General features: G+C 38.9%; 2 protein-coding genes across 3 annotated transcripts; one reads left to right on the top strand and one right to left on the bottom strand.

Annotated features, from left to right (window-relative positions):
• Positions 1-4,837: 4,837 nt before the first annotated feature.
• LOC126971057 (structural maintenance of chromosomes protein 2) lies at positions 4,838-38,925 on the bottom strand. 2 transcript variants are annotated; one of them, XM_050817203.1, is made up of 23 exons: positions 38,600-38,925; positions 38,345-38,494; positions 37,294-37,455; positions 35,225-35,335; positions 33,809-33,930; positions 32,649-32,805; positions 30,877-31,068; positions 29,671-29,806; positions 23,944-24,119; positions 22,491-22,674; positions 20,268-20,341; positions 17,914-18,060; positions 16,713-16,934; positions 15,183-15,325; positions 13,676-13,775; positions 13,228-13,340; positions 11,913-12,141; positions 10,831-11,025; positions 10,012-10,218; positions 9,371-9,580; positions 6,727-6,936; positions 4,992-5,129; positions 4,838-4,943 (listed from the first exon to the last, which is right to left on the bottom strand). In XM_050817203.1, the coding sequence occupies exons 1-22, from the start codon at positions 38,765-38,767 to the stop codon at positions 5,016-5,018; spliced, it is 3,522 nt and encodes a 1,173-aa protein (XP_050673160.1). In that variant the 5' UTR covers positions 38,768-38,925; the 3' UTR covers positions 4,838-4,943; positions 4,992-5,015. The 2 variants fall into 2 exon arrangements, with proteins under 2 accessions (XP_050673160.1, XP_050673159.1); XM_050817202.1 differs by having other exon boundaries at positions 4,838-5,129.
• Positions 38,926-40,559: 1,634 nt separating this feature from the next.
• LOC126971052 (nuclear pore complex protein Nup133-like) lies at positions 40,560-52,736 on the top strand. Its single transcript, XM_050817200.1, has 8 exons — positions 40,560-40,753; positions 40,855-40,970; positions 41,055-41,251; positions 45,799-46,012; positions 46,816-46,937; positions 48,135-48,314; positions 50,988-51,110; positions 52,637-52,736. The coding sequence occupies exons 1-7, from the start codon at positions 40,647-40,649 to the stop codon at positions 51,003-51,005; spliced, it is 954 nt and encodes a 317-aa protein (XP_050673157.1). The 5' UTR covers positions 40,560-40,646; the 3' UTR covers positions 51,006-51,110; positions 52,637-52,736.
• Positions 52,737-60,948: the final 8,212 nt, after the last annotated feature.

A 60,948-nucleotide genomic window follows, 5' to 3' on the forward strand; every position in this document is an offset into this window, starting at 1 on the left:
ATAGTATCCCAAAAACAGATTGAAAAAATTCTTTCATTTGGAGTCTTGCCAATAAAAAGAGTGGCAAAGAGATTCAATTTTTTTTTTTGTTTCTCTTACCTTGAAACTACTAAAAATAAAACATATTTTTCTGAACCACTACAACGCCAGTATGATCCATTCTTTACGCCTCACCCTTTAAGTCAGTTTCACGTAACTATTACTGATATAAAATTATACATACCGTACCAAATAATAACTTTTTATTTGAATAATGTACTAACATAACACACAATAATGATATAACATACGATATCCTTACTACAATGTTACTAGGTCGGTCGGCCTGCTCGTGTTTATACACATATTCTGGACATTGTGGCCAAGGGTTTATTGCGCAATTTGTCAAGTTGGGAAATGCGTGGGAGCCATGAAGACGGCAATCCTGGTATCTGTGAATCATTTTTACGACATAATTCTTGGCAATTATTAATTTAAGTTATGAGGGTTGACTTATGCCTAACATAGGCGCAGCGTGGGACGCCACCGGTCCAACCATTACCATTTTCAAGAGTACCTACTAAATTACAATTAGTATGTATCCCTAATCTGCGGTAAAAGTTTTTTTTTGATGTTTGAGTGAGCGAACGGTTCACGTGATAGGGAGTGGTAAGGCAAGCGCCCAAGGACATTCGCAACACCTGGGGTCAAGAGATGCGTTGTCCGCCTTTAAAGGGGGAGTGTGATATTTTCTTGAATGTCTCTAAGTCGTATTGGTTCGGGAAAACAGCAGCCTGATTCCACAAAGTTGGCTGTACGAGCAAGATATTTCTTGCAAGACGTACGGTTGTAGAATACTAGACTTCAAAGTGATGCGGGGTGAATTAGCATTTTGACCCGGAATATCCGGTGGTGGAAATCGGCTGCCGGTATCAACCCGAACAACTCCTCTGAGCACTTCTCATGATTAATGTGGTAGATGCAGAAGCCTATACAATGAAAGCCTGTACTGGAGATGCTGCACATATACGGTAATGCACGAATCTTCCGGGATATCGTCGACCAAAAAACTTGTATCTTTTATCGAGTCGTCTCTTTAAAAGGGAGCGGACTTCCAACAGTTACATTGAACAAGGTATGAACCTTGTTCAACTGTGGGAAGACTCAATTTGTGCATTAACCAAAGAAATCTCCATTTGTGTATCCCTGCTCTTCAATATTATCCCCCTTATAATGTCACGTCTAGTTTTCGGAATACTTTGCCTAAAAATCTTGAGCGATTATCAATTCTAAGGTCTTGAAGATTCAAGGCGAGACAAACTAGCATTGAAAAAACTGGCGGTCACTATAGAGCGAGGCGCTACTTCAAGCCGGCCTACATGTAGTGTTGGGTGTTATCTTCTAGCCACCCTGTCGTACTCTAGTATCAAATCGCTAGGGATGAAGTCCTCTATGGACGGCTCGATCATTTAGCGCTGCGTAGAGACCTCACTTAGCTGTGTCGCTGCCGCCAATTCCACCTACGTACGATAACTTACAAACTCGAATGTCAGTGCGTTATTCAAGGAACATTCTACCACGTAGGTACTACAAAACTACGGAATGAACTACCTTCACCAATCCACAGTATTTCCAGGACAATATGACATTGGTATCTTCCAAAAACGCGCTTATGTAAGAGTTCTACAATCCCTGCCAAAAAGGCAGATACTTGATGGAGATAACTAATAGATGACGCTTACCTATAACTGCAATATGAAAAATGTGCATTATTTTATAAGAGCGTTACTTACCTATGATACCATGATTAATAAGAATTAGCAGCACACATGCTCTGAAAAATTCGAGACAGTAGTGGACGTTCGTGGGAAAGGTTGGTAGGTATGGTGTACTATTACCGTACTTTTATTGCGAACGTTTCATCGATTTTGCGTCTTTAGTACCAGATACTTAGGTCGAGAAGCGAGTGGCAATGAGGCAGGTGAGACGAGTAAAGACAACTGCCGTCAGGGCGCCTACTAGCGCACTAAGAGTCGAGCGCACCGCTTGTGCTGGCAGTAGACAATGGACCCGCTGGGCACTGCGCCTGCGAACGCACCGTATCGAGGACGGTCACTAGAGCCCGCTAGCTTTTCGCCGCACACGCGCCTATTTCTGCTGTGCAGCAGTAATGTGTAAGCGTTATTGTGTTTCGGTCTGAAGGGCGCCGTATTTAGCGGAATTACTGGGCAAATGAGACTTAACATCATGTCTCGAGGTGACGAGCGCTATTGAATTGGCGCTTAGAATTTTTGTGTTTTTCAAGGATCCTGAGCGGCACTGCATTGGAATGTCTCGTCTCCCTTAATTTCATTAAAAAGTGAGTGGTATACCCTAGCAACTGACCATAAGGCGTTATTGGATATTATCTATAAATATAAAAATGACTTGCTGTTCGTTAGTCTTGCTAAAACTCGAGAAAGGCTGGACAGATATGGCTAATTTTGGTCTTGAATTATTTGTGGAAATCCAGGGAAGGTTTAAAAGGTAAATAAATATGAAAGTACTCAGAATTAAATAAAACCAACAGCTTTGTTTTTCCTGTGATGGGTCCCCGTCGTTCAGAAATCAAATTAAAAAAATAGTTTAAAATGAATAACTAATTAGAATTTTTATATATTTCTAACTTTCTCAGGAGGTAAAAAATAAACATAATTTTAGCTTACTATAGTTGGTAGATTAACTACAGTTGTTAACTATCTATCAGATTATGTTTATGTAGATTGAGATATCTTAAGTTTTGTCACAAATTAAATTTCTGAACGCAAACAATACTATTTGACGTACATACAAAAGTTTAGGTCTTTTATTTATCGATTCAGGCAGTACGAAGTCTGCCGGGTCAGCTAGTTAATAATAAAAATAGTATATCAGTTACAACATCTCGGTATCTGTTACTTTTACGTACGTACGTGCTGTACGATTATATTTGCTGATTTTATTCACGTGAGCCAGTTACGCAAGTTAGTAATATTTAAGTTTAGTAAGGAAACCGCAATCTTCTAACGAATAAAACATTATCTTTATCTTTTTTAAAAGGGTTCATTACAAGACAAAACGTAACAAGTCAAGTCGGTGTGAAGAAAGGAAATTCATACAAAATTGCATGATTTACAACTTTGAGGGACATCGTGTTTAAGGGTCGCTAAGGGTCACAGATTTATTTTACCTACGGTGTAAGAAGTTCAAGAAATATAACAAAAGCATTTTTTTTTATTTAAAAAGGAGAAAAATACATTTACGTACATATTTAGATACCTAACGAACCTAAGGGTCCTGATGATAGCGCCCGTAAGTCGGAGTCAGATAAAAATCCTCTACTGATTAAAAACCTGCAGTATGCTGATAGCTCAATAACTCTCCAGCGATAATGGTCGCGGGCCATGCATGGCAAGGAAATCAAATCAGTAACGAGGGCTAGGTAGGTTGTTGTAGCCGGACATCTTCATAAACATCAGTACAGTTATCGCGCGAGTTGAATGCAGTCGGGGCGTGGGAAAGAGCGGGTGCATCTCCCCCCGCTGTCCGCAAGCCCCGCATACAGTCTAGTGCTGTGCCGGAGCACAGGCCGTAGTTGATAATGATTCATCCGAGCTCGTCTTTGTTATGTTAGTGTGTTTAATTCATAGTTTATATTTTACTGTGTGTTTTGCGGCTTACTGTATTTTAATTAGCTGTTTGTTTTATAATCTGAAATATAATGAAGTATCATTAGTTGCAGGTTTTTCTTTTATAAATAAATTAAACAATTGCAGGGGTAGAAGGCCCTTTAGGTGGCGGCCAAGACGTCGGCGGTGACGCGGGACGAACACTCGGCATCAGGTGCTCTCGACGCCAGAGTAAACCCGTTGATTATCAAATTATAAAAGTTATATTGTTTTGTTAACAGAGGTTCAACAAGTGATGCTGGAAAAATGTTGTGTTTAACTGTAAATTCGGCTATGCGTGACGTGAGTTTATAGACAACGTATGTTTTGCAAATATCTCACATCTGCATAACAATGCAAGCAAACAGTGTTAGAGACAGCCCTGGGGAACTACGTCGTTCACGTGCTTTATGCCAATCAATTTGTGCCAATCAAGGGAACTGTTGGTCCACTTGCATCGCTCTCGTGAAGTCCAAGTGATAGATGTTTCGAAAGAAGTGCCTTTGTGCTATGATTAACCGCCCTTGCCTAATGTGCTTGGCATACCAGAAGATCGCCAGCCGATCGACCATGGCGAACCAATGAACGAATGAACAAACTGCGGACAGGGGCCTGCATACCATATAGGCAAGTAGACAGTGCTTTCCTCGTTAAGAACCTAAATAAATATAGCACAAGTGTGAAAGTTGTTTCAGTTTTGTTTTGTTTCGTTATTCTATAACCAAACTTCTAATGATTCAATACAAAAGTATATTCAATATTAACTCCCACTCACTCATTAAATTAGCTTACCCAGCTAATTAGCTCTCCGATATGAGAGTCTACTACTTTTGAGTATGAGGATGGGAGAAATGCTATAATACCCACTCGACTTCCTGACATCCATGGAAAACAGAGCTCACCATACAGTTTTCTGTCTGTACTTATACTTGAGACAACTTCATCGAGCTCTGATACTACGGCAGTGTCTTTCCATCATCGTAAAGAGGTTCCCAAGAACAGCTTTCGACAACGCCCGGAAATCAATACGACACTTAGGGACCTTCAGAAAAAGAGCATATTCCTTTTAGAGGCCGGCAACGCATCTCTTGACACCTGTTCATGGGCGGACTCCCAATACAGTGCGCCTCCTGCCCGTTTCAAAAGTTTATCTTAAAAAAAAAACAATCATAGCATTTATATCTAAAAAATCAAATTTATTTGAAACAAAAACACTTATTACTATTTACACAAACATAAAGGTTCTTATTGGTGTGCGTTACGAGTCTCTTGTCCACACACATGTCAGTGTACGCACATGTCAGTGTGCGCACATGTCAGTGTACGCACATGTCAGTGTACGCACACGTCTCATCTCCGCACATTAACTGTGCGCTGCACGGCCGACATGCCGTCCACGAAGCGCGTCCGGAAGAGCACATTCGCGTTGTTGAACATGCCGTCCTTCAGCGACACTATTATGAACTGCAATCACATTTAAATAAATTGATCACTACTGAGACTCATTGTGCAAGTTAAAATTGTCACCCAAATTTATGAACGATGCGGGACTCGAACAAGACATACCAAAATTTGTGACGCATGCATCACTCGAACGGTTGGCTCAGTTGGTAAGAGCGCTCGGACCGAACCATAGAGGCGCGGGTTCGAGCCCATGCGGGCCTCGTTCATAAATTTTGGTAACTTATATTTATTTTTGTGTTATAATAATACAATAAAACTATATACTTATAAAATAATTAGAAATATTTAAATTTTAAATGGTAATTTAAAATCACTTATTATGAATATAAGAATCTGGAGAGGGACAGTCACCGAATACGTAAAGAATACATAGATAGACAACACCGGCGTCATTATATCATATATATTGTTTTTTAGTTTTAAATTAAATACTTTTGCTCGTATTACATCACTTGCACGCATGTTTGAAGGCAACAATACGTCGGGTCAACTAAATAAAATGTAACTCTTTACCAACGATCCCATTAGAAAATCAGTTATTACACGGTTTTGATCCGTTTTTTTAATGGAAAAGGAGGACAAATGTGCGTACGTGTAACCTGATGCTAAATAATCACCGCAGGCCACATTCTCTTGCATCACCAAAAGAATCACAGGAACGATGCCGGCCTTTAAGGAAGGTATACGCGTTTTTTTAAAGTTAAATAATGTTTAATCCTTTATTGAGTGTAATACGTTAATCAATTAATTTACTACCGAAAACAATGTTCAGTGACTAGCACAATACTAGATTAATCCGAGGAGCTGTTTGACTTGATCCATGGCGCCAAATTCGATCATCGCCCTACTCTCCTCAAACTAAGATATAATTTTCACCATCTAATGTGTTGCGTTTCTCCACAGTGTGGTTTTTAAGGCACGCAAAAATCTGGCACGGTGTATTCAGGATGATACGACGCTACCTCTAGCAAACTCTGGAGAAGACTACAATAAATGAACAGTAACCTGCCAGCCTAGCGAAACTCTCTGAGAAAAACGCGATTGTATGAAACGTGCAGTAATTGATAGATTGAGAGATGGCGGCTATAAAATCTTGTAAAAGCGGAGATAGCTTACTACGTTTTACTTAAACTTAGCCGGATTATACTTCGCCGCCATTACTATTTCAATTATTTCAAATCTCACTGCACGTTTCATACTAAACTAAACGACAATTTTTACTGAGGCAGTCCCGCCTCATATTACGTAGTATTTACAGTGTCTTTGTAACCTTACCAGTGGGATGCTCCTTTGTACTGGATGCCGGCTAGATTATGGGTACCACAACGGCGCCTATTTCTGTCGTGAAGCAGTAATTTAACATTACTGGGTTTCGGTCTGAAGGGCGCCGTAGCTAGTGAAATTACTGGGCAAACGAGACTTAACATCTCATGTCTCAAGGTCACGAGCGCAATTGTAGTGCCGCTCAGAATTTTTGGGGTGTTTCAAGAATCCTGAGCGGCACTGCGTTGTAATGGGCAAGGCGTATAAACTACAATCAGCTGAACGTCCTGCTAGTCTGTCCCTTATTTTCATATTTCATAAAAAAAACAATAACCTGCGAGTGACGGAAGTGTTCCTTGAGCATGATGCCGATGTTCTGCGTGTGGGAGAGGTCAAGCGCGGCGTCCACCTCATCCAGGATATAGAGCGGCGCCGGCTTGAACAACAACATCGACAGCACCAGGGACAGGGCCACTAGAGACCGCTGCCCACCTGACAGCTCACCCAGCGACTCCTTCCACGTGCCGTTGAAACCCACGCGCACCTGTGTACCCGCCGCGACACGTTAAAGATTGTGTGATGTTTCTACTTTTTCTAAATTGAGTAAAGAAGAAAAAACTGTCCACGTGATTCATATTAACGGACTGACAAAAAATTGGTAGCCCTACTGTCACTCTTTAAATGACATCATGACTTAGTAGCCCAACCCACATATTGTATGGAATACACTAATATTTATTAAACTTTAAACATGAATTCCTTACATTGTGATGTTTGTGGCTTGGAACGTTTTTAAGGAACTACGTCCAATTAAAAAAAATATATTAAGGCAGTTCTCAATGATGAAATGAACTCGATCTATATTTTGTATTAATTTATATAACTTCATAGATATATATATGTCGGAGAATTCGAATTTTAAAGTAATATGGCCTGTATGATTATGTTCTATTCTTTGAATTGTGGCTGAACTGATGACGTACGTCATCTGTCAAAGTGTGTTTGAAATTGTCATTGTGTACGTCAATGTCTATTGACCTGATTGAAGTTAGTTATTATTGTCCATCAATAGAGCGTTCATTCAGAAGTAGCATTCGTCTTCAAGCTAGCGCCCGCGCCGGTCATGCGCACTGATCGATTTAAAACAACATGGCGGATACTAACATCGTGACGCCGATCTTAATCCAAATAAATCTACGACATATAATTTTTGGAGTTTACTCCTTAAGAATCGATTTTCATATAAGGCGCCCGGTATGAGATAAAAATGGACAGTAAAATCTACTCATTAAATCGGATAGTAACGTTTTTCTCATTTAAATAAAAAGAAACTTTGTCAGCTTACAAATAAGGCAACAATTAGCATTGTATTTTACTGTCGGCCACCTAGCGTTACTTTTGAAAATTATTTTATTTTGCAATAAGAAGTGTTGTGGCTAATGTACGATAGTTTCCTAAACTTTATTTAGATGGCGTTGAACCACAGACACCCCATCTAAGTTCAAATTAAAAACAAAAAATACTAGATTAAACGTCATCTAGTGTCACTTTCATAAACTATTTCGTATTTCCAAATCGAACACTGAAATTATCCAGTAATACGGCAACATTGAAACATGTAATAGGACAAGATTTAAACAGTAAGTTTGTTAAGTTGTTGTAAATTTTAAAATCTTTATATTTTTTTAATTAATACACTTTTATTAGCTTCTGCTGTATGTCTGTTTGTAACCGGCTCCATTGGACTTGATTATGTTTAGTACCTGTTCAAAGACAATCGTTCTTGAGGAGTAAACTCCAATGGTGCGTCGGAGCTGACACACACACTTTTTTTTTATTTTCGTTTGTGGCTTAATTAAATACTAGATAATGTACCAGAGGCTCCCTTGCACAGGATGTGTAAGCATAATTTTTTTTCGGTCTGAAGAGCGCCGTACCTAGTGAAATTACTGGGCAAATGACACTTAACATCTTACGTCTCAAGGTGACGAGCGCAGTTGTAGTGCCACTCAGAATTTGTTGGTTTTCCAAGAATCCTGAGCGGCACTGCATTGTAATGGGCAGTGTGTATCAATAACCATCAGCTGAACGACCAGCTCGTCTCGTCCCTTATTGTCATAAAAAAAAGTTAAATGAATGTTGCACGTAATTTTTCGCCTATAAATGAGGCATCACTTCCCATGTGGAAGTTATTATTATTGATGTATTTATGCTATGTTTATATAAGTGTTGTTGGCGGAATTTTAAATTAAATAATCGGCGTCAGTGGGGCAATATGTACTCAATGTGGACTCTTACCGCAGTGCCACCAGTTCAATCCTCATCTGCCACGTTTCAATATGTTTTCAGTTTTACGTTCCAATATGGGCATTGCTTTTAAGGATGGCAACAGGTTTACAGTCTTGTGAATTGAATTCCCTGGTGCTACAAGAGAGTGTGGGCCGCGGTGATCTAATACCAAAAGGTGACCCGTATATATGGTCTTCCATATAAAATGGCGATGGAGGGGAGCTTAAGCGTAGTTGAGGATGTGTATTCGTCCGACCACCGATCAGGATACAAATTGCCTATTAATGAAGCGCTTCAGTTTCACAGCTCATATTTTAGGTTTATGTAACGTTTTGGTATCTTAACGTGATTTGCAGGTAAGTCAAAGGCTGCATAGTAGATGCCTTAAGACGATAAAGACTCAAACGAATACAAATGTCTCGCTTCAAGGCCTTGATAAGCGTTCTTTAGACGTCCTCCAACATGAAAAATACTGACGTCAAACAAAAAGGGACTCAATTGAGATACAGATCCCGACAATATAATTATATTTCCCCGACTACAAAATAGCAATTTCTCTCTCAAAATACACTGACTGCAAAGAACAATCCCAAACTTCCTGGTGTTCCTGTGGTCACAGAATGACAACCGGTTTTGTTATGGGTGCGTCACTTCTTCTGTTCTAGCTACCTTATCAAGAGTCAGCGTACCTCCAACCCGTCCAGGACGGTCAGTCCCGGTGGTGGTCGTAGCTCCGCCTCCGCACCCGGCAGCAGTGTGCTGAAGATGGAGCCGAAGTCGCGGTTGACCTGCTCACATGCCGTCACCAGCGTGCGCCGCTTCTTCTCGTCCAACTCACCCATCACCTGCACCAGTTTGGCGCGGTCCGCCTCCACTATCTTTTTCTTCCTCAGCACGTCCTGCCGGACACATCACATTACACTCAATGTTAAAATAAAGCTTGAGACCCCAGCCCCGCACCGTGCTGTCTTCACACCTATATAAATACCACTGGACAGATTGTTCCATATGTATGACAGCAATTTTTTGAGCCTATTGAAGCGCCACTCGCGAGCGTTCAGAGAACTAATTTTGACGTATAATACAAATGGCTGCGAAGAACGTACAATACTTTCAAGTATTTTTAGATTTTAAATTAATTTCGGTCGTTTTCCGTGTATTTTATAAAGAATGAACCTAACAAAGTACTTTTTTTTGTAAATAGTTTTCTCTATGTTTAGTACCGCAGACTCTCGCTACATGGCCAACAGCGCCAAAATGGCGCATATGAAACAGTCACAAAAGTACTTTGACAGCCGCCAGTCCAGTGGTATATAGTCTTCGGCCGCACCTGGTACTGCTGTTCCTCGCTGCCCAGCAGCGTGTGCGCGCGAGCGTTGACCCCGCGGGCCAGCCTGTCTCGTCGCTCGGTGAGTTGCGCGAGCCGCTGTGACGTCACCTGGTGCGGCCGCGCCTCGAAGTCGAAAACGCCGCCTGCAGCTCCAAAGAACTGCCTCTCGCTGCTGATCCAACCGTGCTCGTGTTCCAGGGACTTAATCTAAACACCAAAACAGTCGTTGTTTTTATGAAAATACGTTTAGATGATGGTAATTGTTACGCCCTGCTCATTATAATGCAGTGCCGCTCAGGATTCTTGAAAAGCCCAAAAATTCTGCGCGGCATTACAATTTCGCTCGTCACCTTGAGACATAAGATGTTAAGTCTCATTTGCCCAGAAATTTCACTAGCTACGGCGACCTTCAGACCGAAACACAGTAATGTTTACACATTACTGCTTCACGGCAGAAATAGGCGCCGTTAGGGTACCCATAATCTAGCCGGTATCATTATATCATTTACACTGTCAAATAACATTGGCACTATCAATTGGACGTAATTCTAGGAAAATGTTCATCCACAATCATGACGAAATTCAGTTAAGAGCACAAAACTGGTCACATGATTCATATTAACGGACTGAGAAAAAATGGTAGCCCTACTGTCACTCTTTAAATGACATCCTGACTTATCCCTTACCCACATGTATGGAATACAGTAATTTTTATTAAACTTTAAACACGAATCCCTTAAAATGTGATGTTTGTGGCTTGAAACTTTTTCAGGAACTACGTCCAATTTAAGAACACAATAACTGCAGATAAAAACTCACTCTCTTCTCACACTCGACGGCTTCGGTCTTAAGCTCCTTAATTTTGTACTCTAGTTCCTTGATCTTCAGCTCGTGTTCATTGTTCTGCTTCAGGAGCTGTTCCTTTTTGGCGAGCAGCCGAGCTATATCAGTATTGCGGTTCGCGATATCCGCACGTTGCTTTTTTATTTTGCTCTGCAGTGTCTTCATTTCTTCCTGTCAAAGATATTTTTATTGCTTTATAAATTCAATTTTAAGTCGGGACTTGCATAATAATATATATTATAACTAGCTGACCCGACAGACGTTGTTCTGTAGATAATAAAAAAAAATACTGTTTTATAGGAATTTGCAAATAATATTTTGAAATATTATTGAAATCTTACATCAAGAATTATTTCGTAAAAAATGCTCCCTGTTGTTATAATGAAATTGATTCACAGTGGAACTGTCAAACTGTGCATCACTAAATTATTCTTTCACAGAAAATATGTCCATACAAAACATATATTGGAAATAAAAATAATTATGGGTCCCAAATCGAAATAAAAAGCTATCCTATCTTTCAAGTGGGACTAAACTACACTCAATGAAGTAATCCCCATTAAAATCCGTTCATTAGTTTAGGAGTCCATCATGGACAAACAACGTGACACATAATTTATATATATTAAGATTAGCTGACCGGACAGACTTTGTTCTATGCATAATAAATAATATACTGTTTTTTATGAATTTGTCAATAACACTAAGAATTATTTTGTAAAATATGCTCCCTGTGAATGACATTCTATATTATGTATAGAACGTCATTGCTCCCTGTTGTTAACTATAATGAAATTGTTTCATAGCAGAACTGTCAAACCGTGCGTCAATAAATTCTCTCATAGAAAATATGTCCATACAAAACAAATATTGGAATTAAAAAGAATTATGGGTCTCAAAACGAAATAAAAACTATCCTATCTCTCAAGTGGGACTAAACTGCACTCAATGAAGTAATCCCCATTAAAATCCGTTCATTAGTTTAGGAGTCCATCGTGGACAAACAACGTGACACGTCATTTATATATATTAACATAATAATAATCAAGCTAGTCCACCTTCGCCCGGTCATGCTGCTCGCTGGCTGCCCGCAGTGCTATCCGCAGTTCCCCGCTGGCGTCCGTCAGCTCACGCAGCTGACGGCTGGTCGTCTCCACTCCGCTCTCCAGCTCCTGCACCTCAAGCCTCAACGTCTCGAAGTCTTGCTCCTTCAGTTCCCATTCCTTTTTGTGGTGCTCCGCCTCAGCTTTCGCATTTTTCAGTTCTGATTCAGCCTTTTTGAATTCTCTAAATAAAAAATATAACCCTCATTAGATCATCAGTTTTATTTATTGATAGAATATGAGAACGTCTCGACTGATTACCGCAATTTTTTTTATTTTGCAAACTTCTTCAAATAATACAACAGCATACAATCACGTAATATAAAACGCAACAAGTGCCCGTCAAGATTGATTGAAATGAAATGAATCGACAATTATTTATTGCGTCGAATACAAATATCATTAAATTTATTGTAGTGCCTAAATTTATTACATTCGGCTAATTTAAATTTAGCATGCAAAAAAATACTTTTTAATATTATTATTAATTATTAAAAACATCCTATATCACTATATTTTTTTATCCATTTAATACTTATATAGGGGAGAGCAGATAGGATTCGTACAGAGGGAGCATTCGTACAGTGGTCATATTATTACTATCCAACACACTGATGCGTTTGTATTTATGTGCATGACTCTCCCGTTTATGCGTATAGTCTAACCGCGGGAGCGTAGTGGCAGTATGACTACGAGTTTCGTTGGAACGTACAATTTCCATTTTTTGGAAAAAGCACCACAACTTGGTTATAATACTTCGTATTAACATACAACTATGTATTATTATATCCAGATATGCTAGTAATATAGCAGTATTAAAAATATTTTCAATTAGCTATAATATAACATTTTACAAACCTAAGAGTAAAAAGTGTACGAATCCTACCTGCTCTCCCCTACATACAATAAACATAAATATACAAATAACTTAAAATAAAGCTTATAAAGAAGACAAACAATAAACAAACAAAATCTGAAATAATACTACCAATATGTTACAAAAATGGTCCCAACTCAGCATGTTTGCTGGTGTGAAAACCAACGCTGGTCTTCCGTTGAGCCATTTGGTGACGTCACGCTATATATATAATTTTAAATAAAATAAAAGTTACGTTAACTAGTAAACTGACGTAAGGAGAAATTAATACTCAACTAAAACTTATATGCATAATTTTAAGTTTGTACTTATATGATACTCAGTGGACACAATGGTGACTAGTTAATAAATATTGTATTGCGCATCACAAGCTCATCGTATGCCACAACAAACCTCTCTCTGTGTCCCTTGATGTCCTTCACCTTCGCCTCGAGGTCTCTAGCGCGCGCCGACGTCTCCTCCTGCTTCCTCTTGTCTTCCTCCACAGCGGCCGTAAGCTGCGACACCTTTATAACAAAAATACACGTGTTAGTTATATCATTAACAATTGGACGCAATTCCAGAAAAACGTTCCAAACCACAATCATATCTAAGTTATTGAGTTAAGAGCACAAAACTGGTCACGTGATTCATATTAACGGACTGACAAAAAATGGCAGCCCTACTGTCACTCTTTAAATGATATCATGACAACCCACATGTATGGATAACTCTAATATTTATTCAACTTTAAATACGAGTTCCTCAAAATGTGATATTTGTGGCTTGGAACGTTTTTCAGGAACCACGTCCAATTATTGTAGCTAATTACCAAGTAAGCAAATGGTCACCTGGTCCTTACCTGTTCCCGCAGCGCCTGTATCTCCTGGTGCAGTTGCGCATGCGCGGTGCCAGCTACGCGTTCGCGGGCCACGGTTAACGCATGCGAACTCATCTCAAATCTATAATGACAAACATAATGTTAATATTCCAAGCGTCGGCAATTTGCAACATGGCTATTGCTACATACGGATACCAGTGGGAGGCTCCATTACACCGGATGCCGGCTAGGTAATGGGCACCACAACGGCGCCTATTTCTTCCGTGAAGCAGTAATGTGTTAAGTTTGTCTGAAGGGCGCCATAGCTAGTGAAATTACTGGGCAAATGAGGCTTGACAACTTATGTCTCAAAGGCAGTTGTAGTGCCGCTCAGAATTTTTGGGTTTTCAATAATCCTGAGCGGCACTGCATTGTAATGGGCAGGGCGCATCAATTACCATCAGCTTAACGTCCTGCTCGTCTCGTCCCTTATTTTCATAAAAAAAAATACGAGATTATAAAATTAACTGCCTCTCTCTTCCAAGGTACAAGCGAAGCTACAGGGAAGCATAATTATTTAAAATAAATTATTGAATTAGGCCTTATTTAGCGGAAATTCATAATGAGTCAACGTCTCCTTTGGATCCCTCGTGTCAAATTGATTTCTCGCGTATCGGGACACTAAGCATGTTGATCGATCCACTGTGTTCACTGTATTTGTATGTGATCGATTTTCGACTTTTTTGTTCTATATGTTCAGCGTTGATGTCCTGCGGAGAATCGTCATAGCTCATGATGAATGTATTGTTTTCTTATAAGGTTTCGGTGAGCTTTAACACCATTGACAGCCTTGCAGTGTAGAGTCGGTTGAGTGTCGGCTCATCTACGGTAGGTAGTGATCTAACTCACCTACCATTCTTTCATACAGTTCATTCGGAAGGCAGAACTTTTTTTTTGAAAAAGAACGACCAAGAAACTCTAAGGTTGCTCTTTTATTCCGTTATGGTAAGGTATTCCAATCCTATTACAAGTTCTTATTTTCAATTTACAAATCATTTAAATTGCAATATAATATTTTGCATATTATTATGTGTGATGGAACGAAAACCGTTACCGTGGTATAGTGGGCCGGCTAGATTATGGGTACCACAACGGCACCTATTTCTGCCGTGAAGAAGTAATGTGTAAACATTAGTATGTTTTGGTCTGAAGGCCGCCGTGCTAGCTTGTGAAATTACAGGGCAAATAAGACTTAACATCTCATTCCTCAAGTTAACGACCGCAATTGTAGTTCCGCTCAGATTTTTTGGGTTTTTCAAGAATCCTGAGCGGCACTGCATTGTAATGGGTAGGGCATCTATAACCATCAGCTGAAAGGCCTGCTGTAAAAAAATTAAAATTAATAAGTAAAAACGCGAGAGTTATTGAATACCGTAGATGCATCAATCCACACATACCGTAAATAAATAAAGGCATTATGCGAGCACTTTATTAGCTATTATATAAAAAAATATAATTACTTGAATTTAGAAATGTTAGGGCTACTCACTTGTGCTTCAGCGCGGTGTATTGCTCATGCGCCTGCTGTACCGTGGCCAGCTGCGCAGAGCTCTGCGCCAGCTCACGGTCCAACTGCTGCAATTCCTGCTCCAGCTGCTTCAGCTGGGACAGCTGCAGTAGAACCGACCCACCCTGCAATACCGACCAATATCATCCTTGTGATTTTATTGAATAAATATACTCTGAACCCGAACCTTACCACATGCTCCGTACGGATTCGTCCACTATGCATTGGACGTAATTCCAGAAACAAACATGATTCCACAACACATGATTCATATTAACGGACTGACAAAAATGCCATTCCTACAGTCACTCTTTAAATAACATCATGACTAAATAGCCCAACACACATGTATGGAATACACCAATATTTATGAAACTTTAAACACGAATGCCTTAAAATGTGATGTTTGCGGCTTGGGACGTTTTTCAGGAACTACGTCCAATTGGACAATTAGATTCCCATTTATTTGGCTATAATAATAAACTGACTCTGTGTCTTCTATGGGTTGGGGTCATGAGATGGTTGCGAACCTTGTTCGGTTAAAAATAATATCACAAACTAGTTAGAAATAACCTTTCGAGTACGACACTGGGACATAAAATGTATATCGTTCTAGGGTTAGCGCATATCGGAAGTTACGAATAAGGGAATTCAATTCGGGGTCGTTTACTGCAGAATTAGCTCGCTCTGTACCACACACGGACTCGATGTTAAGTAACGGACCAGAGATTGTCGTTTCATATTGATAATTACACTCTAATAATAAGACAGCAATGCTATACAAGATACTACAACAGGAAAGTAACGACAACAGAGTAGTAAATCCTTCTCCAAGGACCGTTCTAGCCGCGTACCAGGTGGGTGCAGCTTTCCTACATTGGCACATGAGAAATATTTGCATTGAAAGTGGTGCCATCTATTTTATTATGTACGCTCCAACTTCATCACGATCATTTGCATACATGCCAGATAGATAGTTCTGTTTAATTTTTGACATATTGTCATAGTGACAACCGGTCATATTTTAATACCTGTTACTTATACCTGTGATGATAAATACGTCCTCACCCGTTGTCTAAACATAATGCGCGCCATCTAGCGACGGTACGCTACGAGCGTAAGAATAACGCAGCGCCATCTCTTAGCCTGTTTACACTGATTTTACAAAATAAAAACATTAGTGGCATATCTAACTGTGGTCATCACCTCATCGATACACACAATTATAATCTTCTTAATAACGGAGACAGCCGAAATCCACTACGTTATAAGCAACTGTTCGCTTTCAAACTTAGCCGGATTATACTTCGTCGTCATATTGTAATTACTATATCAATTATGTCAAAACTCACTTCACGTTACAATTTAAACTAAATTTCAATATTTACTTAGGCAGTCACGCCTCTAATTACGTACTATTTACATCCTACACATACATACACTCACGTCTTGTTACCGTCGGGGTAGGCATATTATTTATATTACCTTCTTTACTTATATTAGTTATATTACCTTCGCACGGGCGCCTCCCGAGAGCGTACCGGCCGGGTCGAGTACGTCACCGTCGAGTGTGACGCAGCGGCAACGTACGCGGGGGTGGAACGTGACGCGCTTGGCAACTTCCAGGTCGGTGCACACCAGAGTGTTGCCGAACACCCACTGCAGCGCTGGTCGCACACTCTGCGGGAACCGCACCAGCTCTAAGGCTAGCTGCACCTTATCCGCGCCGCCACCCTACGCAGACTTAACGATCAAATACCAACATATGTGAGTTTCACAAACAAAATTTGATGAACAATGCGGGATTCGAATCCACGACCTCTCGCGTTCCGTATCTATTATAAGTCTTGTCTCAAAGTCGGTTCTTAAACACACGCATGTATTAATACGACTGATTATAAAACAGTTTCATAAAGTACTATTCTCTATTGCAATGTTTTTCAATCTTATTTATATCGCGACCCCATTACAGCTCGAATAATTCTGGCGAAGGGGGTCAGTCCGATAAATATTTATAATTTAACTTATTGGAACACACTGCTCTATTGTATTGAGTAATAATAATGAGAAAAATTAATAAGCGCAGGTAACTCCAAAAGTGCAAGAATATCCCCCCTCGAATAAGGAGCCTGCAATATATACAAGTCTTTTGTAGTAAACTTTAAACGTTCCTTAATACTCATCAAAAAGTCCAGGATTTTTTTTTACATGTCACTAGTGCAATTTAAAAAATAAATAATACAAACTGTAACTGTCATAAGTTTTGTTTTATTTTCAGAGATATTCTTGACATCAGCAGAATTAGCTCTCCCTCAATCACATAATTAGTATTCACTTGTTATAATATTTTTTTTACTATTTTATTGTACTTATATTACTAACTTTTATTGAATTACTATTTAATTATTATATTATTTTAGTATGGCAACCCTTTATTGATGAATTGATTTCTCAAGACAATATCCTCTAGACCACCTGGGGTTCTCCGAAAGACTTAATGACTTAATGACTCCGAAACTCTTAAATGATCAATGAAACGCAGTCTAGATAGACGCGAAGACAAGGAAAATGGCTTGTCTTCGCGTCCTATGCGCGCCCTGTCCCTTTCAGATACTTTAACCGCGACCCGTCTAAGACCTGTCTGCGACGCTTCCTGGTCTTACATCTTTTCTGTGTCACGCCCCTAAGGTAGATAGAAGGATAGAATGCTTACGATCTCCTGCGCTGCTCTGAGCGTCTGTTGGTCGATGGGCCGCGAGCTGATCTTGTTGAGCGGGATGATGGTGGTGCGACTCTGAAGTTTGCCGCGCTGAAGCAGCAGCTTGCTGGTTATCTCCGTGTCCACTACCACGTTGTATAGCTAACGGTCAAATAATACGGAGTATAACATATAGCATCTGTAAATTTCAATTAACATATAAAAGGAGAATATGCCTTTCTTACTTATTTGTATAAGTTTCTAACCTCAGAACTCCAATTATAAATTTATTGTTATTGAGATGATAACTTCTAATGGGAGGGTAAAACGCTTCCTATTGCCTCACGCATACGGCTGCAGTAGGCAGGCTCCTCCTCTCTCACTCTATCCAAATGTTACTTTAATAGAATTAAATAATGATACTAATAATGTACATATTATTCAAGAATTTTAACTAAGAATAAAATATATTTTATGTACACTAAAAGATTTTATTAATAAATAGCCTCTCCTTACATGATCACATTAATAGACATAAATTTTAAGTAAAAAGCTTTTCTCAACTGAAACGATTTCAATATTAAATAGTTCAACTAAGATTAGTTTAAGTTATCACTTCTGTTAGGCGTCCCGAGGCGCACCCTTTTTTGGAGCTTGTTTTGATGATGGCAATCCATAGGGAATTAAGAAAATTGTTTAAATTGTATTGGAAAACATATGGTATATATATATACATATGGAACATAGGTATTTTAAGAATCAAATCAAGATATGTACACCAAATACAGAGAGTATAATTTGGAAGTGAGCTGGCTAAGAAGATTTCAAAATGAAACCAAAGCTTCACAATGATAAGTATTTTAAGGGTAACAACAAGATAATTTAGCAAATTTAAAGATTCTTGTGAAATGTCACCATTGAACTATAACTTGTTTTGGGCCTATTGAAATTTGTTATGAGACGCACTCTTACAAGAAATTCCCTTTTTAAAGATCTCGGGTAGTAAATATGTCACTTCTACTTGAGTTATATTATGTCTATGATAGACTATGATATAGTCTTCTAGAGAAGACAAATGCAGATAAGTCGTAATAGATTCAAGAGATCAGTTCTTATAATTTGTAGTTTAAGCTTCCAAATGTTTATGCCTATATTAAGTTAGCTACCGTAATGGGAATGTTAACCGAAAAGGAGATGAATATTTTCAAAAATTATTGAAAAAAAATGTCATCGTTCAATTCCCGGTAGGTGCAAACATTTATATCGATACCTCAGGTCCAAAGAGTAACAATTTAGAAAAGAGTTTCAAAAGAAAACAGCTCTAGTTGTAACTGTTTGAAATGAAAATATTCTGGACTAATGAATTAAGTTAGCTTAATTTAGTTCCAGTAAGATGTCTTAGGACACTTGTATTGGGAATATCTCGCAACTTCCTTAGCGGTTGATGAGCTTAAATTTTTAAAAACCCAGATGTTACACTTATCGCACAATTAAAACAAGTCAACAAGAAAATTGTGTGAGTGAGTGAGTGAGTGAGTGAGTGAGTGAGTGAGTGAGTGAGTGAGTGAGTGAGTGAGTGAGTGAGTGAGTGAGTGAGTGAGTGAGTGAGTGAGTGTGTGCATGTGGGTTTGAGTAGTAGTTAGTAATGGTGGGTCATCGTTTATAGAACAATTTCTCATACTTATTTCAGGCTTGTTACACATTGTAACTGAGGTATTGATATGAATATGTATGTTTATTTCCGAGTCAAGGCTATTTATTTGTATGTATATTGTATTAAATATATCATTATTTTGCATCTGTAGAACAGGCTCTGCATAGTTTAAGGCAAGATAATATATTATGTGACAGTGTGTCTATATTATTACTACTATTATTATTATTATAAAGAAAGAAAGAAAGATTTTTTTTTATTTAGTCACTAGGTTCACTACAAGGAACACTACAATAAACCTTAAAACTAATTAAACTAATCTACATAATGACACTGATAAGTAAAAAAAATATATATATACTAAAATATATAGTGACCAAATATAGGTCTTCTACTCAGCATCATGCCGCAGCAAGCTGCAGCGCTGGTTTTCAGTAGAAGCCTTAACAAGGTATTAAGTAAGTAAGTACTAAGAGGTATTTACCTTCTACAGTATATTTTAAAATAAAATAAGCAGATAAGGATTAAACAAATAATTAATTAATTAAAAAAAAAGACTAAGAATATCAGAAAACTTAGACGGGACATAAAATAAAATAAAAATTGAGATATTATGATGGATTTGCTTTTCTTTCTTTCAACAAACTTCATCGCTAACCGTTTGGTCTAAATATAGTAGATCGTGCGGTCGTTAGTAGAATAACATAGTACATACCCTGCCGCCGGCCGCGGTCTCCAACGCGGTGCAGTACTTCGGGTCCACCACGTCTATCAGCCGACACACGGTGCCTGATATCAAAATTATTTATACCTTATTGATGTACAACATTTTTTTCACCAGCTTTTGCTTATATAAATTGAAATCTAAATAAAATAAAACGCCAAAAAATCTTAAACATTTTATGCGCCCGTGTGGTTTTCAATTTCTTCCAGAAACAAATAAGCTTTGTTATGAACTTTATAACTAGTGGACCCAACAGACGTTGTCCTGTACACACGTCTTAAATTTGAAATATCGGTCCAGCCGTTAGGAGGAGTTCACTAACATACACATGAGCAGGAGAATTATATTATATGGACGGAATTGAGAATCTAAACCAATCTCAAATTCACTGAAACAAACAAAAAAATCATCAAAATCGGTCCAGCTGTTTGGGAGGTAGTTTAATTGTGAATCTAAACCATCCTCGAATCCCCTTGAACTCACACAAAAAATTTCATCAAAATCGGTCCAGCCGTCTAGGAGGAGTTCAGTGACATACACACGCACACTAGAAATATATAATACACTAGTGGACCCAACAGGCGTTGTCCTGTCGGAAAATTCGGACACACGTCTTAAATATGAAAAATCGGTCCAGCCGTTAGGAGGAGTCCACTATAATACACTATATGGACGGAATTGAGAATCTAAACCAATCTCAAATACACTGGAACACACAAAAATATCATCAAAATCGGTCTAGCCGTTTTGGAGGTAGTTCAATTGTGAATGTAAACCATTCTTGAATCCACCCGAAGACACACATCAATCTCAAATTCACTGGAACACACAAAAATCTCATCAAAATCGGTCCAGCCGTTCAGGAGGTAGTTCAATTGTGAATCTAAACCATTCTCGAATCCACCTGAAGACACACAGAAAGTTTCAATAAAATCGGTCCAGCCGTCTAGGAGGAGTTCAGTGACATACACACGCACACAAGAATTATATATATAAAGATAAAGATTTATACAGTATGGATCTTGCATATATGATATAAATGTAGGTACATACGTATTAGCACATTGGCTAACGATATAGGCACAATAATTAACAAAATCCGTGCATTAATATTGTCAAAAAGTAGAATTTTCATTTTTAGCTAATATTTATGTACTGTAGAATTGGGTCACTAGTTTAGTGATTCAATAAACTTGAATATTTGATCAAAACGGGTATTCCCAGTCTTCCGCGCAGTGTTGAATAGCATCGCCATCAAAGAGAAGTGGGCATAGTTCGCTAGCACGTGTATTTTATAGCCTAACCCCCTTATTCATAATGGTCCGCTAACTTTAAACAACCGCTTAGGAGTGTTTTTTCTCATTCTGACTTAGGTCAATAGAAGAATGAGAAGACAGAGTGAGAATTAGCAATGCTTTAAGTTAGCAGGGGGTAAACATTTAGTCGGATTTAGTCGGGCCGAACCATCGGAAGCGGACCGGTACCGGACCGAATATTTGATGGTATATCGCATTGTGCATCGTTGTCCAGTGGTATTGTAAGTATTGAAATTACAAAAACAAACTTTTTTACAAAGCTAAAAAAAATTAGAAACATTTTGTGCGCCAGTGCGGTTTACAATGTATTATGACCATTATATAAGGTCTACCAACGTTTCTTTATGTAAATTGACTTCTAAATAAAATTAAAATGCCAAAAAGTTAGAACATTTTATTATGCCTCACTGTGAGAGCTATCTTGTGCTGTGTTTCAAGGACAAAAAGTCATGTACACCTTCCTAAAAGAATGGCAACACTCCTGTGATTTCTTTAGTGTTGGTCAATGGTGATCACATTAAATCATGTTTCTCCTCCTAACACCATATAAATTTATTTTTTTTATGACAGTATGGGACGAGACGAGCGGGACGTTAAGCTGATGGTAATTGATACGCCCTGCCCATTACAATGCAGTACCATCAAGGATTCTTGTGAAACCCAAAAATTCTGAGCAGCACTACAATTGCGCTCGTCACCTAGCATACGATGTTAGGTCTCATTTGCCCAGTAATTTCACTAGCTGCGGCGCCCTTCCAGCCGAAACACAATAATGCTTACACATTACTGATTCACGGCAGAAATAGGCGACGATGTGGTACCGATAATCTAGCTGGCATCCGTGTGAAGCAACCTCCCACTGGTGAAAAGTGAATTACAAATGTTTAATAAGTCTCACCCGCCACCCTGGCCGCGTTGAAGTCCGGCTCGGGCGGAGAATACGTAAAGTCGCAGCGTTGCAACGCTACTGCCAGCCGCTCAGCCGCGTCCCGCTTGCTGCGTACTGCACCCGTCAGCGCGCGGTGTCGCTCGCGAGCCTCCGCCAGAGCAGTCGCAGCACTCCCCGCTCGTTCCACCTCACCCTGCAACCACAGACACCTAACAACTGCCGCCGATATATTGAATGTACCTCTTTTTTTAATGATAATAAGGGACAAGACGAGCAAGGTGTTCAGCTGATGGTAATTGATATATCCTGCCCATTAGAATGCATTGTCGCTCAGAATTCTTGAAAAACCGAAAAATTCTTAGTAGCACTACAATTGCGCTCGTCACCTTGAGACATAAGATGTTAAGTCTCATTTGCCCAGTAATTTCACAAGCTACGGCGCCCTTCAGACCGAAACACTATAATGCTTACACTGCTTCACGGCAGAAATAGGCGCCGTTGTGGTACCCATAATCTAGCCGGCATCCGGGGCAAAGGATCTCCAACTGGTGGAACCTTCATTCGACCAGTAGGAGGTCGAATTTTATGTATTTAAATTGATAAGGTTGTCACAAAAAGTTACGATAAAATAAACAAAACATTTTTTATAACCTTTTACATTGGGTTTGATCATCGATATGAAATAATCCTAGACACAACATTTAGTACAAGTGTCCGCAATAACATTATTAACCTATATTAAAATGAACCTTACCCTCCTTACCACCAACCAAGGTTCAATTATTGACAAAGCAAACTCAAAATTCAATTGAAAGAAAGAAACAAAGAAATTAATAGATGTCTCGTTCCAGCTTTTGGCGTGTCAACAGCTCCTGAAGATGGCTCGTGTAGAGGCGAAATACAGTACGTCGAAGTGATTTATATGAAGATTGACGAAATTAACTACAAATATGTTTAAAATGAAATTATTCATGTACTCTGGGTGGGTTGATACTAATGCGGCGGATTCAGCAAGTGTCATTCGCTACTCATCATTCATAATTCAAGACGCGCATACTGTGTATATACTAATGTATTGCACGCAAGAAGTTGTACTTCTTTGGCGTAACCAAGCAAAAATCATTTATTCCTCGTGCTAGTCTACGTTTTTAGAAAGAACAATTTTGTAAAAATCTTGCAGATGGCTTTAACAATTAATTATTACACAATGAATACGGCTGTATGGGCTTAAACCCTTTGCCTGTCCTAATAATGGACGAAGAAATCAAAAAAATAGTAGTCAGAAAATTTTAGGAACCAACTTCAACCTGTTACTTTTGTGTTACAGTGATGCGCGCGCATCTTAAAATTTCACTCTCATCATCTTTTCATAACGTGCCTAAAGAAATATAACTTTAATATTTTAATAGAATCGGTTCTGCCCTGGGTGTTATATCAATATTACTGAAAGGTTTTAGCCCACCTGCAGCTGCTCACAGCGGGCCTGCTGTTCGCTGATGGTGTCCAAGTCACGCTGGTACTGCGCGCTGCTGGAGTTGAATTCCTTCTCTAGCTCCATGAGCCGCTTCTCGGCGTGTTTCTTCTCCATCGTGCTCTGGGATATCCTAGTCGACGCTTCCGATGCCTCCTGTCTTGCCTCTGCATGATACATTTTATGATTTTATTCAAACGTGAAAAATATTATTCATAAGTCGGAGATATCGACATCTGTTGAGTTACATCTGTTTTACCGAGTTATATTCTTAGTGTTAGAACACCTGTGCGACGACACGCACACGTAACATTTAAGGACATCATATGTACCACATTAATTTGTGTCGATGATTAGAATTAGAAGAAGAAGAAGCTACTAAGTTGCTGTAAGCTGCTTGGTCTAAGACACCGATAGAACACATAGAGAACGCGTTTGTACCTCTGGATGAGTTAACTCAACCAGACGTTGATGACTTGTGGAGTGACTTAAGAGTAATCTTTACGAATATCGAATGATGAATGATTCAATGGTGCAAATGATGTTACTGTCCTGAAGTATGAAAATTTCTGAACATTACATATGATGAGTGATCACTTATGCATAAGCGCTAATGAGCTTAAAAAATAAACGGTGATGATGAATACAAAATAAGTATAATTCATTTTTATATCAGGGGAGCAAACGGCTCACGTAATGGGAAAAGGTGAGATAACCTCCCATGGAGATCCGCAACACCAGGAACCTCTATGAGCACTCCCAGTGATATATACAGAGAAAACCCAAAACATCACTACAGAGACAAAGAAAACATACAACCTACGCAACGCCGAAAAAACGAGATGACTTAGTCGTCGATGATTCTAGCTGCTCTTCGTTGCATACGGTCAATCATACAATTAGGTAAATAATTAGTAATACTTAGTTGCTATAAAGGAGGATGGCGAGAATGGACCCACATAATTTAAAAATTAAGGAAGCATCGTACAAGTACAAGTTTATATTAATTATAAATATAAGTTTATAAGATGTTTAAACAAAAATTATTGAGGCGCTAAGATATGGAAGCACAGCGGCACAATTAACCGCCCACCTTGAATTTTTACGATTTTGGTTAAAAAAAAATTGTGGCCTTACTTGTGAATGTTATTTTATAACGTAGGTATATTGAAGTAAAAAGAAAGATAATATTGTTTTTAATTATTACGTTTATTTATAAAAAAGTCTGAAAAACACTTTGACCGTAAATTAACAATTAATGTGATGAAATGGCTTAAAAATAAAAAAACTGCTGAATAAATGAATTCTAATAGTGCGTATTTCCACCTCTAGCCCTCATGACTTCCATCAAACGGTTTGGTATGCTGTCGATGACATCTTTGATCTGTTGTTGTGGAATGTTCTGCCACTCCTCAATCACGGATTGTTTTAGTTCATCTATGATGGTTGGAGCTGGTATGCGGCTTCGAACACGTCTTTTTAAATTGTCCCATATGTGTTCAATAGGATTTAAATCTGGGCTCCGGGATGGCCATGTTAATTTTCGAATGCCGACGGTATCCAGGTATGCGGTAACAACTCTAGCAACGTGGGGGCGAGCGTTGTCCTGCATTAATAAAAAATCTTCGCCAATAAACGGAGCAAATTTTATTACATGAGGTTCCAACACTTCTGTTACATACCTCTGAGCATTTATTCCACCTCTTTCGAAGATAACCAAGTCGGTGCGTGCTTCGTAAGTAATGCCGCTCCATATCATGATAGAGCCACCTTGGTAGCCTACTGTTTCCACAACAGTGCAAACTTTTCATTCTTGCGTCTGTATACACGATGGCAACCGTCAGGACCGTGCAAGCATATTCTTGTCTCGTCAGTAAACATAACATTCTTCCATTGTTCCATATTCCATTCGGCGTGCTCTCGGGAAAAACGAAGTCTTTCTCTCCGGTGGCCTACGAGCAATTGTGGCACTCGAGATGGTCGAAAAGCTCCAAGGGCATTCTCTCCTAGTCTTCTTCTCTCTGTTCTTTCACTCACTTGAACATAGCGAACCTCACGAAGTTGGTTTCGTGCCTCAACAGCAGTAGTGAACCGATTTCTTAGAACATTGGTCACAAGAAATCGGTCGTCACGAGCGGAGGTGCATCTTTTTCGGCCCTGTCCTGGTCTTCGCTCATAAGAGCCAGTTTCCCGAAACCGTTTCACTGCATCCCTTAAGGTGGTACGTGCGACACCAAGCTTCCGCGCCACGTAACGCTGACTAAACCTTTCGTCGATAAGAGCGACGGCTCTCGCCACTGAATTAGCATCAAATGGCATGTTTGTGATGTCCAAACACTAGCTTTAAGTTACGATACAAAAAAAACTCAAATTGTTTACTTTTAATGCCACTGAATCAATGTAAGCAGTTTGGCAACGATAACGATAATGAGACGAAGTTCGATATTTATCCTATTCACAACTTATGCCTAAAAAAACAAAGTTAAGTGGGTAGTTTGTAATTTTTTCGTCACTACATTTCTTTCACACTTGACTTATTTATGCCCAATAACTTTCAACTGCGATAACATCAAAATTTGCCACTTTAAAAGGGTGGGCGGTTAATTGTGCCGCTGAGATATGCTACACTCGTACGAATTAACTGTGTACTCCGCTGGAATGCGACACCTCTCCCGCTACCTAATGACGTCACAGCGCGAGGTGCACAGCTAATTCGTACGGGTTATACTTTATAGTAAATATAACACGTCGTGACAAGTTTTTGGTTTTTGCCCGGCCGGCAGACATCCGCGCGCCCGTTTAGTCGTAACTTTAGAGTCTAAAATCTAGATTTTAGAGGTTATTGTGGGATTACGTTACGTACGATGTAATTCATTTTACGATTACTTATTAAAAGTGTGGTTTATTGTAAATTAGTAAATAAATTGTCAGTGACTGGAAAAATGCGTTATAAATCTAGTTTAATTTGGTCATTTTTTGATGAAGTGAATGTAAATTTTGCAAAATGTAAACAGTGTGGGAAACAATTTTCACGCAAAGGAGGTGGCACTACTTCACTCAAACTTCACCTTAAATCTCAACACAGTGATAAGTATGGAGAATTGTTGTTGCTAGAAAAAGCCAACCAAGCTAACCCACAAAAACTGATAAATCCCCAACAGCTGACACCTTTACAGGAGTGTAAAAAACAGTTATCAATGATGTTGATTCATATATATAGCAAATTACGAACGTTAATTTTGATTTTGCATTTAATTAGTTACCTATATATTATATAGGTATATAGTATATAACACTTCAAAACGAGTAGCTGTAAGAAAAAATTACTTGTATGACAGATTGCGAAACCTACAAGGTACAATTAGTCGAATGTAATCTTATTTGTATTTCATTTTACAGTTCCTTAAAAAATTAATATCCGTAACCGAAACTATCGGATAATACGAAATAATTTAATATCCATAACCGTAACCGAAACCGATATTATATTTTACCAATATCCATATCCGGATCCGAAATTATATATCCATAACAACACTAGTACATATGTATCTTAAAAGATTCGATACCTTCTTGCAAAAAGAATGAATTGTGAATCCTCAATTATTAGCTGCTGACCAACCTTCCACATAAATATAATATTATCTTTTAGCAGACAGTAATTAGACATAGACATAAGATATAAATTACTGATTAAACAATAGATATTGTTTAACAACTTTAGGTTATATTTTACTGTAAGGTATATCTTTATTCTCCCACTTTTTTAGACTTACTTACGATTTGCTTTTTTCTTAGTTTTGTTACGTTGTACAATTATTTATAAGTTTCCACGATGTACGTCACTTCTTTCAGTGGATCCCAAAATACATGCGTTCTCGCCATCCTTTTTAAGACTGTTGTAGATATTAGTTTCGAAAAGATGAGTAGGTTGATAAAGGATTATTTAATAAATAATACTTCCATACGGTTTCAAAGCCACATTAAGGGTATGTAAAAGGGTTTAGAGTATATATATTAATAGAAGGTAGATAATATTAATAGTACATAACTTGGAGAATACATATATCATTTCTCTAAAGAAATCTAGAATAAGCAGTGATAAAATTTCCCATGGAAACGGGGTGCAAGTTCATATATTCGTGGCAACACACATAAAGGCCTGCCTCAAAAAGCCAGAGAATTTAATACATTACTTTTTTAGTTTCCATTACGTCATTAAGTATTTAATACGTTTTTAATTGTAACAGAACTTATAGCTAGACTAGTGTAACAATTGCTGGAGTTTTTATGATGTGAGGGACGATGAAACAAATGCAGCTACTGTTAAAGGGCAACCGCCATTTGCCCATAACAATTTAATTTGAGTCATTTGGGGGGCAAGATTTGTTTTTCTATCGAAAAAACTTGTGCTTCGCCGTAGTAGCGTAAGAAGTGTACAGAAAATCTTATAACTTGTTGCCATTAAGCCCATTGGTATATACTTTTAAGTCTCATCTAATAAATCATAAATAAACATGAAAACATTTATTGTGAAGTCATAGGTGTATTGGTAGTTTCCTAAATGTTAAATAATTCAAATAATATTATTTCTAAATGATAAAAGTTCATAGTGTTTAAAAACAATTAAATTATTAATTTCAATTTATTTTTAAAACTTATATTCAATAATATATTGATGAAACGAAAACACTATTTCAACAAAAATCATTTACAAAATTCTTCCGGCCTCTCAAATCGATCACGTTACTGTGACAGATTAAATCATTTTAAGATTGTTTCTCTGTCCAACGGACAAAAGGTTCTGGACCTTTGCGGCCATTTTAAAATTATACACGGATCCTTACAACCTAACACAATATCTAACTTAAATTTCTCCATTCCAAGATGTTTACCAAGACAACCGATTAATAAAATATTTTCAAATAATTACTCTAGACCGAATGTGAAACAATACGGTCCTTATAATAGAATATCTACAACATTCAATGATATCAACAATCATGACGTTGACATTTTCCACGACACGTTTAAGTCACTTATAAATAAAGTTTAAAAAAATACAACGAACACGGTAGATAATACTTTGTATTAGATTGTTAATGACTTATTAAATTCTTACTTTTATTTTTTGTAATTTCACACTTACCACTTTATAATTATTTACATTGTATACTTTCTAGAATTAAGATTATTACGAAGTTACTTAATTTTTTCATAATTAAAATGTTGAATGTACCTAATTAGAATAACCAACCTAGAATTAGTATGTAAGTGCAAATCAATTGTTAATGTTAAGTTGGGTTATTGTTGGTACATCTTAAATAAATAAATAATAAATAAAATAAACAATGCACAGAATATACACATTGAACTATTCACTAAATCCATTCTCACTTATAAGATATACACAGCACTAATGTTGCACATAAGTATTTCGGTGACGCGAACTCACGAGATTTCACCCATCTAAAAAGTGTCTATCTATTATATTTATTTTTTAATTATTTATTTATCACGTGAGTCAGTCATGAGCGTGTCGGTGATGCGAACCCATAAGGTAAATTATATTAGGTCCTGACTCGTTTTTTGTAGGAAAATATCTATTTCCCTACCAAAAAGTGCCCAACGCGGCGAAAGAAGTTATCACTTCAAAAATATCGTCTTAAGGACCCATGTTAATGTAGAGTTGGTGTAAATGTGTCATGTTGAGCTCACCAATGAGTCTGTCTTGCAGCGAGTGGTCGTCTCCGTCACGTCCCGAGCTGATGGCCAGGAAGCGAGCCTGCGCGGCGGCCAGACGTGCCTCGCTGGCTTCGCTCGCGGTGCGCAAGCCGTCGAACGTCGCCGTGGCCTGTCACATGCGCATACTCAACATTACTTACGGTTTACAATATACGGGTCAACTGGTGTTAAGTGATCACCGCCGCTCACGTTCTCTTGAAACACCAGAGGAAACACAGAAGCGTTGCCGGCTTTTAAGGAAGGTGTACGCGCTCATTTTGAAGGTACCCATGTTGTGTCGGCCTTGAAAAACCGCACAAGGAAGCTCATTCCACAGCCATGTAGTACATGGAAGAAATTTCCATGAAAACTGCACTTAGTCATAATATTATTAATAGAATAATTAGTAACCTGATAATATTATATTATATTGTTGTAATTATTATATTTCGTATATTTTTAGTTATAGACATGCAAAATTTAATATAAGTCACATTATTATGAAGCTGATATTTCATATTATTAAGTTGGTCGTATGGCAATTGTTAGAAATTTGTCACAGCTTATTAGGCAGTTATTTTCGAGCAGTCGAAAGTGTTCTACGTGCTGGGATTCCGAGTGCCCTTGTGTTATAATATATAATTAAGTATTACTGTGAATTATAGTGAAATTATTGAATATTAATATATTCTATTAAAGTGGATTGACGAATTGTTTTATTATAATACCTAATACAATAGTGCATGCTAATATATTTTACATTTATAACATATACAATTCCAGAAATGAACCACTTCATTAAAATAAAATAACAATTGTTTATATTTACAGGCCCGACCTTTCGAAGCGGAAAATAAATGTTTGCGATCGACTTAAAGCGCTTTAAGCAAATTTTTTTTATGACAATAAGGGACCAGACGAGCAGGATGTGATGGTAATTGACACGCCCTGCCCATTACAATGTAGGCCGCTCAGAATTCTTCAAAAACCCCAAAATTCTGAGCGGCACTACAACGGTGCTCGTCATCTTAAGACATAAGATGTTAAGTCTCATTTGCACAGTTATTTCACTAGCTACGGCGCCCTTCAGACTAAAACACAGTAATGCTTAGACATTACTGCTTCACGGCCGATATAGGCTTAGTTTAAATTTCGTTCGCGAAGTTTCGTTTCGCAGAAAGAGAGTAGACCCCCTTGTACCTGCTGCAGTTGCTCGCGCTTGTCTCGCAGCGCCCCACTGTCGTCATCCATCGCACGCTGTAGCAGCCGGCCGCGTCCTTCGCTCGCTGCCAGATTGTCTTTGGCCACTTTTTGCGCCGCGTTAGCACTAGACTCCGCCAGTTCCGCTTGTGCTAAGTCAGCCTCTAGACTCTTCAGAACATTACCTGCTTCCTATAAACAGATAAAAAAATATATGTATGTGAATCAAATGAATATCGTAAATGCTGTAGTGCACCTCATTAATTATATTGCTATTACAGAGCATTAAAAAGCCATAAAAAGCATTTATTTTCTCAAAATTGATTCCTTTAGAATTATTTTTGATGTCATTTCTAATAACTACTAGACACTACTACCGCTTCGGAAACAAATGGCGCTCTGAGAGAAAAGAAGCGGCGCAAGAAACTCTCCCAGCATTCTTTTTTTGCGCTCTTTTCAATAAAAATATACAATATTGTACAGTCATTTCTATCGCTAGAAAATAATCATAGTCCCAGGCTGTCCGATCATTTAGATATTCAGCAATGGACTAATAGGATATACGACAGAGCCATTTTTTTATAAAACATTTAAATTTATTTATAGATAATGCCTGAACAGTGGCTGGGACTTTAATATAGAAGTGTATACATTTACCCTTAAAGCTATTATGTATCTTATGAAGCCTATTAGAATTAGTTACAAGAAACCCCTAATTTCTAGTGTTATAATAATGAAAATCACTATTAAGAGCATTAACGTATATACCTATAAAATATATAATAAAGGTTAAAAATATTAATTATATTATTATTGTTTTTATCTTGTTTCTGGATATTTTCTACGACAACTACGGTACTACCTAATTTATTTACTGCTTTAAAAATAAAAATGTTTAATAACATAATATATATTTCATGGAGACATCTATAACACCCACATATTCTTGCGGCTTTTTCTATTAATGTCTTTTGAAACTACTAACATAGATGGCTACCGTAAGTAAGGCTTGGCAATTTGTCTGTATATAGTGAAATCTTTTGACCGTGTACGGCACGAAGTGCTCTTCTTAAAACTGCCATAAAAAGGGCTTCCTGAAATTTACAGTATTCGTGTCGTGTTGGAGGGTTTTTGCTTAAGGCTTAAGCTAGTGAACACTGGTGTTCCCCAAGGTATGCTCTCCTACAGTGTTTATTTGCATGCAATTTGACAGCTTGACAATATGTAATTTTTTTCAGTATAATCCTCACTTCTGGGATTAATTACGCAAATTGTATTTAAAAACAAAATTGATGAACGTTCAACAAATTGTTTAGATTTGAATAGGCGACATCTCTCGCTTGGAACGCGAGGGGTAGCGGGTTCGAGTCCAGCATGGTTTTTAAATTATAAACAGCTTTATAAGAGGATTATGTGGCATCGTCATATTTTGAGATAGGTTTACCCATTAAATTTCCGACACTTCCACGTTTAGGTATTGTACCATAGTTATAGTTGCAAAAAACTGTCACATCACTCGAGTTTTCAGGCGCAAAACTCGAATAACAAAATACTAACGTCTTTATGGCCATTCAAAGTCAGATCGAAACAGTTCTAAATTTGAATAATAGAACTGAATTAATTAAATAGCTTTGGAGCGAGTCATGAGAATGGTGTAATGAAATGTTGGTAATTGAATGGACATATAAATACTTCCAAATATGATTACAATTCAATTTGGGCGTCTTATTAACGATGCGTGTAAATGCTTCGAACTTGTCACCCACACCTACCTCATCAACTCTCCTGTTCATCTCGGTGATCTCTGTGTCTATCTCCTTCGCTTGTCTCTTGTTGGAATTGATGCACTCTATCTTCTCTTTGATGTCAAGCTCCACCTCTTTGACTTTATTGTGGGCCTCTTTAACGTTTTTTTCAGCTGACACATACCTATTACATACCAAGAAAAACAATATATGAGTTATAAAAATATGTTTACATAAAAAAAACTTTATCACAGGCTTTCTATTTATTCTCAATATTTTGGGACTGTTGCAATAACCATGATGGTATTCATGCCGTTGACTTACTGTAGTTTTACCAGTGGGTGGCTCCTTTGCACAGGGTGCCGGCTAAATTATGGGTACCACAACGGCGCCTATTACTGCCGTGATAAAGTAATGTGTTAACATTACTGTGTAGTTCTGAAGAGGCCGCAGCTAGTGAAATAACTGGGCAAATAAGACTTAACATCTTATGTATCAAGGTGACGAGCGCAATTGTAGTGCCGCTCAGAATTTTTAGGTTTATCAAGAATCCTGAGCGGCACTGCAACGTAATGGTCAGGGCGTATCAAGTACCATCAGCTGAACGTCCTGCTCGTTGCGTCCTTATTTTCATTAAAAAAGAACTGAATTGTTATGGAGTGGTTCTCCATGTCATAAAATACTTCATTGAATTTATAAATAAAAAAATTATAATCTTAATGTGGGAAACATTGCAACACTCTAAGAAGGGTTCCAGCCTGCAACCAATTATCAAAGAACTAATAATCCTCCCTACGACGTAATCCTCAGTACTGAGGGTCACCCTACTGTATCACTTTCTCTCGTATGATCACTCTCCATCTATTCCTGTCTCTGGTGGTGTGAAAGGCATTGTGAACCGTAGAGACGAGGGCGGAGCGGATCTGGTCGGACCAGCGTGTTGGACTGCGTCCACGAGGCCTCTTCCCATCTATTTTGCCGACCACAATGAGATCGACATTCGGAAGACAATCGCGAGGAGACTCTGAGTTCACGCAGTATGGAGAGATTAGACCAAAATGCTGTCCAGGAGATACTGAGCATCTTTCTCCAGCACCACATTTCGAAGACGTCAATGCGTTTAAGAAACTAATAATAATGAAGTTAAAGTAAAGGACTGCCCTTCTTAAGTTTTCATCAGGACTTACCTCCATGCAACATGCAGCCGACTCAGGTTCTCTACTTCTCTGACGACCTTCTGGTACTCTTGGAATTGTGCCCTTTCATCCTGAAGCTTCTGTAGCTTTGGTGCTATATCCTCTTTTATAATCTGTAAGATTAATAATGGCAGTTCTTAAGAACCTATTATTTTAAAAAGGGCAATATATAGCCATTGAAAATCAAATAAGAGATGATAATTCATCACATAAAAATGGTCAAATTGTAAGAGGTATTTAGTGAGTATTGTTTAATATGTAGATAAACAGTCCTTCTTGTTATTTGGTTGAGTTATTGTGACAGGCTTCATCATGCTCACTTCAATGTCATTCCTTGTTGCGGTATCGCGGGGCGGGTCGTTCCCTTCCCTAAAATATGGTCAAGGGAGGCAATGGCTAGTCTATGTGTCAACGGGCGCCTCTTGTGGTGGCTGGATGAAGCTGTTATTAGAAACTGCTTCATGTTTATAAAATTAGAGATTTTAATGTATATAATAGATATCTATTTCCATATTTATGAATTTTTATATGAAATGAAATGAAATGAAATGAAATGAAATTTATTTGCAGGAAACATTGTACTTAAGGTGTTAACAATATAATGGATAATCGAATATGTTTCGTCAATTGACATGCAAAATATGTTACAAAATTGTCTAAACACTAATCGTACTGTTATATTGAAACATGTCGGATTTCACAATGATATCAATAATATTTATAAAATGAAATTTTAATACTTATATAATATTATAATATGAGACGTAAATAACTTAATAATTCATTTAGTACCTATGTATAATATTAACAAATTCAATGTCATAAAAGTATATTAATTTACATATATTATTATCAAATAGACTAATTCATTTTGTATTGAAAAATTCATTTAAACTATAGAAGCACTTATTTGTTAACCACTGATGCAGTCTTCTTTTAAAAACTTTGAACGGTAAATCTTTCAATTCATTGTATAATTATTAATATAATCGCGCTCATATTAACTCTTATTTATAGTGTATTTGGATTGGTTCTACTGTACTCAATAGCTGTTGTGTTTGTTTTAATTAATTTACTTTTTCAACTTACTTAACATTTGAGTATTTTTGTTGCATCACCATACATGTAATGAAGCTGTAAATGCTGATTTAAAGAGTGGCAATGAGATTATAGCCACTTCTTCTCAAGCTCACATACATACTTATACATATACATTCATAAGTTTCATATCCTGGACCTTTAAATGTTAACTATATTTAAGCTACTTGAGAGAAAGCAAAAAAACTCTTGATTCAAGTGGACAACTTTCTCAGGATATTTTCTATCCTGTGGGAAAAACACAACAGTAATTGTTCCAATAAGAGGTACACAACATCTAACACAGAATTGCATGTTTAAAATACTAACATCGTTCAATTCCCTCAACTTGGCATCTTTCTTTTCAATTGTTTTCTGGGCTGCTTGTTTTTTGGCTTCATACATTCTTGTGCCCGCTGCTTCTTCCACCATAGATAGAATCTGGAAATACATATTTATTACTTTTTAATTTGATTTATTAAAAAAAAAGAATATAAGAAATATGTTTTACTTGATATATTTTTGGATATTTCTTTCCTAAATTTACCGAATTTTGCAGTATTTTGTGAAAATCCATAATTATTTAAAGATGTTATGATTTAATATCATTGTTGATTCTGCTCAGTTTTCTTAGTTTACAGGATTTGCATATGGCATAGAGTTGGAGATTAAATGTCATATCCTGTTGGCTAAACAACCTGGTTGCTAACATGAAACTGCTAAATTCCACATGTGTTTGGCATATACACAAGATAGCCTCAGGAGCTGTTGACTCTCCGAAAGCAGGAACAAGAGTGAATTGTAAAAGCCTAATACCACTCGTTTGTACACTCGTTGGCTGCTGTGCTGTATAAGCCACAGGAAAAATTAAGTAACAACGGCAAAGAGACCTGTTTTGTCATTCAACAATGAAAGCATGAACTTTTACGTTTTATTATTAGGGGTTAAAGTATGAAATAGTCGATTTGTTCATAAAAATTTTGTTCGTTTTTTTTTAAATAAAAATAATTACCATTATTATCTTATGTTTAGAGCTGCCATGTAATAGGTCATTGATTATGCCTTTGCGATAGAACTGTAGTGATCTAAATTCGACAAACTGTATGAGCAAGCATTTTGTACTGCATCCTGAGATTAAATTTTTTATCACGTAGAAAATTGTACAAATCACGGTCTGGCGAATACGGAGGGTGACGAATGGTTTCTAATTGCAGTTCCTGTTGAGTTACAACGGTTTCTCGTGCTGTATGAGGTCTCGCGGTATCACGGAGCAATAATGGTGAAGATCGATTCATGAGTCGGGGCTGTTTCACTGCTAGTTTTGCTACCATTGTTCGGAGTTTGGCACAGTAGACATCCTCCGCTATTGCTTGACCAGATCGGAGAAAGCTATAGTGAATAACAACCACCAAACAGTTACCATTACCTTGGTATATGGTATTGGTAAGCTATGCTTTACTACACTGTTGCGGCGTTTGACCTGGGATCAGCCATTGCATATTTCGCTTACGGTTATCGTAAAGATTCCACTTTTCATCGCATGTCACAATTTGATCCAATATTCCTTCATTTCCGTATCGATTCCGCAAGGCAATACAAGTTTCAACACGCGTTATGTTCTGCAGATCAGTCAAATCATGGCACCCATTTTTCATATATTTTTATTTTATTGATTTGTCGCAATCCACAATATTGACTATATTGTTGGTTAGGTAACGTCAAACCATGCCGCTAATCCTGGGTAGTTTGACTCGGATCGTATTCCACCATTTCTTTCAATTCATTGTTATTCACCTGTGTAATCTTCCACATGGTTCGTTATTCAAATCAAAGTTTCGATCACGAAAATGTTTAATACAAAATCGCACGGTGCGTTCATTAGCAGTCCCCTCTCCAAACGCACCATTGATTTTGAAACTGTATCTGCCGCCTTAGTTCCGCATCGGAACTCGTACTCAAAAATCACTCGAATTTGTGCAGGTACCATGTGAAAAAAGTTTCACTCAAAGATCTCAAACCATGAAGTTTCTATGTCAATATGAAGTACCTATTACAATAAATCGGCAATTTCATCCTTTACAGGGGGGATTATTTCCGCTTTAATGTGTTCGAACATTTTAAAATAATAAAACACAAAACCAAACATATTTATAAAAATAAGTCATATTATGATCATCTTGTTCATTTAACAAACTTTAAGGTTTCCTGTAATTATGGCAATTTTGGTAGTATGGAACAGGGATCCAGAGTTACCAAACAACTCACTAAGGTTTTTCAGCTATGATATCTGCCATTTACCTAGCCTCTGTTTTTTACCTATGCAAGATAAGAATATTCCAGCAGCAGGTATCCCAAAATGCATGAGAAGGTATGCTTCGCAAAAGACAGCTGATAGTTACCTCTGGAGGCTTCATGTTGAGAACCTTTGTGATCCTTCCTTGCATTATGAGGAAATGTGGATTATTGACATTGAGTTGTATTGAACAGAACAGATCTGTCACTCTTTTGTTTTGTACATTTATACCATTGATCAGATATTTGTTTTTTCCACCCATTACCACCTGAAATATTTAAATTACATAACACATTAACTCAACCATATTCAAGGGAAATTGATAATGCAAGCACAACAACTGCTAACTGCAGAAAGTACCACTATGTGAGCTACAATACTTCATAAAAACTATCAATCACTAACTAACACCACATGAGTAAATAAAAGGTAACTCATGTGCTAACAGCAAAATTCACCCAATTGACGCGAGCGTAAAATTTGCACATGCGATCTTGATGCACGTTGACAGGTAACTTAGTAAGTGTACTGTGTAATTTTGTAAAACAATAATTATAATTTCCGCAATTTGTTTGAGCTGTCGTTGTTGCACTAGCTATACACCATTGGACCGAGGACAGGGTGATGACCTTAGTTTACTTGTAAATATAAATCAGGGGTTCTCAAGATTTTTGAAAACATTTAATATGAAATGTTCTTTTTTCTGTCGCATTTAATCTAAAGGGTTTTGATTTTTATTTTATTTTTAATGATATCTCCGCATTAAACTTCATATCCATGTCAATTATTGTACAGGGTTTTTTTAACACAGTGTAAGAGCAAAATCATTTTAGAGGAATATTTTAAAATTTCTCTGTTAAACATTCTCTGGAATTTATGTTAAAAAAGTGTAAATAGCCATTTTTTGCAGCACAAAATCATAAACACACAGATAAATTTGTAGTTGCATAGCCCCATAACAGTAACTGGGCATTTTACAAAAAGGTCAGTAAGCTTTGATAACAAACCATGACAAATGAAGAGTCACTGTGAAAATTAATGGGATGTGTTCTAGGGACACTCTTAATTTAGCACAAAATATGCTACTTACATTTTATTTCTACAACTGAAGCAAGACTAGCTGTATAATATAACATTATATATTCTTTTTGACTCACCTGTCTTGTAACTGTTATCTCATCATGATTCTCATACCCTATGGGACTCTGGGTCTTTTTTCTATTGTCAAATGTAATGGCAACTGTGGCTTTAGTTATCCCAGCTTGACCATGCTTGTAAATGAGCTCCTGTAGACTGCCCGCACGCACCTTATGATGAAACACACAGCATAGTTTGCCTTATTAATTTAGCCTTTTTAAGACAAATGGGTAAATTTTCTCTTTATGTATAAAAATACAGGTAAGTATACTTACATTAGACAAATTGGTGATACCCAAAACAAAGCATATTGAGTCTAATATGTTGGACTTTCCTGTACCATTTAAACCGGTAATTGCATTGAATTCAGGATCGAACCCAGTCACTTCAACTCTGTTACCATATGATTTAAAACCGTCTAGCACTATAGACTTGATGAACATCTTGGTGTTTCCACTATTTTTGTTAATATTATCAATTCTAAGTTACAATCTATAAATAACCTTTAGTATTTGATACTTATTACTTATAAAATATAATAGCATAGTAAAAATAATTAAAAACAAAACAATACCGCGAGCGGGAACCGTTGCTTTTTCAATTTACATTTTTCAAAGCAGTTTGTTTTTAGTTTTGACAGCTGTCAACTATTGGTGTCAACTGTATTTTTGTATTTATTTATACTTTAGACTTTAGAGCATTAGTAAGAAGACCATCAGCTCAAACCAAATCAAATAAAAGTTCATCTTATCTAAATTATATATTCTATCTATCTTATTTAAATCATTATACAATCTAGGCAAATACAAGAAAAATTCCTGTTAAATTTATGAGCAAAAAAGTATCAACTTTAAAGACGTATGAATGAAATGCGTAAAATGCTTATATAAGCCTAGAAAATGTATAATGAAAATAGTTTTTTTTGTGGAATAGGAAGACAAACGAGCGTAAGGGTCACCTGTTGTTAAGTGATCACCGCCACCCACAATCTCTTGCAACGCCAGAGGAATCACAGGAGCGTTGCCGGCCTTTAAGGAAGGTGTACGCGCTTTTTTTGAACGTACCCATGTCGTATCGTCCCGGAAACACCGCACAAGAAAGTTCATTCCACAGCTTTGTAGTGCGTAGAAGAAAGCTCCTTGAAAACCGCACTGTGAAAGACCGCCACACATACAGATGGTGGGGATGATATCCTAACTTGTGGCGTGTCGTGCGAAGGTGGAATTTGACGGCAGTAATCAGGTTAAACAGCTCTTCGGAACACTCCCCGTGATAAATGCGGTAGAATACACACAATGAAGCGAAATTTCTACGCAACGCCAAGTGATCCAGCCGTTCACAGAGCACTGGGTCCACTGCAATTCGAGCTGCTCTACGTTGCCCGTGGTCAAATGGATCGAGCTGATACTGGGGTGCGCCAGACCAGAGATATTGCAAATTTGTCGGAATTTAACTATTCTCTTTGTTTACTGTCCTCCTAGGGGGCACAAAACACAAACAGGGATCTAAATTTTTCAGTAGATAGATTATGTATAAAAAAGCTAAGTGGGAATCATTTAAATGCCTATCTTAAACATTTTCACAAAATTACATGATCCAGTTTCAAGTTATAATGATTTCTGTATCCGTTTAGATACTCCTAAAGAAATGAGATTTTTAAAGTTCACTAAGCGAAATAATTGTATAAGTAGGAAACCAGCACTTTGGTGGATTAATATTTTTGAACGGTGAGTTATTTCTTCATACAATGCATTAAAAAGGGCTCTCTCAAAACAAAAAAAATATTTGATGAAATAAAATATGTAACTCTTTTAATAAAACTACTCTAATAAGTAGGATTATTTGTAATTACATTAAAAAAAGAATTATAATCTAATCTCAAACTTTTTTTCAGCTGTGTGTTACATGTCGCGTGACGGTCGGGCGGCGCCTATAGTTCGCATATTGGATGCAATTGCGTTCGGGTGGAAGAGTATGTTCGAACCCTACACACTTGATAAAGGTTTTTTTATTTTATGAAAATGTAAAGCATATATATATATAATTTTGTTTTTTTTTCTATGCTGATATTAATACTAATGTTATTTTGTGAAAAAAGGTTTCACTTCAATCTCCAGGTGGCGCTAGTTGTCAAGTAGACTAGAGATATATTCTTTTTCCTATATATCATTATACTCTTTGGTCGACACTCGACACTCGACAGTCCACAGATGTACGTACTACTAGTGCTAATAAGTTAAATTCTCTTTGATGCGGATAACGGAAAGCCGGCGCTAAGTTTATGTTTTGATTATTTTTAGGGACTTCAAATTATAAATTAAAATGGATTTTAACAATTCTGGTGGAATGAGGAGCCCGTTTTCGCCTCGCGTAAGACAATCAATTGCAGGAAGACGACCCGGTTTGTCATCGGCTAAAAAGAATCAGGGGTATGTATTCCAATTTTCTAACCTGTTGTAAACATTATAATCTAGATTTCGATTCATGTTTTATAGTTCGTGCTTTGTTATGCATTAAATTTCAATTGCAGGAAACTAACTAGTTCTGCCCAGTACTGCGGAGATGTTATTTATAAAACATCTCTTAATATAATTGAAACTTATGGAGCACCACTGCCTGTGATGGTGACAGAAGCACTTACTTTTGGTGAATTATATTTCTCATTTAAAAAATCCTTAATTTTCTTTGCTTTCTTGATTACTTATTATTTGATCTTTCTCAATTTAACAGCAAGTGGTGATGTGAGTGTAAGCATGTCACCCTGCGGTTGGTGCTGGGTGGTAACAGGCCGCAGAGTTCTTGCGTGGCCTCGTGAGACATCAGGGACATCATCGGGACCCACATCAGCCAGGGAACTTATATTACCACAGACTGATCTAGCCCACAAAGCAGATCTTGTTCTAATATTTTACGAAGATAACTCCCAGGTATTTGAATGTTTTGTTTATTGTTTTACTAGAACTTTAAACAGGAAATAAGTAACTTATTATATTTATAATATGTAGATTGTGTAATATCAGAGTTACTAGTATGTTATGACAATAATTATCTTGACTTAAATTTCTAAATTGTTTAAATTTCTAGTGATAGAAACATATTTTTTTCTATATTGATTTATTATTAATTATAAGTACTGATGCAAAATTATTCTGCAATATATTATGCATTATTAGCCCAACAAAGGTCTTACTAAATTGACTTAACCAAGTAGTAGGCATAACAACCTTGTATTTGTTTCTGGTGTAAACAGTGTGATGTTTAGGGTGTGGCTTCATTTACTTTACTTGAGTTGAACAAAGCATATAAGACTTTATGGTGATACACCACTCGAACTGTAAGATCAGTTGGGAGAGCACTCACAAGGAATGCTTCAAGAAGATTTCTTTCTTCAATAAGAGGTTGTAGGTTTGAGTCCCTCATCATTCATAAAATTTTGTTTCCAAATTTTGCAATATATTATGCATTATTTCTATGCAAAAATTCTAATACACAAATGTATTAGAATTTTTAGAGGATCATCACTTTAAAAACAAAACAAATAGTTTAGTATTGCAAGTGCGAAATCTCAAGTCAATTGCAAATATTAGGGTGAGCAGGTTATCAACTGTAAAGTGGATCCTGTAGATGAAGCCACAACCTAAACGTTGAACAAAGCATACATGATTTTATGACAATACGTCACTTGAATGGTTCGCTCATCAAATGGTCGTAGGTTCGAGTCTGACATTGTTGATAAACTTTTGTTTTCAAATTTTATTGGTGTATAAATCCTAGAAGTGAGGGTTATCACTTAAAAACATAACAAATTCTTTAAATTTATGTCTTAATAGCCCTCTTCTGGGCACAATGATGGTATTAATTTCGGCTGCACTGCCCCATATTTGAAATCATCAAACATCATCTTATCTGGGCACAAAGTTGAAGTGGTTGGCAGCAAACAGGCCTCAATGTTCCCAGCAATGCTCATTGCAACTAGAAACAGAGTGACATTCTCTGCTGCATTCAAAGTTAAATATTGGAATAATATTCCACCACCAATATGGAGCCAGCATAGTTTAAAAACAAGATTAATAAAATTTATTTTTGATCACCAAAAAAATTAAGAACTGTTAATTGAAGAAACCACGGTATTTTTTTTTATTTTGTGTATGAACAGTGTATGAGTCACCTGGTGTTAAGTGATCATCGCCACACATTCTCTTGCAACACCAGAGAAATCACAGGAGTTTTGCCGACCTTTAAGGACACTCAACTCATGTCAGATTGTCCCAAAAACACCACACAAGGTAGCTCCACAGCTTTGTAATAAATGGAAGAAAGCTCCTTGAAAACCGAACTGTGGAGGACCGCCACACATCCAGATGGTGGGGCTGATATCCTAATTTGTGGCGTGTCCTGCGAAGGTAGAATTCGGCGGCAGGAATCAGGTAAAACAGCTCTTTTGAACACTCCCCGTGATAAATGCGGTATTAATGTGCGGCACTATTAAGAGCAAAAAGGGTGACGATTTTTGTGAACGTATATTAAATTTTCATAAATGTACTGACAATGAACAGTCATAATCATTAATTTCTTTAAATTTTTCTTTGAGAGACTGTCTATAACCAAGCTGATATATAGCACGAACAGCTCTCTTTTGCAGGGCAAACAATGCTAGCAGCATGACCCCATAGTAAAATACCGTACGTCATGATGCTGTGAAAATATCTGAAGTACACTAATCTAGCGGTCGCAACATTCGTGTACTCTCTAATCTTTCTAACGGCATAATAAGCCGCAGAGCTGAGTCTAACTGCTAGATGGGCACTATGTGGACCCCACTGAAGCTTTTTATCTAACGTGATACCCAAGAAGACCGTAGTGTCCACAAGTTCCAATATCTGGTCACTTATAAGTAAACGAACGTACTGCGGTAGTAGTAGTAATTTCAGTAGCGGATGCGGTAGTAATTTCAATTTTAGAACTCTTTGGTAACCTAATGTTGCATTCATTTGTCATTTATTTTTGTGAAAATAAACCTAACACGAGAAAATTTTCGGTCAATGATTTATTATGACTTTCGTTGTGGGCTTACTCAACAACAAAGCTATGATAGGCTGCGATTAGTATTTCTTAATGAAGCCCCATCTCGTGCCACTATTTACAATTGGTTATACGAGTTTAAGCATGGACGTAAAAAATCTCAATGATGATCCACGTGAGGGACGTCCTTTAACAGCGACTACTGAAGATATCAGTGCTGTGCGACGCATGATAGAGAAAGATAAGAGCAACCTATCAGCAGAAACAGGCAAGCCAAGGCATTGGTATGAGTCAAGTTATAAAAATATTACACGAACATTTAGGCGTCAGGAAGCTTTGTACAAGATGGATTCCCCATACTTTAAACGACGACCAGAAACACCTTCGTATGGACTGGCGTCGCCAAATGTTAGATAAGTTCAACGGCGGTGACTCAAACGCTGTATTTGACATCGTCACAGATGAAAGCTGGATATATTGCTACGAACCCGAAACCAAAGGACAATCAGGTCAGTGGTTGTTTCCTTTCGAGGATCGGCTAACTAAGGTAAAGAAAGGCAGAAGTCAAGGAAAAAAGATGATTGCCTCATTCTTTGGTTGGAAAGATCATTTCGCGACAGATGTGCTAGATGGAAGGACAGTTACTGCAGACTCGTATGTCAATCGCTGTTTGCCTGTTGTCTTGGAAAAAATTTGACAGCAGCGCCCTCGAAGCAGGATTCTCCTTCACCACGACAATGCTTCAGCGCACTCCGCAAAACGGACTGTTGAATATTTGACTATGGCAGGTGTCGAGATAACGAGTCATCCGCCATACAATCCTGACCTGGCGCCCTGCTACTTTTATTTATTCCCAAGAACTAAAAATAAAATTCGAGGTATTCACTTTACGAGCAGTGAAGATGCGGCGAAAGCGTACGAAAATGCCATAGAAGAGACCCCTAAGGAAGAATGGGCCCACTGCTTTCTCAGTGGTTCCATCGAATGCGACGATGTGTAGAGAGGAACTTCGAAAAACAATAAAAGTATTGGCAACTTTCTACATTAAGCCGTTTTTCATTTTCTATACATTTTCAGTGTTACCTAGGTATTAATCATACATATTTGATAAATAAGATGAGTAATTACAAAGGCGTGCGCTATTTATGGCATTCGTGTGTGGCGTAATTTATTGGTCCCACTGGAAGATCAGCGATTTTGACAGTAATCAGCATTATGCTGAAGTGCGACTAATTTGTGACAGACACTGACATGTAATTTGTTTTGTTGCAAATAAATATCTTTTTTTCTTTCCATAACAATATATAAAAATCCATAATAATAATATGAAAACAACTAAACTAGTTGCGTCGTATGTATTTTTTTTATGGAATAGGAGGACAAACGAGCGTACGGGTCATCTGTTGTTAAGTGATCACCGCCGCTCACAATCTCTTGCAACACCAGAGGAATCACAAGAGTGTTGCCGGCCTTTAAGGAAGGTGTACGCGCTTTTTTTGAAGGTACCCATGTATCGTCCCGGAAACACCGCACAAGGAAGCTCATTCCACAGCTTTGTAGTACGTGGAAGAAAGCTCCTTGGAAACCGCGCTGTGGAGGACCGCCACACATCCAGATGGTGGGGATGATATCCTAATTTGTGGCGTGTCGTGCGAAGGTGGAATTCGGCGGCAGGAATCAGGTTGAACAGCTCTTCGGAACACTCCCCGTGATAAATGCGGTAGAAGACACATAATGAAGCGACGTTTCTACGCAACGCCAAGTGATCCAGCCGTTCACAGAGCACTGGGTCCCCGACAAATGTATGTTAGTTAATTGTCTAATCTTATTTATCACTTAGCTCCAGAACTAAGTCTATAAGTCTATCCTTATAAATGGGGGCCCCATTCTTATCTGGAATCAAGAGCAATGCCAAGAAATATAGCAGATTCCACTGGTTTTTACTACCTATCCATTTAATAAAGCTTCTACATTTTCTGCATTTGCATTTTTGCCATTTGGTGCCATAAATTTTATATGTATAGTTTTATTTCTATTTATAAGAATTACTTATATAGGGAGCTAAACCAGTGCATGATGTCTGATAGAACATTGCTTACTTTGTCATATAAAACTTGGATTCTCTTCACTTAGAATATGAGTGAAGTATCATCGTAAAAAATACTACCCTGTGTTCATTCCAGCTCCTATACTCAGAAGACACCGTCTCATAGCTGGCCAACCCTCATACAATCTTAAAAAAAAGTTGACCATGAAACATTTCACTTCATGCAACTCAGAGGTACTAAAATTGATCAATTGACACTGAGTGAGTAGCTTGATCACACACTTCCATTACATTTATGACAGGGACTCTTCCAAAGAGTAATTTATATGTATGTACATTCTTAAAAATGATTTTACTGCAATGAACTCTACTCAACAATCTGTAATTATTAGATTTTTGTTTCAGGCAATGCCAGCTTGTGTTGGTGTTTCCCCTGAAGGTGTAGTCCGATACTGGGCTTCTGTAGGCCAAGAGGGTGCTTACAGTGAAGTCCCGTGTGAGCTGGCTGGCCAGGAGTGTGACCGCTTGGTGTCTAGGACAGATGATGAAGGAGTGGCTGTAGGCTCTTTACTTTTAGCCACTACTACTTGCACACTTGTCAGACTTCAAACTTCACGTGGTACTTAATTATTTTTATTATGTCAGATTTATTTTTTATGATTACGGTTTAGTGGTTCTATCCCTATGTTAGTTTAATGCAGATATTTTACCGCCATATTGTATTGTATGTCATACTTCATTTTGATTAAACATGAAATTGATTAAGTTTAAACATTATTTGGCTATCCCATCGAGATGGCAAATAACTCACAATGTGGTGCTACCTCAAGTATAGGGCTTAGAAGATAGGTGGTTCGTAGTACGGGCGTGTGATTTTTCGCTGGGGTGCGTGCAGGCGGCAGTGCCGCTTGGCCCGTAGATACGAAGTTGGCACATGAAAACATTAATCGTTGAACTAAGTATGTGTCTTCTGACACGAATTATTTGTAGAACAAGTTTAATAAGAGCCATGTATTTACGTAGATAATAATACAGGCTTGACTAGGATATTATAATATACTAGATAATAAAATGGTTAGAGCTGATACTGGGGTGTGCGAGACCAGAGATGACAGCAATCCTCTAATGTGGCCGGACCTGCGCTTTGAAGAGCGCTAGAATGTCGCCCGGCTTGAAGTAATGCCGTGTTCTATTTATGACGCCCAGGTTCTTCAAACCCAATTTGGCTTTGGACTCTTGATGGCCGCGGAATTGGCAATCGTTTTTCGAGACCCAGTATTCCGATAGGTGAGGCTTTAAGGGAGGTGTTGTCGAATAGCGGTGATACGACAAATGGGGTTTTTTAACTAAACAAATCTCATTTGTCCTCCTATTTTATAAAATGTTTCGTATAACTCAAGTAATGATAATAATTATTTACAGAGGGTCGACCCACTGTGACTTGTCAAACATTGCGTCCACCGAGCGGCTGGCTTGGTGGTATTGGACGTCGTGTGTCTCTTCTGTTCTTCGGAGCTATGCCTTCTCACGCCGCTGCCGATACTGTATGTTTTATTATATTTTACTTCCGTATAAAACGTCCCATTAAAACTATCACCATCGTCGACACTTTCTAGCTCTATAGTACAGAGTGTACGAACAATCTTCTTCTATATATATATATATATTATGAAAATGGTCTTTGTTTGAGGCTCAATCAAGCCAAAACCACTGATCGTATCGACATGAATTCGTTCGATTCCATTCGATGCGAAATTTATCCTAGATGGTTTATGGCTACTTATTTTTTTTTATTGTATTTGTAATAAGATGAATATTCTTCTTATATAATTTGTATTCGCTCAGCGACGCTGGCGGGAACGGCTAGTTTACTATAAAATATTATCGACAAAGGAAATGAGATACTGTTGTAAGTTGTCAGAACTTTATTCTCATTTAGAATTCACTTACATGAGAAATTTATGACAATATGAACAATAGGTATCTTATCCTTATAGTACTGCGATTTTATACAGAAACAAAGTGGGTAGAAATTAAATAACTACGTAAACATTATGATCAAGTGCACGGGCGACGTGTATCAAACATGCATTAAGAGCTGCTAGATACGGGATGGGATTGGTTTAATTTATACTTTGATATATTATTACCAGTGGGACGCTCTTTTGCACAGGATGCCGGCTAGATTATGGATGAAGCAGTAATGTATAAACAATACTGTATTTCGGTCTGAAGGGCGCCGTAGCCAGTGAAATTACTGGGCAAATGAGATTTACATCTTATGTCTCAAGGTGACGGGCGCAATTGTAGTGCCGCTCAGAATTTTTTGGGTTAAAAGGCATAAAAGTCATTTATTTTCTCAATATTGATTCCTTTAGAATTCTTTTGAAGTCATTTCTAATATAGTAGATACTACTACCGCTTCCGAAACAAATGGCGGTCCGAGAGAGAAGAAGCGGCGCAAGAAACTCGGTTTTTCAAGAATCCTGAATGGCATTGCATTCTAATGGGCTAGGCGCATCAATTACCATCAGCTGAATGCCCTGATCGTCTCGTCCCCTATTTTCATATAAAAAAAATATTTTATTTTTCTTTCTTTATTGTCATACGTGTATTTTATGTCAAGTAGATATGGCTGTGTATATTTGCGTAAGTATAATTTATTTTTATTTGTATAGTCCTGTATGTTATTTCCTGAATATATATCTCGATATACTTATCGGTTGGTATATTTATTACAGAAACTAGTCGGCGTTGTGATCCTGGCGGGAGTCCAGACCAGCCAGAACGAAGAGGGCGTGGATGGGGAGGTCGAGAGTGAGGAGTGTGTATGCCTGGTGGCAGGCGGGCCGCTATTGCAGCTGTGGTGCGGACCAGAGCTTCATGAGCACCACCTCCGTCGCCCGCTGTCAGAGGCCCTGGTGCGTGCACACCTGGCCCCCGCCGGTTAGCTGCTTATGTATCCACATGTCTCTGACGTAAAATGCAACTCTAGAAAAATACTTTTATGTTACGAGAATGCAGATTTTTTTTATGGAATAGGAGGACAAACGAGCGTACGGGTCACCTGGTGTTAAGTGATCACCGCCGCCCACATTCTCTTGCAAAACCAAAGGAATCACAAGAGCGTTGCCGGCCTTTAATGAAGGTGTACGCGCTTTTTTTTTGAAGGTCGTATCGTCCCGGAAACACCGCACAAGGAAGATGTTATAATAACCTTTCTAAAAAAATACCTAGATGTCGACTTTTTTAATACGCCAGTACGTGGCCTTACGAAACATTTAAATGATACATTTTTTAAACGTGCGTGAATAACCAAGCTTAGCAATGCTTTTTTTTTCTTTATAATCAATAATTTTATAAAATACATGGGATTAACCTAATTTATTTTTAAGTGTTACATTCCTGACGACTTTAATTTAATTCCTGTGTTTTAATTTTTAATCTTATTTATATAACTATAAGTGAAAATTTGTAATTAGCCTTCAGTACTTAATTATATACTTATTTACTTGTTAATAACCTAGTTCTAAGTTTTCCGAATAGAATTATAAATAAAATAAAATATAGAGTGACTAAACCCAAAACTATTTCTAGACTCTGCAGGTAATATAACTCACGGGCCAAATCGCAGAACATTGATTTATTCTTGCCGCTTGCTGAATATAAAAAGCAAATACTAAATTTACACACGTGACTTACGGCCATTCCCTATATTCAGTCTATCTCCGGTTGTGGCCTACTTGAGATAAAATATCGTAAGTATCGTTGACTTTTGTGTCCCAATAAACTTATCGACGCTAACTCATCTTATCCGTACACGCTGTCTGTCAATGAGACGAGGAATAGAAGTTTGTATGGAAATTGCAACAGTGAACTGGCGATAAGAATGACGTATAAGGTAGTAATTTATCTCTATCTGAAATTCTAACGGCCGTTCCCAATATACTATATATTGGGAACGGCCGTTAGAAACCTTGTTTTCAAATTTTATTTTTATTTTTAGTATTGCTAATTTGTTTTACAAGAATGAACTGGCCTGTCTGCCGTGCGCGGCAATCGCGCAAATGAAGGTCAACTCGGTTCTAACACGGGCTCGCTGCCGGGCTTAACTTGTACGCACCCTTGTGAATTGTTTAGTCCTACAAAAGGACATGTGTAATTTTGTTAAACCCTGACTAGGATTCATTCGTTATTCGAATGCACACATTTCATACAAACCACATACCAACAGCCAACGAATGACAGCTAAAGGTTTCCCATCTCTTTCACTCGCCACGCCCCACGTACTCTTTCTCTTTCGTGTCTGAGCAAGAACATTTTGAACTTATTAGCCTATTCATTATTTCTATTATATTAAATTTAATACTTAATTAATTTTATACATTAACACACACATCCAGATTGTGAGGACGATAAATAAGTTTGTGCTGTGTGATGCAAAAGTAGGTTTGGTCGGCAGTGATCAGGTCAAAAACTCTTTGGAATCCGTGATAATACGGTAGAAGACACAACGAAGCAACATCTCTACGCTGCGCTATGTGATCGAGCTTTTCACAAACCTACTGGATCTCTTCCAGCAGCTTTCGTAAATGGATCAATACAACAAAAATGGACAGTCCATCTCATTAGTGAAAATGGTTAAATATTATATTGTTTGATAACTGGAATGGCTAATTTACACAGGATAAGTTTATTATGAGAATAAGCTATTTTCGGGCACCTCGTACTGAATATGAATGACTATGACCGTACAACTCAACGATTACCCGCTACGACTTAAATCCAGACCATCGCAAACCAAGGCATGTACACAAATATTTGATAAGTATTATTTATAATTACGGTGTTATAACCCCGACACAGAATCCATTGAAGGATTTCGAAACAATCATTTGACATGAATGTAACAAAATTAATCGTTTTGTCTATGTTCTTAACAGTTTAGGAAGAATAAGGTCACATTAGTACATGGCCTATCATGGATACGTTGCATCAGTATTACGGTATGGACTACTAATATGGGGTAGTAGTTCATATGTTCAGCGAGTTTTTATTGGTCAAAAAAATGCTTACGAGCAATAGTAGGTGTAGGGCAACGGCACTCTTGCAAATCGCTAATTAAAAAACATAATCTGCTACATCTACCATGTATGTACATTTTCCAGGCTTGTAAATTTGTGCGTAACCACAGATATCTTATATATTCAGTTGAGCTGTTGGGGTGATACTGCATAGACTGGAATACATTTGAAATGTTGTCCTAAAACAACACTTTTTTTTAAAAACAGCCATAACATGTCTATAAAATTATAAAATAAATTGCTTGAGGTCTTAAAAATACTGTCAAATAAAATTTTTATACAAAAACTCTTTAAATGGCTGATTGAAAATATTTTTTATAGTTTAAATGAAAATTTAAATTAGTGTTACGTTTTTGCATGCTTTTAATATAAGCCGGATAGAGGACACATTGTAATATTTAAGATCTGGACATACCCTATTCCGAAGCGAAATAAATAATTTCATGGTAATTACTCTGAGGCACACGCGACGATAAATTGAAATAACATGTTTTAATTTGTGGTGATCAGGTGAGAGCGGGGCGGTAGAAGTGACTGCAGTGGACGTGCAAGCGGCGCCGGGAGAACCGCGGGCGCTGCTCGCACTGCTGCAACTGCCTGCACCTGGCGTGCACGACGTGCGATACGCGCTTGGTGAGTGTTCTCAACTAGCAAGCTGTCTGTCAGTTTGACAGCGCGGTGCGAGTATACTGCGCTGCTGATACTGCAGCAGCTGTCTTGCCGCTACGCTAGTTTCATAAACTCGCTGAACGACAGTATTCCCTTAGGATCACGATTTAAAGGTATTGTCAAGCATAAATGCGAAGCGAATCGAACTGAAAGCATACCAGTGCGAGGCTCCTTTGCACAGGATGCCGGCTAGATTATAAGGGTACCACAACGGCGCCTATTTCTTCCGTGAAGCAGCACTGTGTAAACATTATTGTGGTTCAGTCTGAAGGTCGTCGTAGCTAGTGACCGGGCCGGGCAAATGAGACTTAACATCTTGTGTCTCAAGGTGACGAGCGCAATTGTAGTGCCGCTCAGAATTTTTGAGCTTTTCAAGAATCCGCAGCGGCACTGCGTTGTAATGGGCAGGACGTATCAATCATCAGCTGAACGTCCCGTTCGTTTCGTCCCGTTTTCATGTAAAAAAAATGGAGAATACAAACCCAAGCGCAGACGTCAAACTACAAAGTAGGCACAGCAAACCGATAGCGAGGCGTTGCGGGACGCTTCCTGTGTTAAAATTTTGTTAATAAACACATCCGTCCAGCTTCGCTTTATTTTCGCGTCTTTCGCATTAGCTATCTGTTTGACGTCGTACATACGAAGCTAATACAACTATCTCGCTCACGCCTCGCTACGCGCTCGCCTTTTCTTTGTTCTGGCGTGACACGCCTTTTGGTTCGCGATGTATACTTTTTGTTTTAGCTTTTTTATGTGACTAGATTCAAACGATACTATATAGCAAAGTGAAAGCGCTTCGCAACGCTTCCGGTTCGCTGTCTGTTTGACAATAGTGTAGAAGGGGTTGGTAATTTAAATGCACATAATAAAACTGTTACATCTGTATTTTAAAGTTTCCACACTTAGAATCAGAATATACACTTATTATTAAAAATTAAAAGACAATTTGGGCAGCGTTTCCCCTTAGAATTCACGATTAGAAATGTTGCCTCGAACTGAGCGCTCTGGCTTACATAGGGCACAATCGTCTACCGTGATGATAATATAAGGCACTACAGTGCCAACTAACTTAAATAAATCAAAAAAACTAAAGATCTGAATATAATATGTTATTTCTTATTATAGTGATAACTATATTAAATAGTATTTACTTAAATGAATGTTATTATTAATTGGGATATCTCACGACAGTTCATGATGTTGGTAGCGCTTGTTCACACATCAAGCTGACAATAGCTATATACTTAGACTAGCCGTTCCCGCCAAATCGTATAAGGAACGAACGTTGGAATTCGAATGATAATTTAGCTAAGGAAGCCATTAACCATCTTGGGTATATTTCGCATCGAATGGTGGCAGTTTCATGTCGATACGATCATTGGTTTAGGAGGAATTGAGCCCCAAACAAAGACCATTTTCATAATATATATATATATGGATATCGAACACATTATATTCCTCTCAGGTAACATACACGTGTTCTGTCGCAGCTCACATCAGCGTAGAGCGCGTCGCCAGCCCGCTCGTGGTGAGCGTGTGCGGCGTGGGCTGGCCGCGGGACGCCCCCTCCCCCCGCCTGCTGCCGCTGCCCGCTGTCGCCTCTCCCCCGCGCCCCCCGCGCGCACTTCTCTACACGCACAACTACTTAGCAGTGGTGTCCACCTCAGGTTAGTGGTATTCACTTTGAGAGCCTGCGCAGACAGAGAGCGGTCAAGAGTTCCGAGTTCGGAGTTCCGCGTTCGGCGTTCATTAGAATATACTGAGTCTATAACAACAACGCACACAGCGGGCAGTCTGACCGCGGCGGTCAAAGCGGAACGTCGTGTTCCAAGGGTTCGTTTCCCACGAAGAAAGAGAACGCCGGAACGCCGCGATGTTTGAGTTTGGAATAACGGAAAAGTTAATTGAATTGGTTAGGGAAAAGAGTTTAAGTAGTATAGACTATAAAAACCACAAATACATTTCCTCCAGTTAGTATTTTGTTTTTCAATATATCAGGTTTTATGATGTTATACAATTCATTAAAACTATTAATCAACATTCGAAAATAAATATAGAAACGTTGTTCATCTTTAAGTAAATCCTGAAAAATATTACTGAATTCGCCTTGTTCTTCTGGCGTTGTGTTAATTGGGTGCACCCAATACTTCCTTTTCTTCTTAGAAGCTGCTGAGCTCCACAAGAGCAATAATTCTTCATCGGATGACGAACTTTCTAGTGACATGTTGCATCTGCAAAGACCCAAACGAAACTAGAACGCGAGAATTTGCACGCCGCTTGTGTGTGTTGGAACTCTTGGGCGGTCAACGGTCACTAGAACGCTGAACTCTGACCGCTCTCTGTCTGCGCGGGCTCTAAGGGTATGTTCCGATATGCACTGCGAGCACTGCACAGTGTAGAAAAATTCGTTCCGTTATGGACTGCCAGTATACTGCCGCTGTACCCTAGGGAAATATATGACGTCATAAATCGCCGCCCTATTCTACTATGAGCACTGGCGTTTTCGAGGTAAGGTACTCGCAGTACTTTGATCACTTGATCAATCAAAACCACTCGAGTGCCTAACGTTTTTATCTGTATACTATTGTATATAATACCTACAGTTTAGTCCCAAATATTTTTAATTTTACAGTACTCCAACAACAGTTTTTTTTAATGAACTAGAAAACTTTAATACACTCATTTGAATGCTGCGTCAAAAAATGCGGCTGACAGTATACGGGATAGCGTTTCGTTTTAAATAGTAACCAATATAACTTCACAGTATACTAAATTGACGTCACACTGTACAGTGGTCGGAGTGCATATCAGAACATACCCTAAGTCATGATGCGCTCTGCGTTCTTCACTCCTAGCCTATTTTCTGTTGTTTTTTTTTTTTTATAAATTCATAGCCAGAATTATCATTAAACTGTCAGCGTACTATCCGATAATTGTTTGTCACACCATCGCCATGTCATGTCAATCACTATGTTTTACCATTGGGAGGCTCCTTTGCACAAGATGCTGGCTAGATTGTGCGTACCACATCGCCTATTTCTGCCGTGAAGCATTAATGTGTAAATATTACTGTGTTTCGGTCTGACGGGCGCCGTAGCTAGTGTAATTACTGGGCAAATGAGACTTAATATCTTATATCTCAAGGTGACGAGCGCAATTGTAGTGCCGCTCAGATTTTTGGGCTTTACAAGAATCCTGAGCGGCACTGCATCGTAATGGGCATGGCGGGTCAATTACCATCAGCTGAACGCCCTGTTCGTCTCGTCCCTATCTCGTCCTATTTTCATAAAAAAAATGTCATGTCAATCAAATAAATGTTAAAGTACAATGTTGTTTTATACACACAGCTGGCGAGAAATGCGAATATATTGACGTACGCGGTGAAGGAGACCGCGTGGTGGGTGCGGGAGCGGGCGGATGGCACGGGGAGCCTCTCTTGCTCACACACAAGCACGGGCTGCTCGCGCTGCGGCACACGCCCGCGCTGCAGCACGCACACTACGCCAGTGTGTCCGCGCACGACCGGTGAGTGTCCGGACCCTGACTACTAAGCTAGAGGTCCCGGGTTCGAATCCTGGTAGGTGGAATCATTTCTATGATTAATATGGATGTTTATGTGTATTCATGAATGTTTAAGTAAGTATATTGTATTAAATATATTTTATTTTATTTTCATATGGTGGGTAACAGCCATCAATACAAATACATATATCTACATGTTTACATGTGGGCCAATTAAAAACTTTCACAAATAGGTATTAAATAGTTTTTTTACGTTTTTAACTATACACATATTATATTCGTATTCGTTTTCTGTGACCTGCAAATAATCTTGTATAATGTTACTTAACACTATTTAAATTTTTATCATTTTAGTTTTTGTTTATATTGTTGTCTTGCACCCATAGTGAAGGCTATGCCTAGTTTGGGGTAAGATAATTTGAGTTAAAGTGTGTCAATATTATATATTTGCAGCGGTTGATAATAATTAATTGCAATCTATACTGTAAATGCAAAAATATTTTAATACAAATAATCAAAATGCCTTCAAGGTCGATGAGCAGAAGTCCACTGGGATCACCATGTCCGTCCGACATGTACGAGGGCAACCTGCTCTTGTTCGAAATGGATCCGAACGAGGTACATAATAACTGTTTGTTTTTGTTTTTTCTAAACCATGCAAGATTAAAAAAGAAGATATGAGACACTATGAACAGAATAGCCTTCTTAAATATATGTACAGCTCTGCAGTGCCTACTACTACTATTTAAGAAAGTAAATACAAAAATACACAAATTATTTTGAAAAGTAATCTAATTAAAGGATGCAATGGAACAACGCTCTATCATTATGCGACATAGTCAATCTGTACAAGTTTATATTGAGGCATAATATAATATATAATAGTAGCGCTTTGCTATGCTCCACAACCGAAAAATGTCATTACTAAATAATAGAAGCAGCAGAGGTCCCAGGAGAGATCCTTGAGTTACACCAGATAACTCTTGGAAGTATAATCGTTTGTGATAACTTTTGAGACCTACCCCTTAAGTATGGTTTCTGCAGAGATAATAGCAGCTTAGAGATGCCGTAATTAAAATCCTTAATAAGGAGTTAATTTTGATCAAGTTTATCGAACACTACTTCGGGCTGTGTAGTATTTTAATGGTTTGGATATTTAAACTTTTAATATTTACGCCATACTGTGGATTACAGTACATTAGCGAATTCAAGATATCGATATAACCTAACTATTAGACCGAATTGCTTGAATGAATTATGAATAACATGCCTTGTCAGCACAGACTAATCGTTCTCACGAAAATATCACATTGGCGCTCAACGTTATAATAAAAATGACTAAATAACATTACATTATCTAGAAGACGTAACATCCTGTTCTAAAAAATACGAGACACTTCAGTGGTGCCTATTGAACAACTTATAACCCAAAACATTATAGTAGTAAATATTAATTATCTTTTAGTTAGTTATAGAGTTGCATTTGTCAATATTCAATATTAAAAAATTATTTGGTGTATGTTTGCGTGGCACGGCAGGTTTCCGCGGTGTGTACGGATGCGTGCGGGCGCCTGAAGACCGCGCTAGTGCTTCAGGCACGCGGCTCTGCGGGTGCAGCGAGGCGTACGTTAGATGATACGTTTGGTGCGGGCGTGGGCGGCGGCGAGGCCGCAGGCGTGGACGAGCCGCTCGACCGCGCGCTGCTCGCACTAGCTGCCGAGATGTTGGACGACGCGCCCGCGGGAGATCCGAGGTTGTACTGATCACACGTACCCACTACATACCACTGGACTGGCGGCTGTCACAGTGCTTTTGTACCTGTTTTGATATTCGCCATTTTGGCGCTGTTGGCCATATAGCCAAAGACAACCTCAGCGAACATCGATAGATGGTGAGAAACCATTTACAAAAAAAATTGTGTATTTTATTACGTTGGTTCTTGAAGTATAAATAACACGGAAAGCGAACGAAATTAATTTAAAAATTAAAAATACTTCAGAGTATTTTACGTTCCTTCGCAGCCATTTATATTACCCATCAAAATTAGTTCTCTGAACGCTCGCGAGCGGCGCTTCAAATAGGCACAAAAATTTTGCTGTCAAACATATGGTAGAGACTGTCCCGTGACATTTATACAGGTCAGTGCACGTACCGAATAAACGGGCGAGACAGTAAAGTGCTTCTCGGCCGAGACACAGATGTAAGCGAGTAGCTGTTCACACATGTTTTGAAATCAGCACAGTCAGTTCAGTTCTATTGAGACTACAAATCGATACGATAGATCGTAAAGAGATTATTAGAAAATACTAGCTGACCCAGTAAACTTTGTATTGTCATATAAAGTAACAAAAGAAAAATCAATAATAAAAAATTTTTGGGGTATAAACGAGCGATTCAAATATTATGTCGTCATTTAAAAAAAGTATTGTGGGTTGGGTCACCCTTATCATTTAGGGGTAGAGAAATAGATGTTGGTTGATTCTCGGACCTATCCGATATGCACACAAAATTTCATACACATCGGTCCAGCACTGCGACACCAGAATTTTATATATTAAATAAACGCGACGTGACAACAATCATGTTGCCGAATGCGAGACAGTGCACGTTCAAAACTGCTGAGTGAGCGAGCGAGACAGTGGAGGGAAGGGGGAGGGTGGACACTATCTAGTACGTAGAACGGGAGCCGAGCTACTGTGTCGTCGCTTCGTTCGGCTCAGCACTCGGCACTATGTTTATACGTACCAAGTACTCGGCCGAGAGCACTGTCTCGCCTGTTTTGCTCTGTACGTGTGATCAAGGCATTATTGCTATCGTTTTGCTTGCTTGACATACCCCACCACCACTCGTACTAATAATAATAATAATCATTTCTTTCGCATTCATCCATAAATGAGATTACATCCATATTTGTTAGTACAATTTGCAAACTTACAAAATAGTTTTTTTTTTTTATGGAATAGGAGGACAAACGAGCGTACGGGTCACCTGTTGTTAAGTGATCACCGCCGCCCATACTCTCTTGCAACACCAGAGGAATCACAGGAGCGTTGCCGGCCTTTAAGGAAGGTGTACGCGCTTTTTTTGAAGGTACCCATGTCGTATCGTCCCGGAAACACCGCACAAGGAAGTTCATTCCACAGCTTTGTAGTACGTGGAAGAAAGCTCCTTGTAAACCGCACTGTGGAGGACCGCCACACATCCAGATGGTGAGGATGATAACCTAACTTGTGGCGTGTCGTGCGAAGGTGGAATTCGGCGGCAGGAATTAGGTAAAACAGCTCTTCGGAACACTTCCCGTGATAAATGCGGTAGAAGACACACAATGAAGCGACGTCTCTACGCAACGCCAAGTAATCCAGCCGTTCACAGAGTACTGGGTCCCCGACAATTCGCGCTGCTCTGCGTTGCACGCGGTCAAATGGATCGAGCTGATACTGGGGTGCGCCAGACCAGAGATGACAGCAATACTCCATGTGTGGCCGGACCTGCGCTTTGTACAGCGCTAGAATGTGGGCCGGCTTGAAGTATTGCCGTGCTCTATTAATGACGCCCAGTTTCTTTGAAGCCAATTTGGCTTTGCCCTCCAGATGGCCACGGAATTGGCAATCGCTCGAGATTTCGAGACCCAGTATTCCGATACTAGGCGAGGCTTTTAGGGAAGTGTTGTCGAAGAGCGGTGATGCGACAAATGGGGTTTTTTTAGTGGTAAACGCGCACACTTGAGTCTTCTGGGGGTTAAATTGGACAAGGTTCAATTTACCCCATTCCGCGACCTTCTCAAGAGAGGACTCGATGGAAGACACAAGTTTCTCCCGGCACTGGTCGACGATTTCCCGAGAGAGACGTGCATGGCCCGTGTATACGGCATCACCAGTGCTGTCATCTGCATAGCAATGAATGTTGGAGGTGTCCAACATATCATAGAAGAAACAGCGTAGGAGATAGCACACAACCTTGGGGCACTTCAACATTCACGGGCTTCGGGTTCGAGCAATGTCCGTCGACAACGACCTGTATGCTGCGCCCAGTGAGGAAGCTGGAGTTCCACTTGCACAAGCTCTCGGGAAGCCCAAATGATGGAAGTTTAGAGAGGAGCGCCTTATGCCATACACGATCAAAGGCCTTCGCTATATCCAGGCTAACTGCCAGGCCTTCCCCCTTTCTTTCAATAGCCGCAGCCCATCTATGTGTTAGGTATACCAGAAGATCACCTGCCGACCGACCATGGCGAAACCCGTATTGTCGGTCGTTGATCAACTGGTGACCCTCTAGGTATACCAAGAGCTGACGGCTAATTATGCTCTCCATGATTTTGGAGAGCAGGGAGGTAATAGCAATAGGCCTGTAGTTTGCCGGATCCGAACTGTCTCCTTTTTTTGGATCGGATGGACAAGGGCTGACTTCCATGAGTCAGGGACTACGCCTTTGGAATAAGAGTGCCGGAATAAACGCGTTAGCACCGGCGTCAACTCAGGGGCACACGTTCTAAGCACGATTGGAGAAATGCCATCCGGCCCGCTCGACTTCCTGACGTCCAACGAAAACAGAGCTCGCCTAACAGTTTTCTGTCTGAACTGTACTTCAGGCATAGAGCTCTGACACCGCGGGATGGTCGGCGGTGTTTTTCCGTTGTCGTCAAGAGTCGAGTTGGAGGAGAAAAGAGCGCACAGGAGATCGGCTTTCTCTTTTGCCGTATGGGCTAGGGTGTCATTCCTCATGTGCAACGGCGGCATGGACGGCTGGCTGAAGTTACCAAGAGCAGCTTTCGACAACGACCAGAACTTGCGTGTTCCGGTCGGGTAAATGGAAAGCTGCTCGCCGATTTTGACGACGTGTTTTGACTTTGCACGGGCGATTTGCCGCTTAAAAAATCTGGAAGCACGGTTGTATTTCCTCTTTAGAACTATGCAGTTCGGATCCTTTGTGCCCAGCGCCGCAACCCAAGTTCGATACGCCTGTTTTTTGCAGTCAGATGCTGCTTTAACTGACGCATCGAACCAGGGCTGTGATCTGCCACCGATCGGTACTACAGAGCTTGGTATAAAAATATCCATGCCCTCTAGTATCACATCGGCTACTGCAACGGCACAGGCACTAGGATCATCCGAAGGGAAACAAACCCTGCTCCAAGGGTAGGATGCAAAAAAGGAACGCATCCTATCCCAATCTGCTGACTTGTAGTGCCAAACGCGGCGGGTCGCTGGTGGTCTGCGACGTGGGCGTCGTATAGGCACTACACTCCTGACAAGGCAATGGTCAGAGAGGGGCGTCGACAATGACCTGGTAACCATCGGGATGTGTAGTCAGCAGAAGATCTAATAAGGACGGCATGTGGCTATCCACATCCGGGAGCCGCGTTGGCGACTCAACCAATTGGGACAGATCGTACGCCAATGCAAAATTATGCACAGATCGCCCTGCGTAGTCTGTGGTACGTGATCCAAGCCATTCGGCATTGTGCCCGTTGAAATCACCCAAGACTACGATTTCAGCGGAGGGGATCTGTGCAAGCACGTCGTCAATTGCCGCTTGAACGCAGCCCATGAGATGATCGGTTTCTGCGTTACCACTATGGGACCTGTAGACACACGCATAGATGCGGACGCGGTCCTCTAAATCTACGCGGAGCCAGAGAGTGGACAGGTCCCTACCCTCAAAATTGCCGAGACGGCGACAGCAGATATCCTCCCTAACGTACACACATACCCCGGCATGAGGCAAAAAATTGTGCTCAATTTTGTACCCGGGGTACGTTAAATATGACGTATCGCTAGGTCGAGATATCTGCGTCTCCGTAAGGAAACACAAGGCCGGCTTCGCCGTCTCAAGGTGGTGGTGGACGGCGTTTAAAATGGAGTGAATTCCCCTGATATTGCAAAAGTCCACGTTGAGTGTGGAGCGGGGTGCCGTGGTGTTACTGCCTCGTTTGTCCTTGGTCATGCGCGGTACTGTGCCCTCCCCAGAATACGAAGGGCAGCCCGAGCTAGAGTGCTCGGGGAGGGATTCTCCGACTCTGGTAGAGCCGGTACCCTCCTGGGGTACTATCTCTTTAGGGACCGCTTTCATAATCTTTGTTGGGGATGGGGGGGGGGAATGGCCTCCGGTCCTCGACACTAACCTATGCGAAACATAGCGGCACTAGGCCGCTACTTCACGCCGGTATTCTGTGCGAGTATGGTAATTAACCCAGACGAGTCTGGCCCGATTGTGCTGACGTCAAAAGACGGCTGCGTGACTCTCCCACTTCTAAGTAGTGTTAGTAATAAATTATTAATTC

The sequence above is a fragment of the Leptidea sinapis genome, chromosome 22 (assembly GCF_905404315.1).
Source record: "Leptidea sinapis chromosome 22, ilLepSina1.1, whole genome shotgun sequence".
NCBI classification, from domain to species: domain Eukaryota; kingdom Metazoa; phylum Arthropoda; class Insecta; order Lepidoptera; family Pieridae; genus Leptidea; species Leptidea sinapis.

Coding starts and splice junctions, on each gene's coding strand:
- LOC126971052 (XM_050817200.1), top strand. CDS start 40,647: ATGGATTTTAACAATTCTGGTGGAATGAGGAGCCCGTTTTCGCCTCGC. Junction 40,971..41,054: donor GACAGAAGCACTTACTTTTG/GTGAATTATATT, acceptor TCAATTTAACAG/CAAGTGGTGATGTGAGTGTA. Junction 46,938..48,134: donor CTCACGCCGCTGCCGATACT/GTATGTTTTATT, acceptor TATTTATTACAG/AAACTAGTCGGCGTTGTGAT.
- LOC126971057 (XM_050817203.1), bottom strand. CDS start 38,767: ATGTTCATCAAGTCTATAGTGCTAGACGGTTTTAAATCATATGGTAAC. Junction 37,456..38,344: donor AGATAACAGTTACAAGACAG/GTGAGTCAAAAA, acceptor TAAATATTTCAG/GTGGTAATGGGTGGAAAAAA. Junction 24,120..29,670: donor GCTGCAAGACAGACTCATTG/GTGAGCTCAACA, acceptor TGTATCATGCAG/AGGCAAGACAGGAGGCATCG.